General features: G+C 33.6%; 1 long non-coding RNA gene across 1 annotated transcript; it reads left to right on the top strand.

The window, feature by feature from the left end:
• The first annotated feature begins 38,228 nt into the window (after nt 1-38,228).
• Nucleotides 38,229-43,823, top strand: LOC120351575. The gene is made up of 3 exons (XR_005571455.1): nt 38,229-38,384; nt 41,173-41,174; nt 43,595-43,823. It is a non-coding gene; the product is annotated as an uncharacterized LOC120351575 (long non-coding RNA).
• The last annotated feature ends 15,910 nt before the right edge of the window (nt 43,824-59,733 follow it).

Raw genomic sequence — 59,733 nt, 5'->3', positions numbered from 1 at the left:
TTCTCTCTTCTATTGAATAATGACCCCATGCTTTTGTTTCTATTCCATTTGATTCAATATATCTCTTTGTATCAAATGGTGATAATGCAATTTTTGCACATCTTATCTGATAAATATCATGGGAATAACTACGTAATTGTGAAAAGCATTCGCGTTGTATTGATCTATCTGTCAGACATTTCATATACATATCAAACCTCAGTTTATTATCTATAACCGTTCTTGCTATACTCTTAGCTGTATGTTTACTCATTATTTTAGAAGAACTACTTGCTAAATCCTTACTACAACTACTACTTGCTAAATCCTTACTACTACTACTATTTATGCTGCTGCTGCTGCTGCTGCTTAAAATATATTCAAAACTGTAAAATTTCGCCCATAAACCCGAAAAAGCAGTTATTTGAAAATTAGAAAGTCTATCTTTAAATATACCAGGTACACCACGATTTAATTGGCTATAACAACAATGAGTGGTGGGGTAAGCACTTGTATCAAAATGTTGGAGATTTTGTTTGATAACTGCATAGATATCGTCTGATTTGATATGATATAGCAACGAGTCTGTATTGCTCATGCATAATTTAACACAGCTTGGATCAAACATTTTCAAGAAAATGTTGTAGTGGAAATTGAATATTGTAAATTTACTCAAATCAAGAATAGAAAAACCAGCATAAATTGGACGATCTAATCTTATTTCTGTTTCACACATTTGTACACCAACAATGTCTTTGTCATACACAATCCATTGTTTACAACTTGGTTTTGCAATCAATCTTTCCAATGATTTCTGACAAGTAATTAGCTTAAAATCTATTCGTTCCCTAGAACTTTCAAGCATCTTGCCGTACAGTGAATTACTCAAAAATTTAAAGAGCTGACGTTCAAATGAATTTTTAGCCTCCTTCCTAAGTTGTGCATTCAAATCAATAAACGGTTTAAGCCAGTATGACTGTTGAAAAGCGATTACTCTATGTACATCAGTCAATTTCATGCCTAAGCTTAAATAAAGTTTTTGCTGATGCTGGCCCAAGCAGGTTGTGCACCTGCTGCTTAGGCCATGCCCCTCATCTCCTATTGGTCTTGTGCAGAACTCTCAAATCTACACTACTGAAATGAATGTATCACACAAATAATACATGAATAAATTAATGTGTTTGTCAATAATTAGATGTATTAGGCAACATGTATAAATGAGGTACCTCAATTAAATGAGATATTTGTATGAAATACATATAATAGATGAAATAGTGTGACATATTACGTATTATTCAATACATAAATTAGATTTAGTTTTCAATACAAGAAATAGACATATCACTCAATACATCAAATTTATGTATTGGACAATATGTATATTTGACGTATTATTCAATACATAAAATATACATATCAAGAAATATATATATATGTATCAAGAAATACGTATCAAGCATACGTATCAAGAAATACATATAGTATACGTATCAAGAAATATGTATATATATGTATCAAGAAATATATATATTATACATATCAAGAATATGTATAGTATACATGAAAAGTTGGGACATTTATATTTAAATGGGATGTATTCAATATCAATGTTATACATATTATTTACTTTGATTGACATTGGCTAATTATTATTTGTCACAAAACTTTCTTGTTCCAAGTTTTTAGTTGTGATTTGACAGACTTTTCTGATTATCAATTCAAGCTCTAAACACGCATGCAAACCCAACATAGGTTTAGCATCAATATCTACCACTACAAAATTTAAAATCCTACTCATATTTTTCACAGTACATTGCAATTTTATGCAGCCAATAGGTTTAACTTTAAACCCCCCATAAGATTCTAAAGTTATACTGGTCGGCACAACCTTAGCAAGATTATCTGAACTAATACTATTTGTTGGCAACACATTTACCTCACTCCCAGTGTCTAGCTTAAACATTATATTTTCATTTCCAACAGATATTTGTAAACAATATGAAGGTAAATGAAATTTAAAATACCTTTGAAAATAAGTTTTATTGAGTATAATAAATTAAATTTGTAAAGTGTTTTCTTTATTAGTGAGGTTGGCATTGATGATGTTTTAAGGTGTGTCTTTAAGAAAGCAAGTCATTTTTGCTCTCAGGAAAAATGGCTGCTGGCTGAAATAGAATCGTTTTTGTCCTGTTGAAAATTTTCTGTTTATGTGAATTTAAAATGTTTATTTGAGGTCTGAATAGTTTTATCATTTTCTAAATGTGTGTTGTATGTATCGTGTGATTTTGAAGTTTGTAGCCGAACAAATGAATTCAATATGAAGAGATGAGTATTTTAGCTTGTAAGATTCTATGTTTAAGTGTCAAATGGTTTTGTTCAGTAAATTTTTGTTGTAAATGCCCAAGTATTATGAAAATTATAATTTAATTTTGCTCTGAACTGGATTTCTTATTCATAAGCATTAGATTCATTTATATATATCAAGATATAAGCTTATTAGGAGCCGATGACTTTCCTTAAGTGATAGGTGAATGCTATCCAACCTATTAGGATAAATTGGTAGCATGTCAAATGGTACGCCCTGGTGTGGGCCCCAAACTACAAAAATATACCTGTTATAGAAAAAATTATTAGTAGGATAGAATATCTTGATAGATTGTGAATGGGAGATGCTGCTGAGTGGGGAATCAGTTCGAGAGAGTTCAGGTTCTAATGAGTAAATATTTTTTACATAGTAGCGATGGAGAACAATAAAAATAATGAAATTTATCCAGGGGGAACATTCAGAATGTAGATGAAGAATCTCAAGATTTAGACCTAACCTTAAACAATGACTCAAACAATAGTGTAGCTGTAAGTTAAAATGTTTCAAATTTAACAATTCAAGAGGAAGTAGTAGAAATATCAAATGAAACCAGTATGGAAGGAGCTAAAAATGATCTAAGTCTGTTGTATTATGTAGATGGCAGTGGCCACTGGAAAGAATTGGAAAGGTTAAGGTTATGTTTAAAAGATTTAATGTTGATTATGTTGTAATGTAAATGTATGGAGTTTCAATAAATGAAATAGAAGAAGGCAATGACTTTATTTAAAACATGGCGATTAGGAAATAATTTGACAAAGTGAAAAACAGTTAATTTTGGCATTGGTAAACGTCATAAGGTTTTGGGTCAAATTATTTTCCTAATCGCCATGTTTTAAAATAAAGTCATTGCCTTCTTCTATTTCATTTATTGAAACTCCATACATTTACATTACAACATAATCAACATTAAATCTTTTTAAAAATAACCTTACACCTTCCAATTCTTTCCAGTGGCCACTGCCATCTACATAATACAACAGACTTAGATCATTTTTAGCTCCTTCCATTGGTTTCATTTGATATTTCTACTACTTCCTCTTGAATTGTTAAATTGAAACATTTTAACTTACAGCTACACTATTGTTTGAGTCATTGTTAGGTTAGGTCTAAATCTTGAGATTCTTCATCTACATTCTGAATGTTCCCTGGATAAAATTTCATTATTTTTATTGTTCTCCATCTTGCTACTATGTAAAATATTTACTCATTAGAACCTGAACTCTCTCGAACTGATTCCCCACTCAGCAGCATCTCCCATTCACAATCTATCAAGATATTCTATCCTACTAATAATTTTTTCTATAACAGGTATATTTTTGTAGTTTGGGGCCCACACCAGGGCGTACCATTTGACATGCTACCAATTTATCCTAATAGGTTGGATAGCATTCACCTATCACTTAAGGAAAGTCATCGGCTCCTAATAAGCTTATATCTTGATATATATAAATGAATCTAATGCTTATGAATAAGAAATCCAGTTCAGAGCAAAATTAAATTATAATTTTCATAATACTTGGGCATTTACAACAAAAATTTACTGAACAAAACCATTTGACACTTAAACATAGAATCTTACAAGCTAAAATACTCATCTCTTCATATTGAATTCATTTGTTCGGCTACAAACTTCAAAATCACACGATACATACAACACACATTTAGAAAATGATAAAACTATTCAGACCTCAAATAAACATTTTAAATTCACATAAACAGAAAATTTTCAACAGGACAAAAACGATTCTATTTCAGCCAGCAGCCATTTTTCCTGAGAGCAAAAATGACTTGCTTTCTTAAAAGACACACCTTAAAAACATCATCAATGCCAACCTCACTAATAAAGAAAACACTTTACAAATTTAATTTATTATACTCAATAAAACTTATTTTCAAAGGTATTTTAAATTTCATTTACCTTCATATTGTTTAGAATTATCTGTTTATTCAGAAATATAGCTTTGTTACAGTGATTCAGTGGAATGTTCAACACTAGTATATATGATAAATTCCCTGTAAAAAGTTTAGTCTGTATATCGATTACACCGATATTTGCTATCAAGTTTTATTAATATTTTGAATATTGAATTGAAGATTCAATTTTAATTGAGAAAAAATGTAATATTACAGTAGTCAGCAATAGGTGTAGTCATTGGCGTTGACATTGGCATAGGCATTGGCGTTGACATTGGTGTAGGCATTGGCATAGCATTGGCGTTGGCAATCCATTAATGAGTCACACCAGTTCGAAAATCACCCAAATGTTCTTAACACTCTCCATGGCATTCACTTGTGTTGTAGATTTCGAGATTCATGTGATAATCATTTTGAAGTTAACTTCCATGTTGTACCTGTTATTTTAATATGCTTATAAACTAAGAAGAAAAAATTGATTAGGCTACCAATTCAATCTAATGCACATAAAAGTTATTTACAAGTATGTAATCAGTATAAAAATGGAATTTATTGTTAACATCTTATTATACAGTCAGCAATACATAAGTTGTGAAATTTCTTTAAATTCAATAGAGACATCAATTACAAAAATTTTAATAAAGTATTTGATAATTTCATTTCCATTTATTCACTGTTCAAATAATAAAATTCAATCCATTCTTAAAAATTTTGAACATAATCAAATACATGTTACATAAATGTCACAATACTCTGTATCATTATCAAAATTGCAAAAAACATCAGATCATCACAACAAAATAATTTTATTTCATACAATATATTCATACAATTGGTCTTCCACTAAAAATCATTCCATAATACAATATAATATCTGCATTTCATTATCATTCAATATAACATTTCAAATATAGTATTTCACATTTATGATTTATCATTCAGGATTTCAAAGTTATTTATGTAGACAAATTTATATAATTTTCATTTAGATTTTGTCCAAATAATTTATAAAAAGCAATATATTTAATATTATCAACCATCGTTTATTGGATACTATAGTTTATTTCGACTTTCCAATGTTCTAAACACAAACTACATTTCATAACAAAACTTTACTACTAATCATTAAACAAGAAATCATTCAAAACATCAATAATATTTCGCTTCAATGGCAATCAATATTCATAAGTAATTATTTGCATCTATGGCAATCAACATAAGTAAACAACACATAAAATATTATCTCATTACTGCCTCTCTAAGTCATAACCTTTTGGTCATTTCTTCTTTAGGCAATAATGGTTTTCCATCTCAAAAACAATCATATACCAGCAAAAATACTAATCATTAAACCTCACTAAAATTTCTACATACACTCCAGCATCCATTTCAAACAATAATATAATCATATCAAAGTTTATAAAGAAAAAAGTTTTAAAATTTGGGAAAAAGACATTAATTTAATATTAAAATTCAGAAGAGATTCAAACTTCAACTCATTTCAATTAATAATATGACAAAAGTTTTACATTCAATAAAATCATTATTATTCAAATAATTTTTTTTATCTTGAACATTTCATATTTATGGCGGCACAATTCATTAATACTTTCAAAATTTGAAGTTTTTATTATTATAACAAAAGAAGTTATACATCAGATTAAATTTCAACATTTTCTAAATTGAACCATTTATTTTTTAAATAGTTTATGAATTTGAAGACTGTATGATAACTACAAACCATTTCAACAATATAAAGAAAATCAAGATGGATAATGGGTAAATAAGTTCCCTTAAAAATACAAATAAGAGAAAAAGGAAAAATGGGTAAATAAATTCCATAAAACAACACACTCAAAATTGATACACCTCACATAAGTGATACAGGATGAAAAATATACCGCAAGCACACAATTATTTACACTACAATAGATAGATTTTTAGAAAAGTTAAGTTTAATCAACAATTAAAGATTGAGAAATAAGCTACAATTTCAACTTCTAATATTATCTCAGAAGAATACAAATTTAAATGACTATGGACAAGATTGGTTAAGATATGCAGAATAGAAGAAATTTACTGAATACTACACAAAGACAGGAAAGAATCGAAATTTGAAAAGATTAAGGGTCAAGAAAATAGACTACAGGAAAGAAAAAAGACACAATTATGGACTCTTACCATACACTGCATAGTGATTATGCTATTCTGAATCCTGGCATAACACAGGATTCCTAATCATTATGTGCTTTCTGATGGTATTTCTTCATCATATATTGATTGACTCTCATAATTTTACCTGTACTTATCTCTTCAAGTTTGAAACACCCTTTATTGAGATCATCTCTTACTATGTAAGGTCCATGATATTTAGGACACAGCTTGGCAGAAAACTTCTTCAGCTTGCTTGACAAAATGTAATTTTGAATTAAAACTAAATCATCAACCTTGAACTTATACTTGGGTTTATTATACATGTTCTGTTTGAATCTTCTGATGACACCTCTATTCTTTATTCTGTACAGTATTCGTTTGTTTCTGATACCTTCTTCTTCAAGTTCAAACTTATTTTCTACAGGATATTCGATATACTTAAAAACAAGATGTGACAATTAATGATTCATCATAAGCTCCATGACCAGTTGATTCATGAAAATTGTTTTACTCAGTCAAGTTTGCTAAAAAAAGCATTGGATTATTTTTGTCAATTTGCATTTGAAACTCAAACCTATCAAAATTACTATTGCTACCAGTATGATTACAAATCGGTTTTGTGGACATGTTTATTTTATTTATGTTTTTCCTAACCTCAGTTATAGCAGTTGTATTTTCCTGACAGTCTATTTTCAAAGAGGACAATACCTTGATTTCCCTGTCCACTTTTTCGTTTAAATCCACAACCTCTTTTTCAACATGCTTAATACTTTCATCATTTTTACATTAATAGCATTTTGTATCATATTTTGTTGCTCAATTATGATCTCATTTTTATTTACACTTTGAACAACTTCATCGACCCTATCAGAAACTTGAATGATTTTGTTTTGCATTGATTTTTCTACATCTAACATTGATATTCCAACATCATTAGTTTTCTGCTTTATATGACCCATTTCTTTGTGATTTTTACTTAATGTATCATGAATCTCTTTTATTTATTGCTTTGTACTAACCTGCTCTAGTCTAATGCTAGCATATTCTTGCTTCATCTCTTCGACCTTTAATATAATGGTCTAACATTCTATTAATGGTCGGAGCTTCATCTCATCAAACCTAGCATCTTGTCTATCAAACTTTTGTGTTAAAAACGCTATAAGATTCAGATCATTTTTAGCTCCTACAATACTTGTTTCATTTGATATTCCCACTACTTCCTCTTGAATTGTTACATTTGAAACGTTTCCACTTACAGCACACTATTGTTTGAGTCATTGGTTAAGGTTAGGTCTAAATCTTGAGATTCTTTATCTACGTTTTGAATATTTTCACTGGATAAAATTTCATTATTTTTATTTTTCTCCATCTTGCTACTGCATGAAAAATATTTACTCATTAGAAACTGAACTCTCTCGAACCGATTCCCCACTCAGCAGCATCTCCCATTCACAATCTATCAAGATATTCTATCCTACTAATAATTTTTTTTTGACGTGACAACGTCTTATAAATTGGTTTGCCGGGTGACACTTCAAGAAACTGCGTTACATTCCCACGTTATGCGCTCACAATGAGAGCGAGTGAGAGCGTTCGTTTTGGTTCACGGTCGTCTGGAAAGAGCACGAATAGGAGCAGTGGCGAGCAACGCTTGCAGCAGCAAAGCAACCCGAAGGCATTCACCTGGAGAGAGAGTGAAACGGAGCAATCTCCTGCAACTGCGCCACTACTTAGTGATTGGGTTATGTGAATAAGTATAAGTGAATAGGTATAAGTGTAAGTATAATAGGTATAAGTGAATAGGTTATGTTGTAGTAATCACAATTTTGTGGTAGTTTTCAATCACAAAAGTAGTATAAATCGTTTCTCAGCCAATAATAATTTGTTTAACTTGAAAAAATGAGCACGACTTGCCATGTAAAAAATCGAATCGAGCACAGTTAGCCCGCCTAAGAGCGAGAGAGACAGAGTGATTTTCTTGAGGATGTGTGAAGGTAAAAATAAAATTTTGTTAATATGAAATTCAGTGCGAGATTCTTTATATAAATTAATGTTTTAAATATAATTCTTTGTATAAATAAATGTTTTAAATTGTTACTATTATTTTATCCTTCTTCCTACTATAGGAATGAATATTCACATTAAAATTATTTTACCACTCAAAGTCGTCACGTAAAACTTTCGCCCGTATACCAACTTTACAGGCAACTAAGCAATTTTTTTTATAACCAGGGATATATTTTGTAGTTTGGGTCCCACACCAGGGCATACCATTTGGGACATATTTATTTTGTAATTCGGTCCCACCACAGGGGTAACATTTGAATACCAATTTATCCTAATAGGTTGGATAGCATTCACCTATCACCTAAGAAAAGTCATTGGTTCCAATTTTTTCTAATATCTTGATAAATCATGAACGGATTTAATGACTATGAATGAAAAGTCCAGGTCAGAGCAAATCAAATTATAATTTTCATAATACTTGGACAATTTACAACAAATATTTACTGAACAAAACCATTTGATACTTAAATGGAAGATTCTCACAAGCTAAAATACTTATCTACTCATATTGAGCTTATATATTTGGCTACAGGCTTTCAAAATTACACAACACATTCAACACAAAACTCAGAAAACAATAAAATTATTCAGATCTCAATTAAAACATTCCAAATTTCAATTTTATAGAAAAAAATTAAGATACCGTAACTAAAAGCACTTCTACAAGCCAGCAGCCATTTTTTCATGAGAGAGAAATGAAGCCTTTCGGGTGAAGCCTAGACACTCCATCAATTTTGCCAACCTCACTAATAAAGAGTACAACTCTACAAATTTCATCTATTATACTCAATAAAACTTTATTTTGAAAGTTATTTTAAATTTATTTACCCTTAATGTTGATTAGAATTATCTGTTAATTCAGAAATAGAACTGTGTTACAGTAGGATGTTCAACACAAGTGTATCTGATAAATTCCCGGTAAAATGTTAAGTTCACATATCAATTACACCGATATTTGCTATCAAGTTTTATTGATATCGAATTGAAGATTCGATTTTAATTGAGAAAGAATGTAATATTACACTTTATATTATAAAACTACTATGTTCTGAATTTTGTGAGAATTGTTAGAGCCATTTTCGAGATCTAGTGAAATATAAACATCTAAACATATAGACAGAAATTGCTCATTTTCGTAGAAAATGTTTCAGTCACGATCTTATCTTGTTTTATCTTTGAAGGAAGCATGATATTCGATTATTACTCTCACAATTCCACTATTTTCCTTACTACCCACTTTACCAATAAAAATAGATCTCTCTATAAATATAGTTATAATAGAAACACATAATTTTTATCGCCAATAATATGAATCACTACAGCTAGTCGAACTCACAAAACTGTTTGGACAAATTACTATGAACTTAAATGAATATATTATAATCATGAGCAATATTGGAAATTGAATACAGTAGTTTCGAATTTTCTTTAATAAACATTTGTCAACATTCTTATCACATAGGTAACTTGTTCTCTCATTTTATTTCCTTAATTTTTAATCTTATATTATTATAATATTTATAATAATCTTATAGCCCACTCGATTCTGATAGCCTAAATAAATATGAATTATTTTTAAATAAATCACTGTTTAAAAAATAAAGGTCTGAATTATAATTGATGAACAGTAATAGTTTAATGGTTATAATAATAATAAATCAATGATATTAATGATGAGGTTGTGATATTGTCAATATAATTGATGAAGATTAGTCATTAATCACTATTGAGCGTCTTAGTTCTTGTTATTCTATACTTTTACATTATCTTTCACATTCATAAAATAAATTTAATTTTTTCTTCACATAACTTCCATACACATTCTCACGTATTCTTTTATGTTGTTTATCACTGAACTAAATTTTCAACTGCTACTTGAAACCATTATGAGTATTGTAAGCTTTTTGGTTGGCCGGTTTCGGCTAGATGCCTTGGTTTTTGGCTCACTACAATTATTATAAACAATAGATTTGATGATGAGGGATGGCATGGGATTCTCGACTGTGGTTAACGAATGTGTGAGCCTTGATGATTTTACTGAATATTCCCAATTTATCAACTGTTCCGGTCTAGAAAGCCTGAAAATCTTACATTGTAATATAAGGAGCTATAAGAAAATTTTGATGACTACTTAATTTATTTAGATTCTGTTTTTCCCAAATTGAATATAATAGTTTTTTCAGAATGTTGGTTGCCCAAGTGTGACGGTGTTGTTGATCTTGCTGGTTTCAATTCTTTAATACAAGCACCTATCGCAACCAGAACGATGGTGTATTGATTTATGTAAATGAGCGAATATCAGCGGCTGCAAGGGAGGTTACTCTTGGAGATGTTTATGAGTTAAGTCTTGATTTTAATTATTGCGGGGTAAATCATAACTTGCTGGCGGGGTTGTATAGAACGTTCGATAGCAGTATTGGTTATTTTATTACTGAACTGGATACATATTACAGGAATATTCCACGAATAGAGGATGCATCTTGATAGGCAACATAAATATAGATTTACTCAAAAATGATGTTGTCACTGATCAATATCTTAACAGTTTGTCAGGAGCCGGTCTTATCCAATGTATCGATAAGCCAACGAGAGTGTCAGGAATTGGTGGAGCATGTCTGGACCAAGCGTTCCTGAGGCATTGTGATATGTCGGCTGTAAATTCAGCTGTTCTCCATACCAGTGTAACCGATCATTATAGTATCACCGTAACTATCACTTCCCCTATGCAGCCAAATATTCAGTCAGGACATGAAGCTAATACCACTAGTAATACCTACATTTCAAAATCTCTTCTCAGTAATAATTTAGCAAGTGTCGACTGGCAACCCTTCTTTGCCTGTCAGGATACTAACACCTGCGCTCAATTATTTTGTTCCAATTTAGAATATGTACAGAGAAGTCAAAAAAATTTAATTACCGGTATACATCCAAATCTAAAAACTCAAGCCGTGGATCACGTCTGGTCTTGTTGCAGCTATTCGAACTAGGGATAATTGAGCAAACTAATCAAAAGACAGCCTTTCAATGATGTTCTAAGAAATCAATACCGCACTCACAGAAACCTATTGAGTAACCTATTAAACAGACAAAAAGAGATTATTACTGATCACAATTGATGCAAACTATGGCAATCCAAAACTTTTTTGGAATACCATCAACGAGATAGCAGGCTGTACAAAGAATAAAGAACAGTTCCCCCTACAAAAATTTCTAAATACGAGTACACAGAACCTCTCCTTGAACTCCTATAAGGATGTATCCAATGAATTCAACAATTTCTTCCCCAGTGTTAGGCAGGAGGTTGGCTAATACTATTGTTTCAGGTGATGAACCTTTAATAGATGACTATTTATACAGAAGTCATACTAACTTTGTCTTGAAGCCTGTCACGGAGCAAGTTATCTTGCGACATGTGTCCGGCTTAAGAGGAGGTTCTGCCCCTGGCTATGATAATTTCTCTGCATCCTCTCTTAAATATAATATTCATCTATTATCAAAACCCCTTCTTCATATCATTAATCTTAGTCTGTCATGTGGTGTATTCCCTGATCCTTTCAAATTAGCTAAAGTGATACCTCTATTCAAATCTGGAGCATGTAATGATATGAATAACTACCGTTCTATATCCCTTTTGAGTGTTTTCTCTAAAATATTAGAAAAAATTGTGAAAGAACAACTGATGAGCTATCTTCTAGCAAACAATATTCTTAGTAAATCTCAGTATGGGTTTAGGCAAGATAAATCAATAACTGATGCCCTATTTGATATCAATGTAGAGATTAACAATTCTATATCTTCTAGCCAAACATCCATGATGATCTTCTTAGACTTGAAAAAAGCTTTTGATTCTATAGATAGGAGAAAGCTCTTAAAAAAGTTAGAATACATAGGCATCCAAGGTACATCCTTGTCTTGGTTCAATAGTTTTCTTTCAAACAGGAGGCAATCTGTTTCCATAGCGGGTATAGTTGGTGATGAAGCTGACATGGATTACGGGGTGATCCAGGGCAGTACTCTGGGTCCCCTGCTCTTCCTCGTCTACATTAAAAATATTTCGAGACTTGCCCTGAATGGAAAGATTTTGCTATTTGCCGACGATACCCTGATTTTTCTGAGAGGTGCTTCTTGGGAGGAAGTAAAGATAAAGCAACACATGATCTTGCACAGGTGAAAAAGTGGCTTGACCAGAACACCCTTTCTCTGAATGTAACAAAAACAAAGTTTATGCCAATATCTCTGCGCCCCATTACTGACTACAACCTTGAAGACATCAAAATACATAACTGTGATGATCGGCCAAACAATGTATGTAACTGTGAGCGTATAGAAAGAGTAAACTCATACAAATATCTAGGTATTGTTTTTGACAGACGTATGAGATGGTCAGAACACATCACCTACTTGAAATGCAGAATTCGTCGGCTAATTTATGCTTTTCGGAAGTTGAGTGATATTCTCAATCCAAATGAGATTAAGATGGCCTATTATGCTTATATACAATCAATACTGGCTTTCGGCATCATTGCTTGGGGGGGAGCTTATAAAACTGTTCTCGAACCCATTGCTGTGGTACAGAGAGAAGTCATAAAGGTAGCCTTCAAGAAATCAAGATTTCATCCGTCAGATTTATTATTTAATGAAACATCTATTCTTACAGTAAGACAAATTTTCATGAAAGTTCTTCTTATTCACATGTACAAACATCAAAACTCAATCTTTTCAGTAGTCTCACACTCTTATAACACCCGTTACTCACAGAATACAACTGTCTCATCCACTTATTTGCACAGAACTTACTCAACTACCAACCCTTCATATATTTCACAAAATTTTTATAGGAACATTTCCAGTAGATTTGCCAACTTGAACTTATTTGAATCTTTGTCTATTGACATATTCAAAAAGAACACACACTGGTTATTATCAGTCCTCGGTCTGGATGAATCAGAGGAACTTATAGACTCATCCTACAGATAGTTTTTTTTCATAATCTTTTTATGAGTTTAGTGTCTTGCATCAGACTTAAGGTGAATTTTGCTCCTCATTCAATTCATAATTATTTATTAGAATTTCAATTAAGGTATCATTCCTATAATAGCTCTACAGTTTTTTTTCTAATTGAAATCCAACATCGTTGGGGTTTGTGCTTTGTTTCTCATTTCGAGTTTCCCTGTCCTCCTCTCAATATCTTAGGATACGTCAACATCCTTTTCCAATATAAATTAATGAATTTATATGTAAATTAATAATCAAATTCCATTCTCGTCAGGCTGACTGATGGGAGCTCATCCTTGCTCACAGACCTTAGGTCCATGCAAGGATTAATTCCTTTAAGTACGGCCTGTCAGCTTGCACTATTAGAAGAATAATAAACATTAATAGTAGAATAGAAAGTTGTCATGTTATTATGCTTTATTATTATTATTATTTTTATGCTTTGTAAGTAACCTTATTGTATTGTAAACATTTTTCTGATAGTGTGGGTGACAGAATTTATTTATATTTGTTGTATTGTTTTTTGGATGAGGAATAAAAGAATTTGAATTTGAAAATTTGAATTCGAATTGTCATACAATTATGTTATGTAAAATCAATTGTAATGGAATAAATTAAAATAATGAAATAAATAGTTTTTAATATTGAAATATTTATAATAAATCTGATGTGAAAATTACAATAGACTCCCAATGTATCAAACATTGAAAGAACTATAAGAAATCTCAGTCAACCCACTGCTGGAATATTATAGCTATGAAACATTGTTAAATGAGTTTATATAGTACTATATCCCTGTATTGGTGATTTTTCGTAATATTCAATTCCATTCTATTTGAGTAGATGAATACGGTAGACTCATATACATGAAGCCCCTATGGGTTGGGGAGCTTTGAGTCGAACATCCTACTCGAGAATGTATTGATAACCAGAATTCACCAACAGTATCCCTGCTAGTCGTAGGAGGCGACTAAAAGGGACCCCTGTCCAAAGCCCTTCTTCCAAAACCCTTCTTCTCCTTCTTAGTATGCTTTGGAACTTTTCATTTCTAGAATGGCACTTTTTCCATTAACTTAGCTTTGTGCCATTCTTTATTTTTTTTCTATATGTTGGCCTTCCTTGGCCATATTCTTACTCCCTCTTAGGCGAATCCATGGTGTTATGTAGACCGTGCTGATAGGTGATACTTTTATATGGTGTCTCTAACGGTGCCTGCAGGATACCAGGCGCCCTCCTGCAGTATTTGGCCTTGCCTGGACATACGGGCTCTGTCTGGATTGACAGACCCTTAGCTTTTCGTGGGAACCACATGAACAAACCAAACCCCAAGGCAACTCCAGAAGTTGCATTGCCTTCAAACCCACAGGATCTGCACCATCAGGGCAGTTTCGGAGGGGCAAAGAGAAAAACCCAAGATACCAGAGATGGGTGGAACTCTAGGCACAAATGTAGGTCAAGAGGCTGAGTCGAGGACCAGGTGCCCTAGAGGCAATTTAGTGATCCCTCCTTCAGCGGAAGGTCCTACAAAGAGGCCAGGAGTGGAACTCACGTAGGTCACGAGTTTGTGGGTGGAGAGACCAAAACTCACCACTGTTCAAAGAAGGGCGGCCATCCAGGCAAAACTTCTTGGGAGAGGTGAGGCTTTTGACCCTGCAGAGTTTCGAAAGGGGCAAAAAGAAAAAAAAACAAGAGACCAGAGATGGGTGAAACTCCAGGCACAAATGTGGGTCAAGAGGCTGAGTCAAGGGTAGCCAGGCATCCTAGAGACAACTTGATGACCCCTTCCTTAGTGGAAGGACCTTCATCAAAGAAGGCCAGGAGTGGAACTCACGAGGATTGGTCACGAGGACCAATCAGTCTGAAGAGACTGCCTAGCATATCACACTGGATTGGGACAAGCAACCAGGTGATGAATGTGTAGTTAGCATAGGGAAAAACTCCTGGTTCTTGTAAAGGACACAGGTATTGGTTTGCCTAACTAACATACTACTTGGGAGCACAATATGCTTTGGTTGATGTGTGGGCTTCTTTGAACCTTTGGATCCTTAGATCCATCCCTTCAAAAATAATAATAATTATATATACATGAAGAGTTTATCTACAAATTTTATGTACTGTACTGGTAATATTTATTAGGTACTTGTACTATTTATCTCACAAGTTTAGGTTACATTAAAAAAGCCTAAAAAGTGTTGTCTCTCACTGGCACGAAAGTTGAGTCATATTATTGTAGTTGATTGTGCCCACACAATTTATGCCCAACAGTGATCAACTTATATAATAGATCATTTTTCATATTGACAGTCAATAAATAACAGCTTTAGTATTTTATGGAATTATTTGCAAATAAAATACCAATTCATTTTATTGCCAGTCCTTTCACAAAAAACTGAAAAATGAAATTATAAATGGGTGAGAGCAAACATCTAGTTCAGTATCACTTGATTACTCTGTTAGTTGTCAATGTTCTTTGTATTCTTATATTTTTATTCTGTTTCTGTTAATTCTACACTATTTTCATTGTCTTACAAGTAAGAACTCAAATAGCCTACTGGTTATAAAGTCAGTACGGTACTGTATTTTCCTGTATTAATGAAATGAAGATGCCATTATCATTTAGTCAACTATTGTATATATGCAGAAGAAAAAATAATGAGATATACTGCAGTTGTATTCATATTTTCTAAATATAATATTCCTATTTAATTTTAGCCCATACTCAGTATTCCTCACATTTTATATATTATTCTTGACATGATTAGTTTATTTATTTATGACAGTTTATTATTCAGTTTCAGTTAATGATAAGTATAATTTTACCCTACTAATAGTGGACGTATATTTTCCATAAGTGAGTGTTGCAGCATAAGCAGAACAGTATAGACCTACTTTAGTTTGCAATTATAGGTAACTAACTAGTACTCATTCACGATTTTTCCAGGCTTATATCTATGAATCTTAAAGGAAATAAAGTAAAATCATAAATATAAAGTTCAACCATTAAACACATTAACCAGTAGTTCATGTAGGTTACAGAACGATATGAATTAAAAAAAAATAATAATAAAGTCGTCTTGAAATTAAAATCACTTGAACGGTCTCCGTTTTTATTTCAAGAATAAATGACTTAGTATTTCTTACTCATATATATATATATATTGGAGGGACATACTAATAATAGGCTGGCAGAGACACATGCACACTTCATGACTGACTGGTGGACGATGGCGGTGGTGGGTTGGGGTTTGGAGGGTTGGCGACCGCAGCCCGCTTGCCCTCGCGCCCTCGAGGTCGCGCACTCGAAACGGTCGCTGCTCCTTCGAAATCCTCACAATGACTTTACAATCAGACGTCCATACTGATGACAATTTCCCGTCTTTTTTCATTGCCATGGCTGCATTGAAAATAGCTTTAGTCTCAGGTGTTAAATGTTCATTGAGGTAGATTACGGAATCAGGGAACGTATTACGAGTTCATTAGCGGTGAGACTTCCTTTCTGCCTCCTAGCTTCCAACCACGACGACTTTACAAAGCGAGAAGTGAAGTTAACTAAGATAGACGGTGGTCTAGGACTATTTTTACTACTTCCCAACCTATGGGCAGCTGAGATATCTGCATGGAAAAAGTTCAGTTGCAAAGTTACTGGAAACTGTGAACGATCGTGTTTCGGCTTCAGGTTTTCAGGTATGTAATTGTCCCACGTATCTTGCAGGAGATTAGTTTTATTGTATTTATTTCATCTTTTTGAAAGATTAACTGTCATGATGGCCTTAAGACGTCACAATAATTAATTGGATATCACTTTATCATATAATAATAAGTAGTATTCTTAAGTTTTGTTTTTTCCAAGCTTTTGCGATTTTTGTAAATTATTGTAATACTTTCTTTAACATTATAAAATTTGAATTGTATAATTATAAAGTACTTGAAGCAGAATAAGTGAACTGCAACTCACTGCCAACACACAAGGTTTCTTATGTTGGCAGTGCCAAATATTACATTGATAATATTGTTGTACTCAAGTTAAAATCAATGTCTATTTGTATTGTATACTCTTGTAATTAATATTGTACAAATATGTATTTGTAATTTTGGCAATAAATTCAATTCAATTCAATTCAATGCACGGGCTACAGCCTGCAGAATATTCAACATATTTTCATTTTTAGTGAAGGGTACACCAGTTAAAATGATATTGTTTTTTCGAGTATGTTGATGGAGATCTCTCACTTCGATTTTAGTCTTGTCAGATTCATCTTTCACTGCAGCAAACTTTATCTCGAGATCATCAACTCTTGCACTCGCACTATTGCACTTTACTGTAATATCCGAAAGTTGGGATTTCATTGTCTCCCACATTGACTTGTTTTCATTCCACCTGTTGTTGTTTTCCTTCCACTTCTCATTATTCTATGCTCGTAGATCGTATATGGCCTTCAATATTGTGGCGTTACTCGTATCTTGAACTTCTGACTTGCCGGTAGATGAGGCGTTTGTTGTACACTTTGCACACTTCCATTTTGTGCTCCGTGTACCAAGACCTACACAAGTATAATGAAATGCAGATTGACAAACCGTACATACGAAACTGTCCTTTTCCTCATCAATGTTCATTTTGCACTTATAACACTCCATTATAACACGACTCGAATCACTTTTAGGTTAAACGAAATTTACTGGCCGGCCGGCTTCAGCGTGCCTATCTTATCGCAAACAGACCTCCGCTCTCATCGGCTGCCTGAGCAGAACTGAATATTACATTAGATTGGTAATTTGTCAAATAATTCGAGTCTCATGATATAATAATAATATCATATAATTAAATCTACTCATCTTAATCATAATCATACTATTCATCAAAATTAAATAAATTTCATGCTAAAATCAATAAAAAATAAACTCTGCCACCGAAGTGGGCCTAATAGACTCTTCCAGTTAACATTGATTGGTAAAGGAACCAGGGTATAGCTGACACCTTAGTGAACAGAATCAAGCTTGATATCAAATTAACTTTTGAATGAAATTGAAATAATTAAAAAACTAATATTTTCAGCGTTTTTCAATGATATGTCAAAATAGAAATAATTTCATAATATATTATTTCATATCAATATTATTTATAATTACACAATAATTTCACCAATAACTGACACCCCCATTTTTGACAGCCTCTAGTAGCTGACATACCTCCATATTAGTAGCTGACATAACTTTAGTTCCAGTATCTCACGTACATGTTAGCTGATAAAGAAGCTGACTTCATTGTAAATTTCATATATAAATAAATAATGCAACTCATATAATCCATAATTATATATCATTTAATACATTGTTTGAAAATTCAATTTAATGGAATCAGTTTTCAATGAAGAGTCAGAGTGTAAGCTGAAAGAATAGAAAAAATGATGCTTTAATTTTTTATCTCATATACATGATTTTAGGCTACATACTGAAATAGTTGAGTACGGTAATTATAATAATATTATCTGATTGCCAATGAATTGCAACCAGAGGAGTTTATTGCCAAACATATTAGCCCAGTCCAGTCAATGAAGGTCCAAAAAAGCAATTTCGATCCGAAAATTAAATAAAAGCTGAATTTCTCACCATCGATAGAACCCTCCCAGACGGTCATTCTCCCAAAAGTCCCAAGAAATCCCCCTGGAGCTCTGCCCCCCAGCCACCTAAAACATTAAAAATGCAGGTAATCACGGAAAATCAATTATCTCTGTAACCATTGATCGGAAAGGGTTCTATCATATGTCATTCGATTCGTTACGTCATGGACAACAATATTAGTTCTTTTAATTTTTTCAATAGAACTAACAGTTTTTTTGATAAAATAATATATATGAAAAGATTTAGGGGGTTTGCGATTTGTTTTTTTTTGTTTCCTTTGATTAACTCCGAAGTAAGTGATTTTAAAGAAAAATGAGCCAAATAGTTAATTTAGCCATTTCATTGCAAATCCATTGATCTATATTGTCATGTATTTGCGATCCTATTTGACGCCGTGGAAGGGGAAACAGCCGACGCGGTGCGGCGCGGCTGACTCTCTTCGCGATAGTAGACAGTAAACCGGAAATCAATTATCTCTGTAACCATTGATCGGTAATAGTTCTATCATATGTCATTCAATTGGTTAATAATGGACTACAATAATAGTTCTATTCATTTTCTCAATAAAACAAACAGTTCCTTGATAAAATAATATATATGTAAAAATCTGGTGTGGTGCACTCACACAACTTTCCTTGCTGTTATGAAAATTTATCACCTAACGCTAGTGTACACGCGCATCTCAAGTCTACTATTCAAAGATCAAAGCCAGCTGGTGACAGGGCAATAACGCTGGAGACACACGAAGTCTGCTATCTCTTCATAGTGAATGATTTGCAATTGAAATAATAATATTTTCTCGTATTTCGAGCTTATTTTAAATTTCAGGTGAAAATGTTATTGAACTTAAATTGTAGAGATTTTCATGCTCAATTTTTTCCACTTGGATTTTTTTGTTTAAATTGTATATGAAGCCTGATAATTGGAAATCTAAAATCAAACTTTGCATAGATGGGGCGGAGCTCCTGGAATTTTTGCAGATATGTGACTTGTGGCAGTTGATAGAGATTATCAATGACTACTTTAGGTATAAATTTGATCAAAGTCGTTGGAGCCGTTTTCGAAAAAATCGTAAAAAACCCTGTTTTTGACAACATTTTCGCCATTTTAGCCGCCATCTGCATTAGATCGAATTTGTTCGTGTCGGATCCTTATATTGTAAGGACCTTAAGTTCCAAATTTCAAATCATTCTATTAATTGGGAAATGAGATATCGTGTACACAGACGCACATACACTCATACACACACACACACACACACACACACACACACACACACACACACACACACACACACACACACACACACACACACACACACACACACACACACACACACACACACACACACACACACACACACACACACACACACACACACACACACCACACACACACACACACACACACACACACACACACACACCAGTGCTTGTAAGAGGGTTCAAACGAGGAGGCATACACTTTCTGCACTAAACGGGCTCAACCTGAACCAGTGCTCCAATCAAGCTGAAATTTGATATGTATATTCGATAAATATAAATGAATACCCCTATAACAAAAAAAATTAAATTTCAAATTTTTTCTCATAGGAATTTATCTGTCGAAATGGGCTCACTCAAATTCCGGCTATACGGGGTACATTCATACACACCATGACGTAGGAAATTCGAGGGTGACCAATACAATAGATGCATTGTCTTCGGATCACTCCGATGTTGCCAATTCTACTGGTTCCTTCCTCTTTCTAGAAACGCAGTTTTGGATTGGAACTGACCAAAGTAAATGTTCCTATTCACTCTCAGAACTTCTTCTCTCACATAGTTATGATCTCCAGTCTTCAGTAAGATATCGTTCTCTTGATAGCTAGTTTTCGGGAACGCGCCACCTTAGTCCTCTGACACACCCAGAACCTCACAGGAGTGGACAGCGACTATCTCATCCATCGACACCGTACGCCAGCGACAGGGAAAGACTGTTTTGAAAGAGTCTCGAATTGGCGTGTGCGTTAGGCGCCAAAACCGGACACTTTTACATTCGTACAGACATGACAGTCAGACACATCGAATCTCTGACACTTCCAAAAGGTATACTTCTTGGACGGACTGTACTAAGCAGAGCTGTCTGGGTTTTCAAACAATGGTTGGTTATTGTTCTGATGGATCCCCACAAATGGGCTATTCTTAACAAGACCATTGACAATTTATTTCTGAAACCTATCACTCTTTTCTATCCCTCTTCGTAGTAATATCAGGCGATGACTTATCTTGTAACTGTATAATTCGTTATATATTATTCCTATTTTGTGCAGTTGTCTCTCTTTTCTGCAGTTATTTGGAGCTTGAATAATATAACTATTAGTGAATTTCTTGACACAAAACAAAAATGACTTCACTTAATAGTTCAATTGTCAAGATTAGTGAGTACACTGAAACTTCTCGATAACTCTATAATTCGTAGTTTTGCCATCAATACGCTGTAACTAGTATTCCCATAACGATAAATACACTAGTATGCCATAGTAACTGATAACTCCGCTGAATACAGCTGATTAATATACGAAACTTACATCAACTCGCTTTCTTTAATGTCTGTCTGCCTGTCTAGGTATTGTTTGTTTCCAACATAGCCCACCCACATGTATTAGTTAATACAACTTGTAACAGTATTGTATATTTCCTTTAACGTTATAGTAATTGGTATTATTAGTTTAGGGATTTTGAAATCTGATTGTGAATTATTCACCCATAGGGAGTGAACTTTAAAGTTCTATGGATTCAAATTATATATATATATATATATATACTATAGCGTCTGAAAACCTCCTGACAATGGTGGTTGTTTTGGTGGTTGATGCTCTATGAGATTCGATTGACAAGTGTTTGAAACCATAGGAATAATTATGATATCTGGAAATTTTCTATTTTGGGGCATCCAGGACCCCCCAATATTTTCAACTTTTGAACGGCACATTTCTCAGCAAAGTTCAAGATAACTTTTTTGTTCAGCGCCCTTACATTACTAGATTGCTAGAATAAAATGGGAACGCGCCAACTAGTCTCCCCGACAGTAAAGCTCCTCTTGAAACCGCATTCGAGGGGATTTACTGACGGCGTCAACTAAGCTCCTGAAAGAGGAGCTTTACTGACGGGGAGACTAGTTGTCGTCAGCGACCGAGGAGCTTAGTTGTCGTCTACGATCCCGACAACTAGTCTCCTCTGAACCAGTAGGGGATTTACTGTCGGGGAGACTAGTTGACGCTAGCGTGCAAGGAGCTTGGTTGTTATCACCGAACCCGACAACCAAGCTCCTCGCTCGCTCTGAGCGCCGGAGTTTTCGCGAGTAAAGTGACATATATATTTCATGCACTTACTCTATGGATTTCCTTAAATCACGCCTGGTTTTCTCATTCATTCATAGCTTTTTCAAGATTTATATCACATTTTTCAAGAACCAATAGCTCAAACTTCATAATGAGGTTCAGCTTAGGTATTGGTTCATATTTTGATGTTCTTATCCAAGCGCCACATTTCAAAACAACAAGCGAGTGAAGCAAGTTCAAAATACCCTTTGGACTGATATAATGTACAAGAGAGATCCGGTTCAATGGGATTTGCAGGCGAGCGAAGTGAGTCCCATTGACACTGCCGGGATCCAGGGGTCATGGAATTACAGGCAGTGGCGGATGGATGGATCAAGGAGGATCCAGCAGCAATAATATATAAAACTTGAGTGAATTGAAAAATTTCCAAGTAGAATATTATAGGTTTTATCGATGGAACTATTTGAGACTAGTCGGCAGGCTCGCTTCGCTCGTCTGCATTTTTCATATGGGCATGCTCCTTTCCATCAAAAAGTCAAAAGAGACTTTCAGGAACTGTTTGATTCGAATTATGTAGTGCAGGATGGAAAATATCGTGTTTCTATTGGTATGAATAAATATTTCTCTGTAGAGACTTTGTTGAGATATTATGAAAATTATTGTATTCAGATCAGGCCTTTAAAATTTGAGATAGGAATTTATTTATTTAATCAAAGAGAATTACACAACTTACAGAAAAGTACCACAGGCTTATACGTGATTATAGGAATGACGTGGTCAACTTACAAAACATCCATATCAAACTCTCTCAAGTATGAATTTTCCGATAAATGGAGAAATATGCATAGAAAACTAAATGAGAAACTGGAGAAAAGAATCCCTCCGATTTATCACCGCCATTACCTCAAGTTTACACTTTCAAATTCAGTTGTTCCTGAAAACCCTGGAAAAACAACTTACTCTGAACTTAAAAAATATTACACGGACCTGTGGAGCAGATTTAAACAATTTCTGTCCATAAAGTAGTCTACTGAAAACCCGAAAAATATAGAAAAATGTTGGAAAACGCCAGCTTTGAGCGTATCTTCGATGAAATATTGGGTACCTCTCAACATAATATTTTTAGACCCTAGCTGAATATTTGTACCTAATTTAAACGTTTTTTGTTCTCGAAAAAGCTGAGAAAAAGAAGTAAAACACTTATTTTGGGCTTGTGTTTGACGTTATACCACAGCTCTTCCAATAGAACATTTTGTACACCTGAAGCAATACCTACTATTACTTTAGTAATAGTAATAGTAGGTATTGCCTAAAGCCCATGTTGTACGAGCGCTAATGCCGCGGCGTTAACGCGGCGCTGGCAGCGCTGAACCAAGTTATACACAGCGTTGTTAGCGCGCACTATAAAAGTAACATTGCTAAGTCAATTTATCAGCGCTCGTATAACATGGACCTTGAGGTGCGTACAGATTTACGCGCCGCAAACACGTGCAATTCATTTTTTAACAGCTGATGCCAAGCTTTTTATATCTGTATCTTTTTATATCCGTTTCTTTACGAATACAGATATAATCAGCTGATGGAAAGTGAATTGGTCGTGCTCGCGGAGCGTGAATCTGTACGCACCTGTTTACCAAATTTGAACATTTTCTGTCTATTACTTCTTTTTAAAGAGAAGTCAAGGAAGTAATCAAAAGTTTGAATGATAATAAGGCACCTGGATGGGATAACATATCCAACAGCGTGCTAAAACTATTAACTGACACAATCTCTAAACCTCTTTCAGAAATTTTCAATTGTTGTTTTTCATCTGGATACTTTCCCTTGCATTTCAAGCATGCAAAAGTTATTCCTTTACACAAGGGGGGGAGTAAAGAAATACCTCAAAATTATAGACCAATTAGCTTGCTAAGTTCTATTTCTAAAATTTTCGAAAAATTGGTAAAGAAAAGATTAGTTGAATATCTAGATGTTAATAAAATCCTTGATAAGAGGCAGTTTGGTTTCCAACAGGGTAGAAGCACAGAGGATGCATTGGAGTCCTTAACTGAGACAATATACAATGGTTTCAAAACAAATAAAAAAACCTTGGTAATGTTTCTGGACCTGGCCAAGGCTTTTGACACAGTACCACATGATAAAATGATCCAGAAACTATCTAATATTGGTATTCAAGGAATAGAGTTAGATTTCTTTGAAAGTTATCTAAGGGGTAGAAGCCAAATCGTTAGCTGTGGTGGTAGTAATAGTGAGATTAGAGATGTGACATGGGGTCTACCTCAAGGGACTGTATTGGGACCAGTTTTATTTTTGATCTATGTTAATAACCTGCCTAGTGTACTGGACTCAGTTGGGTCTAAGACAATTTGTTTTGCTGATGACACAGCACTTATCTTCCAAGAAGGTTCCTGGAAGATGTTATCAAGCAAACAAAAGTGGGTTACTATAAGGTTTCTCAGTGGCTAAAATGTAATTATTTGAGACTAAATCTTGGTAAAACAAAATGTATGACCTTCAGTCCAACAACAAGAGGAGATCTAGATATGAACAGGCTTTGTTTGAATAATGCTTGTAACAGGTATCCATGTGATTCTTGCAATGAGGTTATTGAGAGTGTAAACAATTACAAGTATCTTGGTATTTTTGTTGATAAGCATCTACGCTGGTCACCTCAGATTAGCTACCTTTGTAGAAAATTAAGGGTGGTCAATTTAAAAATGTACATGCTTAGAAGTATTTTGAGTCTAAAATTACTAAAATCTGTTTATTTTGCTCTATTCCAATCCTTAGTTCAGTATGGTAATTCTATATGGGGAGGAACTTTTGATTCAACTTTAAAACCTCTATTTGTTTTACAAAAGTTAGTTATCAAAACAATAATGAGGTATCCGAGAGATTTCCCAAGTGTCACATTGTTTCAAAATTCCAATCTGTTCACTATAAGACAATTGTTCATTTTAAAGACTATTAAGAAACATGTGCTCAAATTAAAAAATATTCAAAATTTTCAAAGAGTAACTAGACAAGTCGCTCAAAACTTAATCACAATTGAAAGAGTTGATAGCACCCTATCCCGTAGAAGTATTTCATATTTGAGAAATAAACTCTATAATAAAGTTCCAAGAGGATGGTTGTTAAAGAAGCCTAAAATAAAAGATTTCCATACCTGGGTGAAAGAAAATTATTTTTATTCAATTAATGATTTGGTTTAATATTGATTGATGTTGTATGAATCTTAAATTCAGCTTTATGTATATCTTTAATTTATTGTTATTTCTTAGAATGGAATATTTAGTTGGTTGAATGTTAATTACTGTTAGCCTATATTATAATATTGTAGGATCATTTTATATATTAATATTAATGTATAAGTGAATAAGTTATATTAAGACTCCACGTCGGCGTACAAGTTTTCTTTTGCCGACGTGTAGCACAAAGTTGTCAATTTCCTTTCAGTTGTATTCTGTATATATTTTTGTGCAATAAACGATTTGATTTGATTTGAAAACCGAGAAATTCAATTCAATTCAATTCGTTTATTTCCACTTGGCATGCAATACATGTACATATTTATATTTTGAATTCAACAAAATAAAATCACATTTTTACAAAACAGTACAAAGAACATATTGATTTAGTGGAACTCCCCCAGTAAGACTATGCGTCTGAGATTGGGGGACAGTTCCTGCAAGCAGTATTATTCAGAAGTTATATGGTATTATATTTACTATAAATTACAATATGTGTGATTGAAATTACAAAACTAAGATTCAGATAACAGTAGGTGAATTATAAGTGATAAGATAATATAGTGTTGGGTAGCTTGATATCTAGAGTGGGAGAGCAAGAGGACCCAAAAACCGGAGGTAATTTATTGTTTTATAAGCCTCTATTATGTCAGAATTATGTTACTCTATTATGTTACGTTAGGAAACGCAGAAATTTTCTTTAACGCTGGAAAACCCGCTTATTTTAGGTGTATCTTTTGCATTATTCCAAAGTCCTCCTATTACTACATTCTTACTCCCTAGCTGAGCTTCTGCACTAAATTTGGATATTTTCTGTTCATTTGTTCTCGATAAAGCTGAGAAAACGCAAAAAACGCTAAAAATAATAATATACATCATTAGTTTTGGTTATTTTGAAAAATGTGACGTTTGTTCAGATTTCTAGGTTTTAGATTTGAGAGTTAGAATATTATTACTACCAGCCAACTTCACACCAGCCCCAAGATTGACTTGAATGTTTGAAAATTGTATAGATCGTATTTACAAGGCTCTCTTGTTCATTGAAACAATAAGAAGTTTTAGGAATTTATCAATATATTAATAATAGAATCGGCATCCTTGAAGAAATATTTCCAAGAAAAAGGGACTGATCCAAGAAAGGGAGGGTCGTCATTTGGAAATGTTGAAGGGTTTTACAGAAATCAGGTTTTCCCTAACAATAAACTCTTGTTTTGTGACGCCTGCACAGGTCAACTGTATTGTCTGGCGATTACTCATCACAGGCCATAACACTGTGCCAAAATCCCCACTAAAGTGATTATTCAAAAGTTGTAGAGAGGATCCATGACTTTGACTAATGTGATTGACATAACAAACGTACCTGCGTCATTTTCGCCCTTAGAACTCTGAAAAATCAGAACAATATCGAGGAAATGTATTATTTTCAACCCTGTTCATTGAGGGACAAAGACAGAAGATTCAGTGGAGGGTGTCAATAGAATAGAATAGAATAGAATAGAATAGAATAGAAAAAACGTTTATTGAATAAATAAGCTACCTTAAGCGAACCTCAAAGAGGCTGCTTGACAAGGTACTATTATACAAAACATGTAAATTCAAATATAATCATACATATATCAGTGAACTTTATTTTTACTTAACAGTTAAATTCACTTATCAGTTTATTACACTGTCAAATTTACTTACATAATTTACTTAACAGTTAAAATTATCATGATATTAATTAATTAATTAATTGTTGGCTCAGCTCTCAAAAATCTAAAGAGTATTATAATATATAGTCAACCTGAACTTACATACAAAAAATAGAACAGAATGAATTACAACAATACAATACATTAATAATGAGTTATGATGTAACATTATGTTACATCTAAAGTGTAATTATTCAACCAAATCTTTAAATTTTTTTCAACAGGCGCATATTAACAAACTCAGCACAATTATCGGGTAAATCATGGAAAGTTACTGGTACAATGTAGATTAAGGTGTTTCTGGCTAAATTATTCGAAGTAAATGTTACAACATACCTCTTATTCCTTAAATCATATCGATTAACTTTCATAACTAAATATTTTTTGCAGAAGTAATTTTCTAAAATCAAAGTAAACAGAAATATACCTTTTATATTCAAAACCTTGCATCTATTCAAAAGGTTCTCATATGAAATATCTCCCTGAGAATTACTGACCAAACGTAAAATCTTCCTCTGTACCGAAGATATTCTCCTAAGATAAACATTGCTAGCAAATCCCCACCCTTGCAATCCATATCTCATAACAGACTCTCCCAAGGCTATATACATCATCCTCTTCACTTTATTAGGTATTAAATCTTTAATATAATACATTTTGGCCAATACCTGTTTGAGTCTATTACAAACATTTTTTATATGAATATCTCAACGAAAATGACTGTCAACTGTTACTCCTAAGTACTTTTAATTTATACAATTCGATATAAACTGACAATCTCTTGTACATATGAAAATATCTTGCTCCTGCAGTTGGAAACATTCACAGCAATGGTGCTTAGTTTTGGGTTCCCTAATTCTTTTCATGTAGGATGAGGTTATATGTAGCACCTTGGTTTTGGTGACATTTATATTTAGACAATTATTACCTATGAGACCATTTAGCTAGAGTATTGGCATCATGTTGTAACCGGTTTTCGGCCACATCTAACGATTTATGAGAGGAAATCAACAAAATATCATCTGCAAACATAAAAATCTTACAGTGAATCAAATATCTAGGTAAGTCATTTGTGTAAAGTAGAAACAGGTCAAGAACCTGTTGATGGTAGGAGAAAGCATTCAGCTTTGAATGGAATCCTGGAAATTCTTCGAAGGCCCGCTCCCACAATCGCTCATAGCACATACATTGCATGGAGTGTGACGGTGACAGTTCTTCCCCGGCAGTGTCCAAATCGGTAGTGTCCAGTGACAGTTGTTAAAAAGTGTTCAAGTGATTTTGGTCATGTCAGCAGTACGATTTAAAGCAAGATATAGAGGGTTTCGGTGGGAAGATGAAAGTGGGTTTATTTATAAGCAAAAAAAAATATTTTAATGGTTCCATTTACATGGTTTGCGTTAAAAAAGAGTATTCTGGGACTTGCTCTGTTGAATGCAATACTGGGGAATCTAGTGTGGGTGAATGCTCAATTACTTGTAGTCATTTGCCAGAGAATGCCTGCAAGAGTGAGCCCAACGAATCAAGAATTGAGGCTCTTAGGTCTTCAATTCTTCAAAGGGCAGCAACAGAAAACACGCCGTATTTAATCATCTTCCAGGAAGAAATCAACAAGTAAGTGATACGTTTATGGATAATCATCCTATAGTGATCCCACTATTTTAAAGAACCTATAATGGAGTTCAGTAGTTGAATAGAATTATTTCTAATGTACTTGTTGGATAAGTACAATAAAACAGAGAATGTTCACATTTATTCGATATGAGCAACCAAAATGGAAAATCTTAGAAATGAGTAATTTCAGAATTTCAATTTAGAATATTTAAGACATATTACAAATTCTTTATAATTTGACATATCATTAAATATATAAATAAATAAACATAATCATTCAAACATATACTTGAAAAAATGAATTATAAAATCTAGGCATCACTAGCAAAAGGAAACTCTTTGTCGCTAGTAAGAGTTGCAAAACAGTAAAAGAAAAACATAATATTTCGAAATAATGCAGAAAATTTGGGTTAAAATTTAACTAATTCGGTATAATTACAGTACAAACTTTAGAACAGTTGAATCATCAAAAATCAACAAATATTGTGCAGAGAAAACACGATAAAATAAAAAAAAGAAATGAAATTGAATATTAAATTGCTATATCTCAGGTATGGAAAAATTCTCTCTAAAGTTAGGCGCACACAGATCGTCATCGGACGGACGGCACGCATCGGACGGATTGGATGATTAGATTTGATGCATTGTTTTCAATTGGAATGCGCATACCTATCCGCACTCCAATTGAAAACAATGCATCAAATCTAATCGTCCGATGCGTGCCGTCCGTCCGATGACGATCTGTGTGCGCCTACCTTTAGAGAGAATTTTTCTATACCTGAGATATAGCAATTTAATATTCAATTTCAATTCTTTTTTTTATTTTCCACTCTTTCATGCTCTTCTTACTAATTTTGAAATACAAATTGATCAGTTTACTGCTTGAGTAAATTAGCTACTTTCTAATCAATGAAAGTCTTGTAGAATGAACTTGATATTTCTCTGTTACACCCCGTCTGAAATGATAAGTGTGTTCTTGATCAGCTTTGGCAAGATATTTGTATTTTTCACCATGTTTTTTATTTATGAACCATAATTTTATTTTGTAAACGCAGCTTTGACATTATAGTTGTCAACATCAAAATCCATGAAAAAAAGATTAGATGGGTATAACTTTGGTTTATTTAAGATGGTTTCTATTATTTTTCTGAATGATGAATAGATTATCCATGTGTACATCATATGCAGCACCCCATATGACTAATCCATATTGTAAAACTGATTGAAATATGGCATGATAAACTGTCTTTAATTGATAGCAAATAAATTCATGAAATTTCGAGGATTCATTCTTCAAGTTATATTGTACTAGCCGTCAGGCTCGCTTCGCTCGCCATATCCGTCTAGCCAGGGGGCTCCGCCCGACTGGATCCGACTGGATCATCCGAGATTTAGATCAGCAGGCTCGCTTCGCTCGCCTGCATTTTTATCATATGTTAGGACAATCCAGTCGGGGGTCTAGACTAAACATCTGACTAAACGGATATGGCGAGCGAAGCGAGCCTAACGGCTAGTAATATAATATTCCCAGTAATAGCTCTGATTGAAGTTAGTAGTGCCCAATCAATTTTTCCGCGATAAATGCATTTCAATCTTCAACTTGGTGCCAACCTAACAAAGTCAACTCAACTTAATGCCAACCTGACAAAATTATTAATTTAGTTGTCAGTTAACAACTGTTTCGAAGAGGTACTCTATCTAGATTATAGTTCTATAGTAACGTATGATATGGACATTTCAATTATAATTAAGAGATTGGGAGAAGAAGAATATACATGCTAAAAGACGAACTTTAAACCCTTAAAAACAACCCTAAGAGTTAAAATATTACCAAAAGTTTTCTTAGTGCGCCTCTAAAGGGCCAACTGAACATACCTACCAAATTTGAACGTTTTTGGTCCGGTAGATTTTTAGTTCTGCGAGTGAGTGAGTGAGTGAGTCAGTCAGTCAGTGAGTGCCATTTCGCTTTTATATATATATAGATTGAACAACATACTGTACTTGATTTATTAGAATATCAATTCTACGAAATACTAAATAACTCGAGTTATTATTTGAAACTGAAAAGGATATTTACAAAATGTGATTATAATCGCTTTCCGATGATTCAGAAATCACATTCTTCCCATTATTCACGCACAAGTCTTGAGCTCATGTGGACATCACCTTCAGAGAATGTAGTTAGTAGTTAATTTCCGAAATAACGATTATAACATTTATATTGTTTTCGTGGTGGGAATAAAATGTATTATCAACTTATCATTCATTATTAATATTCCACTAACAATTCATTAATGATAATTTTCACAAACAAGCTATTGAGATTGAATGAAATCCTCAAGTAACCTTTATCATGTTTAATTGATCATAAAAAAGGATACTATTGTCTTTTTGAAAATGCGATTCTTTGATATTGATAAATAACGTTACATATTGAAAAAAGAAGAGAGGATAGAGTTTTTCTTGTGTGTTTTTTCTGGATTAGTAAGGACTGTTCAAAGCCTTTTTGGTCTGTAACTGTTCAAAATTTATAATATTTCATCTTCTGTACAATGCTATAAAAATAATATGGTTGCATCTCAGTGAATGCAATTCAGCATGGAGCCGAACCAACTAGTTCTGATCAGAATTCACATTCACAAGCTTTGTTTTGTTTCCTCCGTCACCTTATTGAACGTTTTATAGATAGCCCATTTTCGAAAAATTGAAACTTCATCTCTGCTTGTATAATTTTCAGAGCACCAGTCGAAATCAGGAATGCATTGAATTTCAAGCGAATGGAGTGGTCGATGCAAAGATTCCATACTAGATCAAATCCCGGGAGCGTTGAGGATTTCAAGCAATTTGAAATTGAAATAAAGAAATGGTATGCAAAATTTGGTGAAGTAAAATTTTCTGAAAATATCAATTTTTGAAAAAGTTATTCAATTTACCAAAAATAACTCAACAAAAAGTTATTTTTGGTTATTTTTAGTGAATTGAATAACTATTTTAGAAATTGATATTTTCAGAAAATTTCTATCTTACTATATCAACAATACTATGAAGAATCTATCCTCTAAATCTCATGGTTTTATCTCTTACTGAATTTGAAATGTTCTGTAACAAAAATTTAAACTTTAGGCGCTCATATCTCAAAAAGAGTAATGATCGGAAAAAATGTTTCCTGAGAAAACTTTTTCATTTTGATAGCTTAATGATATACAAATTAAAAAACTTTAAAAATATCACGAGTAGAAAGTTTATTTTCAGCCTTTGCACAGCTTTCTGAAGATAGTGTGGATCACTGAAACTAGTTGTTATAATTTGTATTTTTAATCTATAATTTTATTAGTTTCAAAAAAGGGTTTAAAGTTTATTATTTAAGTTCATTTTATAAATGAAAATAAGTAGGCTATCCCTGAATTCATACATTAGAAAAAAGGTTCTTATATTTATTTTTATTACCCTAGCTGATTTCATAGCTCAGGAACCGGCTATTACACAATTTATTGATTACTTACAAACAAGATGAACCTGTCGTCAGTATGCATAAAATATCAAGGCGCACACGTTCGTATTTTATGAATAATTCTTGAAAGTTTAAAGATATTCCAATTTCATCATTTGAATTTCTTTGTTCCAGTTGGAGCTACTGTCGCTATAGTAGCTACTGCTGCTGTTGTAGCTACTGCTACTGAGGCGGACCCATATTCTAATTATAGATGGGAGCCAACCCAATTGATAACAGAACGTTTATGCCATTGGAACTGATTGGAACTGGTTCGACAGAAAGTTGAACTAGAAAGGTCGGTTGGTGCGGCCCATGTGGAAGAGAGTGAGCTGCCTGGAGAGGGCTGCACAGCGGGTCCGTATCACAGAGACAAGTTCTCACAGAGACAAGTAGTGTTTTTGAACGATATTAGTGTCACAGAGACAAGTTTCATAGGAACAAGTAGTTTTATAAATGGCAGTCTCACAGGAACAAGTTCCCACAGAGGCAAGTTGAGTCTCACAGAGACAAGGTGAGTCTCACAGAGACAAGGTGAGTCTCACAGAGACAAGGTCTGTTTCACTGGAACAAGTAGTGTCAGTGGAACAAGAAGAGGGGTAGAGTCCCATTCGAACAAGTGTAGTGTCACAGAGACAAGGTCAGTCTCACAGGAACAAGGTTGGTGTGGTGTGTTGCCTACACATGAAGATGAAGGCATTCCATTTGCTCTAATAAATTGGATGTCATCTGTTTTTTAATATATATACATATATATTATGGTGAATGACTGCCTTTATTTTTCTTAGAAAGCGAAGTTAGGGCGCAGTCGACCCTCTCTTACACTCAACTCTCTATCAAGTATTATAACAATACGAAAAAAATAAATACAAATAATATGATTAAAAACAAACAATAGTTAAGTTATCTACTTATTTAAAATAATAACAAATTTTAAATTATTGAAAAGAAAGAGAAAAAATGACATTGAAAATGACATTCTGATACTCCATCACTTTAGTAAAAAATAAGACACTACAGAATACAATACAGTAGGCCTACATAGCAACTGAAGTGTTTGCTATACATTTCATTTCCTACTTATTATCACTATGTAAATCTCGAAGTGGATAAGTAAATTACATTATGATTTATTTAAATAGTAAAATAGAATCTTCCTTCAATCAACAAACAACGTCACAAACAACGCTCCTTCAATCCACGTGACATACATATATAAATATATAATTTACATATGTTAATAATGTGGTGACATCATTTGAAGCCAGCTTTAAACGTTTCTCCTGTGGAGAAAAAATGATGAATTTAGTAGACTTTTTAGTGGATCCTAGACATTCAGATTCAAATCTATACATAACAATTGATTCCCCTTTTCATCCAGAATATTTGTGGTTTCTTAAAATTTCGATTTATTGACCGAGCGAAATGAGTTCTAAGATTCAAGTCGACGGCTTTGCATTTCTCTTTATGTTCATATGTTCCGCAATTACGGCGAAACGCAGCAATAGATTACCATGAAATTTGACAGGTATATTTATTTTTAAATTGTGCCTCGACGTATATACAAGGTTTTTTGAAAATTTTGCATTTTAAGGTTAATAAATAGGTAAAGTCTCCTTCGAACGCCAATATTACAGTAAAAATCAGAATAGAATCATCCATAATAATTCAGCTGTTGAGTGGATTTTTAATTACATGCAATAACGCATGCAATTAATATATCAATGTAACTTAGTAAAAAATCAGCTGTCGTGTTGACTATTCATTGCATGTAATGACGCATGCAATTAATAACGGAAAGAAAACATAGTATTTTCTCTCGACCTTTATCTGCTTTCAACTCGGTCTGACCTGTTGAAGGAGATTAGATTTTGATGTTAGCATATTTTTAATACACTAACCCCAACAGCCATTAGCCGTTTTCACACCGACATCTTGCCGACACAACATACAAACAGGATTTACTCTTATGGACAGTATGAGACGAGGCTGTGTTTTATAACTGCGCGAGGTCTACTGTTCATAGAACTACTAGTCCAGGATTAAAATGTTGTTTTACCAAAATCATCAAATATTTAATAATTCGATACAATGATACATGTACAAATGTGAAGCTGACTTGCACCGAGGTAGAATCAATTTAATTTTAAATAATTTGAAATATATTTAAAGTTGTTAGGCTTCATTAATTCATTGAACACCTATTTTATCATTATGTGTTACCAGAACCTATTAGAATTATGTAGATTGCCTTTAATGAATAAATTGAGTTCCATGTAAATGTATTATTTCCACCAAACTCCAAAATAACTATTTCAATGTGACTTTTAATTGTTCAGTCAATATAAAATAATTTTGATTCTGCAGTAACTTATACATAAGTGATATCAATGTAAGAAAGAACAGATTATATACTTCTAGATGAATGTAACAATATTGGAAAGATGTTATCCAACGGTGGGAGTACCACCAGTAATTTATAAGTTTTCAATTCGTCAAAAGAGTGGTTATAGATAAAATAGTGTACTCAACGGTTATAATCTTCTCCTATCTATATTTTTTCTCCTTATTATTGTTCATCTTCTTCCTCCCACCAAAGTGCAGTACTTTATACCTGGCAATAGAATTTTTAGAAATAGAAGCATTTGGTTAACTTTGGTTTTACGCTTCAGTGAACATAGTCTATGAGCAGGGTAGTTCTACCTGGACACCACCGATGACAAATTGACCGGGCTTTCCAGAAGTACCTAACGGGAAACATTTGCTTTGTTCCATGGAAGCAAGGCATTGTAATACTGAATGAGTATTTATAGTTCTATAAAGCAAGGCCTTTTGGTTCTAATACCCGAGACGTCAGTCTGCAGATTGTTGTTATGGAATGCAGAAAACTTCTTTCACCAACCTTAGACAATAAATGCTGTTTCAAAAGATTGAAAAGATAGCATGCCGCTTCCAAAATCTATGGATATGGTTTATGTACTATATATATATATATATATATTATATATATATATAGATATATATATATATATATATATATCTGTGAGTGTAGCGTAAGGGACACACTATTATTCCTCACCCACCATATAGCATATAATATATCGAACTCTGTCACTCCCACTCAACCACATCACTCTCTTACACATACCCTTTCCTACGGGCTCACTGTCTCTCACTCTCTCTCTCTCACATGATAATGAATTAAAACGCAGATTTCTGTCTTTGACACTAATATCATGCTTTAGTTAGATCAATAATGTTTCAATTGCCATCTAAATCTAGGTGAACTATTTGTAACACATAAACTAATAATTAAAACCACCCTAAATAAACCTTGATTAGTCCCAACCGATATGGTTTACAGTAACTTTAAGGACATGACAATAAGACAATAATTGTGGGTTGGAAACGTAATTTTGAATATTTATTATAATAAAATATAATCCCATTTTCTGGTGCTCCAAACTCGTTATTTAATAATAAACCTACAGTTTAAGAGCCATCACTGATAAATATGTCACCTAGTATAAATACAGAAGAACAAAAATCATAAACCTTATTCCGGGACACTTTCTCATTAATTCTTAATTCTCGTATAGCCTATGTGTGTGATAAACGAAATTTGAATTTGAAATCACAACAATTTTTGAAAAACATACAGTTTTGAATTACGTGCTTATTCTATGAAAATTGAAACCCCTTTCTTAGCTGGCGTCTAGGAATAAGAAATATATTGACCGATAAATACAAACAATTTGGATGTAGATTAGGCGAATTGGCCTTGTCTAAAGGATTCATCTTATAGTCTGTTATACAATAAATGAGCAATTCAATTCATAACATCTTAGTAGTTATCTTATGAATAGTGTTATCATTCATCAAATCAGTCTTATCAAGTCATAATTATCATCACCCAGTACAATTGAATAAATTAAGTCATACATTGAAAAAAGACATAAACTATTTATAAACTCACAGCACTGAATATCATATTTTCAACAATTTGAAAATTAATTTACGGAACAATAAGCATTTTCATTCAGAATTACATTTAGTGCGTTTTTTAATTTATTCAGAGGCAAGTTTCTTCTAATATAAGATAAAGGCAGATTATTGAACATGGAGTACACTAGATAGGAATAAATTTCAAGCTCTTACTCAATCTGACATTAGGAGTTACAATACTCTAGTAGTCCAGATAACAGTAGACCTCACTGAACATCCTTCGCAATGTGGTAACGAGAATATTCAGCCATCTACTAGAAATGCTATCTACTAGGAATAAAGTCATTGTAATAATATCAGGGCTTTTATAAAATGTTTGCCAATGGCCCCACTAAGAAATCTGATCGGGCTGGTTGGAGACTTCCAATCAACCATACATTACATTACATTACATTACATTACATTACATTACATTACATTACCAGGGCTACCAGACATTGTTTTGCAGTAGTCGTACTATATCATAATGGAAAAAGTAGAACTTTGATATGAAAGTAATGAACTCACTCCGCTACAAATAAAATCTATTGGTGTGCTAATCTAAATGTTGCACTAATTCAATCCTGTAAAAATGAATACCGGTATAATACTTATTCTGAATTGATGGAATCCCAAGTCCCATTGCGCTTATGATAATTTTAAATGTTACTTTATTAACTCAGTAAGTTCAGAAAGTTATTGCTCAGTTGAATCAGAGCTACGATTAAAAAGATGATTTGGGAATTATCAAGTGGCACTTTTTGTTTTTCACTGGGATTTTCATTTTGTAACATGTAGAGACGCTTGTAGAACAACAATCTGTTAAATTTTTTTATGGGAAAGATTTTATGAGGAAAATGAAGTTTTTCATTGACATTATCATCCGTAACTCGGAACGTCATGATAAATCTTGGCATCTAAAGCTGCGTCTACACCAAAGTTATTAACGAAATGTTAATAACTTAATCCTCACAGATTATTATAGATTGAACGGCACATGAAAAACACATATGTTCATCATGTGTATGATAAGTTATGTTCAATCTAATAGAATCTATAGAATCTATTGGTGTTGACGCAGCTTTACTCTGTGACTGTCTGGAGTTAATATTATATCAATTTGAATTTACAATTCGAGACCGCAGCTCGGAAAAAGAAGAGATGATTAGCTCATAATATTGGGGACCGAGCTTCGCTCAGGAGTAAAAAAGCATAAACAATTTATTACGAATGAAGGAATTATTATGAAAAACCATTTTGGCCATGTGGTTTTTAAGAAGCGGTGATGAATAGGTCAGTGGTAGGCTATTTGGCTTTTATATATTCCATTTCATATTCATATTGATTATTCTGTCGGGTTAAAGGTCTAATATATACGTATTAGCTATATTGGAATAGTTATCTTGGAGTTTGGTAGAAATATATTACATTTACATAGAACTCAATTTATTTATTTAAGGTATGTTCATAATTCTATCTATCTTCTATCTCATTCTAATAGGTTACCAACCCATCCCTATCTTATATGATAAACCTTCAATCATAATCATATACCTGCAGCATGTAATAAAGCACGGCAATACAATTCCAAGAGAAAAAAAAAATCATAAATTTCATTATGAACTTCCTTCATGATACCTGCTTCGAAGGCTGTTCTCTCCGACTGAAACCGACGACGGTCATAGTATAATCTATTGTCCGTATAATGTATTGTCTATACTACAATAGCATTTGACTTCTATGATGACTTCTGCCGAACGTCCTGTTCCATTCTGAGGGCTGTCCGAGAAATCTTTTGTATCAATACCGCAAGAGGTGGGGCAGCCCATGCATGCATCATCGCCTCAACACATGCATGCATGATTAACATACAACAGTAGTTCCAAATTGTTATACCTAAACAAACTCTATCTAATTCTTAACTCCGTCCCAGGTGGTGTTGGTGAGAGAAGTTAAATGTGCTTGTTGTAAGCATTAACATTTTATATGAGTTGCACTATTGTTAAATCATTGTTGATCAAGTCATAAGTGCTCAGAAAAAGTGAAAGCGACAAATACTTGATAATAGGTCAGAGAATGAACACAATATTTTTGGATTTTTCCAATGAATTGTCAATGGAATTTGGAAGGAATAATCCTTTTTGAATTGCGCGTCAATCTACAAATAGAGTGTTTTTCTATTGTATCCTTTAAAAGACGATTTAAAGGATATTAAATAGGGAGTATATCCAATAAGACATTTTGGATAATGGACAATTCTTTTTTATTATTTCTCATCAAAACTTGAAAGTGTATTCTCTCACAAAAACGTCATCGAAAGATGAATCCTAATGTAAATAAGTTTTATTTCTATCAGAATAAATTTTTAGGAAATTGACTGGCCAGGCTCTCCACTGCATTTGACCAGTCAAAATAAATCTTGAACCTTTCAGTCACAACTACCTCCATTGGCTGGTTGATCTAGGGGTGGATACGTTTCAATAGCTAGTCAGTACTTCTTAAAGTTTTTAGAGAAAAACGTCAGCTATCTACAGAGTATGAGAAAAACGTAATTTGAACCACCCATTGAGTCCACCCATCATGATTCGATGTACCAATCGATTGAAAATGACAGCTTGAAGTTAAAAGCCAATAAAAAATTGAATCATTAAGTTTGATAATTTTTCAACAATAGAATAGAAACTCATATCAACTGAAATAGGTACTATCGCTATTCTTGTAAAAACTCTTCCTTCATTCTAAAACTCTAGGAAAGAAAGAATTTGAATCCGTACTCTTATTATGATAATCTTTGAAGAATAAATCTATATTCGATACATAGGAATTCAATTGAGATTGCTAAATGCTGAGTAGGACGATGAAAAATACTATAAGATTTTCTGTCTTCAGGATGCTTCGTAGTATTTAGCTTTGTCTTCAAGAAAGTTTAAAGAATTTGCAGTGTCGAAAAATGTAAATCATTGTTTCATTTCAAGTTGATATATTTATTCCTCTCATTCTCATTCCCTTACTTCTTTGAATATTTTCCATGCAACATGATTCATATTTAATGCTGATCTGCGTTATTTGTAGTTATATGCAATGAATTGAAATAATGAATTTGGTTTCACCTATTACATGATTGGCATATATTAATTAATAGTTGGAGCATTGTCATCATACCAATCTTACCCTATTTTCTTGTATTTATTTCATATTATTATTATTATTATTATTATTCAAAATTATAGGAATTGCAAGTTTTTAGTTTATATTGTTTTTTGTTCCTAAATGATTTGTTTCAAAAATGGGTAGGTACTGATTCAATCATCATCAATTTAATATCGTATTGCAAGTACCTATACACATACGCTTGTGGCCTGCCTCTGTCACTGTCCCTGATGATTAATGACACCCTAGTCCACCCATTCTTAGCGTCTGCCTATCCTTATTGTTATTCTGAAAAATGGATCGCTCAACGGACTGCTAACCCCCAAAGTCGCTCATCGGACGTAACCGATCTTATGGATCTTGTAATATCATATCACGGCGGTAAATAATGAATATGCTACATAAAACATCATCGCGAATATATGTAGGATACCTCTATATTAATAAAGAAATTTGAAAATTCATGCTGTTTCAAATAAAAAACATGTTTTTTTGAATATTTGTAGGATGTAATAAGGGGTAAAACCTATCTGGATGGGGGCATGGAACGATCGAGAGAGAACAATACCCACTCTTCAACGCCAGTGGAATGGAAAACAATAACTGTCAACCCATGCCAATGCTCAATCAATATTGAACAATAGATCTCTTAATGCCCCCATCCATATAGGTTTAGAATAGGTAATTAAGTATATTTTCAAAACCTAATCCAAAATCCAACACTCTAGTCCGCAACTCACAACTCGATATAATATTATGTATTGTTTGAAAAATATCAATTAGCACTAAGAAATTAGTTCTTTGATAATATTAAAATGGGTTATAAAATCGTTATAATACTAAACTCATTTATTGCGTAAAACACACCATATGATAGCAGGATTTGGTTTTCACCAAATGATGGGCATAATATTATTTGATTCGCAATTGGATTGTATATCAATAAAAACTGGTATATGCCTTCACGGTTTAGATGTATGTCGCATCTTGATAAGCTTTGCAGGAACTCATGTTACACCAAGAGCTACAGAGAATAGACTGTCTAATCTCTAATAGTTGGAATTATAACTTCAATGGACCTGTAAAGACTACGGAAATGGGAATCTCCGAGTAAAAGTATAAGTGTGGGATAATATCACTAAACTTAACAGAATGGGGGCATACGATTCATTGCACAAGGGTCGAGTATGTGCTAAATCTACCTCGCAATTGTATAGCTCTCGCTTGACCGACCCATGCCCCCATTATCTAGTCAATAATGCATGTAATAAACCCAAAATAATGTGGAAGATAATTAAAGACAACCTATCATTGAATAGTAAATCTGCTTCACGCCAAGAAAATGTAGACCTGAGTTCTGAGAACTTCAACGTGTATTATGACAGCATAAATGAGGTTCTGGCTGCAATACCAAATAGCTTAAATACTGTCTCCCACTATTTAAATAAAGTGAAAAAAAGAGTTCAATCTTTCTCATTCCATCATGTAGCCGTAGAAGAAGTGTTTCTCGCATTGATCTCTCTAAGTAATAGTAGCTGTTTGGATATTTTTCATTTGAGTTCCTTCATATGTGAAGCTAGCAGTCAGCATATTTGTGAAGTTCTTTGTCATATCGTTAATCATTGTATTGTCTCCAGTACCTTTCCTGATATGCTCAAGCTGTCTAGAGTAGTGTCGATTTTTAAAAAAGGTGACATCAACCTATGTAGCAACTATAGGCCAATATCTATAGTACCAGTTTTTTTCCAAAGTTTTTGAATTTCTAATAGCTCAGCAGATGGTTGATTTCATTGGGAACAATAATTTGCTATCTTGCAGGCAATTTGGCTTCAGGAGAAACCACACTACAATGTCAGGCAGTTATGTCTTTCATTCAGGAAATATTTAATGGTATGGAAGGTAAAAAATCTGTGAACGCAAGACTATTTGATATGTCAAGAGCATTTGACACTGTCTCTCATGACATTCTACTTTCTAAACTTGGAAGTTTTGGTTTTAATTGTAGATCTGTAGCACTTATAAAGTGATATTTAATGAACAGATTTCAGGCAGTGCATTTTAATGAAGATATGTCTGGATACAAGCCTGTTATTAATGGAGTGCCCCAAGGTTCAATTCGAGGACCATTACTGTTTATTATCTATATGAATGATTTGCCAGGCAATATTGAGGATGAGAGCACAACTTGTTACATGTATGCAGATGATGTATGCCTGTAGAGAAACCTTATTAAATGAAAAATTAGAACTGATGTCTGATTGGTGTAATGCTAATAAACTTGTTCTGAATTTGAACAAAACGCAAAACTTATCTGTATCTTATAATAACTTGGATTCAGGGCATTCTGTCAAATTTCTAGGCATCAATATACAAAATAATATGAAATGGAAGTGTCATATTGACTGCACTATCCCCAAGTTAGCAAGAGGTGTTTTTATGTTAAGAAGATCAAAGGAAATAGTGCCTCGAAAAATGTTAGTAAATATAGTTATGTGCATTTACATCTTTTGTATGGAGCTATATTATGGGCCAATTGTAGTGATTCCCATTCACTTTTTGTGTTACAAAAAAGATCAATAAGAACCATGTGTAATGTTCCTCCTCTTACGCACTGCAAACCTCTGTTTGTTAGATTGAGAATTATGTGTTTGCCGTGTATTTTTATTTTTCAATGTTTATTATTTGTAAAAACTAGCTTGCTCTTATTCTCTAGTCATTTTGATGTTCATTCGCCTAACACAAGAAACCTTAGAAACGAATATTGTCGGTACAAATCTAGTCATATTAGTTATAGGGCTTGTGCAATTGGGTTTTATTATCAGTTACCGTTACATATGAGAGGCTTACTAGTGGGTGAATATAAACTTTAAATTAAGGATTTTCTTATAAGAAACTGTTTTTATACCAATGATGAATATTTTGCCTCCAATGTGGAGAATTTTTAAGACGTTGATGTGATGATTTATTGTTGTTTTTATGTAGTATGATTATATATGTAATGATTCATGTAATTTTCTCATGACGTGGCCTATACAAATTGTAATTTGTCTTTGGCAATAAATGGATTTTGATTTGATTTGAGATAGGTTTTACCCGTATAAGTAAGTAAACAGCTTACCAATTTATTTCCAGAAAGCTTGATTTGTTCTATTAGTAGTGTTTAATCAATTACATAATCAGTACAGTAGCAATATTTTTCAACTTCATTCATCAAATTTATTTTACTACTTTCCACACTACTATAGGATTGAACACAAAATACTGTGATTTTGTCAATAACTTCACTATAAATACTAAAATAACTCAACTCTCCTATTTTTTAATATTTAATTCAAGAAGTGAGTAATTTTTAGTTGAATTTTGCATTTGAATAAAACATCATGTTCAATAATTGACTCACATCTATTCAAATAACAGTCGAACAGGTTGTCTGGTAGGCCTATACTGATACCGAATACCACATCAATCATAATTTCCTTCTAGTGATTTTTCACAAAATAAGTCGAACCTCTCTATAACGAACATTCACTTAACGAAATCCTCTACACAACGAATTTTTACCTTGTCTTTTGCCATTTAAGAGTTTTGGCTGCTTATTTACCTCTAACGAATTTCAGACCTCTCAGCAACCAAGTTTTCTCTTCACTTCAACATACAAAATGTAGTGTGTATAGGAAGCAGACGGTCATTCTCAAGAAATCGTTTAGTTTCAGCAGAAAGGTCGATAGACTGAAAATAATGGCAATTCAGGTAGGAAGAAGATAGGGTGGTGGCAGTCAATAGAGGTTGAAACACATGTCGGAAATTGAATGCAAGTTATTGGAATAGAATTTCAAGGACTTGTCATTCGTAGACCAGGCAGGTGAACGACTGAACTTTCTCATTTTTGCTTTTGTCACACATTTCAATTCTTAGAACTGACTATGATGATGATTATCATCCAGGGGGGGCAGCGGGGGCATGTGCCCCGGGCGCCGAGTTGAAGGGGGCGTCAAATTATAGTCAGCATTTTCTTATAAAGATATATAGGTTAAAAAAATAATAACTGCTTTAGGCGTTTATATCTGACATTGTTAATTTGATGTTCCAATAGTGTGATATAGCTCTGTGCACATTCTAAATTTATTTCACTAAAATATTTTGGCAAAACCAACAGAACAAAATAAGAAGTATTTTTATAGCCGCAATATACTTCCGCTGTATAAACTAGCCTACTTTGTTCCATGCTCAGCCCACTCATTAAAAATTAAGTTGGGCTTAATTCAGCAGAGGCATGTGTTGAAGCACAAATATATTTTGGAATTGTAAATAGCCTTTACAACTACATTCATTGGTTAAAATCAATGTGGGAAGTTTTAATACAGCATGTTCCTCTTTTATTAAAATCAGAGATTAAAACAAGATGGTCGGCAAGAATTGAAACTATGGAAGTTATTATATAAACACATGGACAAAGTGCTCTCTGCTCTTAAAGAATCCACCCATGAAGAAGCCACCCATTTTCATCTCCAGAAACAAGAGCTAAATTCCTCATTAAAACATGAAGAGCTCAGAATTTGTTGTGATTACATGCTTCTGATATTCAGTCCTTAAAAAAATTGATCGAGTGAGTAAGTTTTTGCAATGAGAGAAAACAACAGTAGACAATGCTGCAAGAAACATACAAGATCTTTCAACTTTATTATCATCAACTAGGGAGGTAACTATTTAAGATGCAATTACTGAGGCAAATTTTTCATCTTGCAACATGGACATAGCAGCAGAGTACAAGGAAACAAGCAAACGAAAGAAAAAGAAAATGGCAGAAGACGCACATGAAGATGAAGGTACAAATTTGAAGAGATAAGGTACGGGAGAAGTGATTTTCAGAAGATCACTTTTTCAAATTTGTGACAGAGTTATTACTGTGCTGACGAACAGGTATGATGGATGCATTGAAAATGATTGCTGACAAGTTCAGTTTTTTTGTGTGAGGCTCAAATTAAAGCACTAGACGTTAAAACTTTGAAAAGTAAGACTACAGAATTGGCTACAACCTATGCAAACTATTTGAACGAAGAAGAACTTCTAAATGAAATCGAAAGTAACGAGTGTTCTAATATAAGTTTCATACCCTAACTGTAGAAGATGAACTGGAAGCCGCAACAGCAACATCTTTGCTCAGAATATTTTTTAAGAGCAAGTTGTTAGAGGGTTATCGAAACATATGTGTAGCTCTAAAAACATTTGTAGCACTTCCAGTTTCTGTGGCATCTGGAGAGAGAAGTTTCAGTAAATTGAAACTTACTATAAGACCTATTTAAGAAATACCATGACCCAGAAAAGACTAACAAATTTAAGCATCATAAATATTCAACATGAAAGGCCTTCTTTGCTTTCTTTTGATGAAATAATAAACACATTCTCAGCAAAAAAAACCCCGAAAAATTAGAATCATTTGAAAGATGTTGCTTTTGCGGCTTCCAGTACATCTTCTACAGTTAGGGCAAGAAACTTATAACTCTCGATTTTATTATTTAGAAGTTCTTCGTTGAAATAGTTTGTGTAGGTTGTAGGAACTTAATCAAATTATCTTGTGGATCTATTTTTTTCTTGTAACTATATATTTTCTCGATTAACTGACTTATCATTTCACTGCATAACGTTTTTGTTTTACTTAGTCTGTTATATCTTACGATTTACTTCATTCAATAATTAATCTTAAATCCTTGATTGATTTCATAGCTTCAATTGCAGATTCTGCCTCTGGAGAATATTTAATGCTAATGCATTACCTGGATCATGAAGGTGTTTGGTGTGAAGGTGTAAAACACATGAAGGTGTTTTAGTAAGCACAAGAGAAACTTACGACACAAAAAGTATATAGCCCAGTCAATAAAGGTTTTTTCGATCCGAAAATTAAATAAAAGCTGAATCTTCTACCATCGATAGAACCCTCCCAGAGGGTCATTCTCCCAAAAGTCCCAAGAAATCCCCTTGGAGTCCCCCCCTAGCCCCCCTCAAAGTTGAAAAATGCAGGTAATCACGGAAAATGAATTATCTCTGTACCCATTTATCGGAAACAGTTCTATTATATGTCATTAGATTCGTTAAATTATGGACTACAATATTAGATATATTCATTTTCTTAATAAAATCAACAGTTTTCTTGATAAAATAATATATATGTAAAAATTTAGGGGGTTTGCGATTTGATTTTTTTGTTTTCTTCGATTAACTTCAAAGCAAGTAGTTTCAAAGAAAAATGAGCCAAATAATTAATGTAGCCACTCTTATTGCAAATCCATTGATGTATATTGTTATGTATTTGCGATTCGATTTGACGCCGTGGAAGGGGAAACAGTCGACGCGGAACGGCGCGGCAGACTCTCTTAGCCACAGTAAAAAGCAAACTGGAAATCAATTATCTCTGTAACCATTAATCGGAAAAAAATCTATCATATGTCATTCGATTCGTTACATTAAGGACTACAATATTAGTTCTATTCATTGCCTCAATAAATCGAACAGTTTCCTTGATAAAATAATATAATGTAAAAATTTAGGGGTTTTTCGATTTGATTTTTTTGTTTTTCCGATTTACTTCGAAGCAAATAATGTTAAAGAACAATGTGACGAGAAATTATCGTAGCTACATTCATTGCGAATCTATTGATGTATATTGTTATGTATTTGCGATTCAAGTTGACGCTGTGGAAGGGGAAACAGCCGACGCGGCTGACACCATAGTAACATAGTAAACAGAATAATACTGCTGTCTACATTGCATCTCATTTACACTATGGCGCTCGAAACAATTAATTTTGTCTATTGTTTTGACATGCGCTGTATATAGATTTTCACTTTTCAATACTCCTACTAAGAGTAAAATATTACTCTTAAAAATCAGGATTTTGTTGTTTGCTCATAGAATTTATTATATTAATTTGAAGTGTGCCTTCTCCATACGAGTCAGAGGTAACACAATTTGATAACTCTAGTTTCAGATATTGATGTTTTTCAACGAAGTTTCATGATATATTAAGTGTCTGACTCCTTCATCTTATCCTTATTTTGTGAAAAATGAAGATTCAGAATTTCTTTTCATAGCTTTTCTTGTGTTTTATCTTGTTTAATCACTCTTTATAATTTAAGCACTACTTGATAATGGAATTAATATCATCAGATCACGTGAACAAAAAAATAAAAGGGTGGGCCTACCTGAGATACTATATGATAATACTGTACTCCTGATAAGTTGAAAATAATGTTCAAGCTGAAAGTAGATTAATTTGTTGCACATTCGGTTCAAATATTAACAAATGTTACCAAATACTACCAATATTATCACATATAGTGAGAACGAATTACTCTGAAGCTTTCTATTCTCACTGAACATGAAGAGGCAATACCAAGCCAGAATCGCAGTTCCGTTCAAATCATTATTATCAGAGCTTTCAAATTGATGCTATGAAACTATGGATGTTATCCCCATCTCACAATTTCCCTATTTATCCTTATTCTGATTCAGAATAAAGCAGTTGATCTCTATAATCACAAAAATCAATGTACAGTACCTATAATAAATAGTAAAAATAACAACATTTCTAGTAATAATGCAACTTTTTCTAGGTACGAATTTCAAGGCTCATAAAATGACTTTTTCTCATTCACAGGCAGAAATTCCAATGATCTTCATAATAGTAGACTAATCTAATGAAAATTGTTTGTATTGTACATTGTTCGACGTAAGATGAGCTACATTTTAAAGTAATTAACGTATTTAGGATTATCATGTTTATGAATGGAAGCGAGACTGTGATAGAAGATTAGTCAAACTGAAATATAAACATTATATACAATGCATATTTCTGATCAACTATAATTACAAATGATAGTATCAAGCCGAAATCAATTGAGCAACTGAATTTCAAAGTTACTATCCACTGTTCAAATCGCACTGTGATTTCCTTTTACTTCCAAATGGATTGAATTGCCTCACTCTTCAACGTAACAATTATTGTAAAAAAACCAGTGGAATGTGAACGTCATCCAAATAGCATTTGAATTTCAATAGATCTATTCTTTTGGTGCCCTAATCAAAATCAATTTCAATCAACATTAATCGACATAAAGGAAAGCTTCTGCCAACCTTGTGTAATGAATGACAAGATGCGAGTGGAGGTGAAAAATCGATATGTTAACAAAAATAATAGAAGATGATGAATCATCTTTCAATTAATCTTATACGGTAGGGTACTTTGTGGTTAAATGTGAAACACTTTCATGATTTTCCTACCTTTTATGCATGCTTACTCTTCCTTAATTTGTATGTTTGCATGGCTTTCATCTTTAGAATCTACTGAATTTTCATATTGGACTGTCTAAATAATATAGATTCAACTAGTAAGAACGGAAGATAAGCTACTTTACAAATAGAATCATAGAAAGTTTCAACTCAACAAGCCCAATGTATAAATTTTTTTATGCCTCAGCCGTCATATATATTTGGCTCAACTGAAGGTATATTATCAACCTGGCTTGTAGAATATTAACTGTAGAAAACAGCAAACACTGCACACTATGATTTTTCAGGAAATTGCCACTGTTAACACTATTGTAATCTATGATTTATCTCAGTTTTTGAATTCATAACTTATGATAAATTTTAGCATAGAATTATGATCATACACACATATTTTAAATTTATCTATTATATTACGGTATGTAATAGTATGAATATTTTATCGGTTGCAAACAATATCTTTGTCTGTCATAGAATGCATGATTTAGCACATATATAACAACAAAATGATTTTAGAGAATTTAGAGAATTAAAATGTGAAAAATTACTTTCATCGCATGTCAAAACAATAGACAAAATTGATTGTTTCGAGCGCCATAGTGTGAATAAGATGCAACTTAGAAAGCAGTAGGCCTACTACTGCTGTATTTTACTGTTTACTATGTTGAAGAGAGTGAGCCACACGCCATACCGCGTCGACTGTTTCCCCTTCCACAGCGTCAAATCGAATCGCAGATAAATAACAATATACATCAATGGATTCGCAATGAATGTGGCTACATTAATTATTTGTCCAATTTTCTTTAGATTATTCGCTTCGAAGTTAATCGGAAAAAACAAAAATCAAATCGAAAAACCCCTAAATTTTTACATATAAATTATTTTATCAAGCAAACTATTTGATTTATTGAGGAAATGAATAAGACTAATATTCTAGTCCATGATGTAACGAATCGAATGACATATGATAGACTTTTTTCCGATTAATGGTTACAGAGATAATTGATTACCAGTTTGCTGTTTACTATGGCTAAGTGAGTCAGCCGCGCCGTTACGCGTCGACCGTTTCCCCTTCCACAGCGTCAAATAGGATCGAAAATACATAACAATATACATCAATGGATTTGCAATGACAGTGGCTACATTAATTATTCGGCTCATTTTCCTGTAAAACTACTTGTTTCGAAGTTAATCGAAGAAAACAAAAATCAAATCACAAACCCCTAGATTTTTACATATATATCATTTTATCAAGAAAACTGTTAATTTTATTGGAAAAATAAATATACTAATATTGTAGTCCATAATGTAACGAATCGAATGACATATAATAAGACTGTTTCCGATCAATGGTTACAGAGATAATTGATTTCCCGTGTTTACCTGCATTTTTCATGTTTCAGGGGGCTGGGGCGGAAAGCTCCAAGGGGATTTCTTGGGACTTTTGGGAGAATGACCCTCTGGGAGGGTTCTATCGATGGTGGGAAAATCAGCTTTTATTTAATTTTCGGATCGAAACTGCTTTTTTGGACCTTCATTGACTGGGCTAATAATTATAAGTATGATTTACAATTGAGTTATTTATCAGACAATTTTCTAACAATTTTACTTCTGTACTTTTTTATTCAAGTAATTGGCTAGCACTGAAGATTTTTGTGATGAGTGATTTTTGCTACTGTACTGTAATGATCAAGAACTCCATATCTGTCATTCCTTGAATATTCTAATTATCTCAAATTATGCATTTTGTGAATATTCTTTGATTAGATTTTTTTTCATTAAGATTATCTACCCACTTATTATTCTATTGTTAAAAATGCGTTGGAAATTAATCCCTAGTATTAATAGCAATATTCATATTTTCTAAATATTCTCACATCAACAAGTTAATTTTAGAGTCGGGGCTTTGATTTTTCCACCATTGTTTTCAATTATGTATGTAAATGAAAATGAACAATGAGAATAAGACTTATATTATCATTAAAACTGTCTTCTAATTCAACCTAAGTTTTATTTCAATGTCGTATAGGCCTACGACTAATATAGTAATAATCCCTCTCATTATTGTAAATCGGTCGGTGATGGTCGAACATGAGGGGGACGCCAAAAGTAACCCTTGCCCCCCCACTCCTAGAAAAAATGGTAGATCCGGCCCTGCGTCAGATCAAGAAGTTATAGAAGCTTTCAGAAATAACAGGCAAGGATTAAAACTGTGAAATAGTGTACCAGACAACCTGTTCGACTGTTTGAATAGATGTGAGTCGTTTATTGAACATGATGTTTTATTCAAATGCAAAATTCAACTGAAAATTACTCACTTTTTCAATTAAAACATTTAAAAATAGGAAATCATTAATTTATCATCCTGTTGTTTGACACTTCATCAAATATCAATAGGTCTTTCATGCAACGTTTCTAAACTACTTTACACGGTTATGACTTGTTTTAAAAAATTAGCTGTGACCATATTGTACAGTTTGAAAATGTGATCTTCCATGAGTTTGTCTCAATTTTTTGGCTCTCGAAACTATTTATTTTTTCAAGGTAACAAATAATTACGAACAATAACTTTCATTAACAATTTATTTCTCAAGCCGAATTCATAAGATTTAAATATTTAATATGTACAAGTAATAAACTGATATATTATTATTATTATAATTTTATGGCCTTCATTGGACCACTGTAGTCAGTATCTTCCACCCTTACTCCGTCCTCTCTCAGCCCAATATTTCTTCATTTGTTCAGAAATTAATTTCCTTTCCTCGTCCGAAATCACTCTTCCCATTCTGTGTCTGACTTTGATCTGCAGTCTGGTCTGTTTGTCCTTCAGGATTCTGATGTTGTCCGACTTGTTCTTCAAATCTTCGAATGTTATATTCAACTCTCTCATATCCTCCTTGAGTTCGTCAATCCATTTTATATTTGTTTTACTTTTCCACAACTTTTCAATAATTCTTCTGCTTAGTCTGTCCTCCGAAGCTCTAATCAGGTGACCGAAGAAAGATATTCGCTTTTTTTTATTGTACTTGTGACAGGTTCAATTTCTTTGTAAACAGTTTCGTTGGAAGCTAATCTCCAGTGTCCATCTACTTGATAGTTCTTGTTAATACAGGTTCTGATGATTCTTCTTTCGATTTTTAGTAATTTGTTCATTGCGATGGTATTGGTAGTTTTAAAGATGGTTTCACTTGCGTAAGTTATAACCGGTTGAGTGACTGTCTTGTAATGCTTCAATTTTGTGGCTATTGATAGTGATTTCTTGTTGTAAGTGTTCTTTGTGGCATACTGTGCTCTTCTCAACTTATTCAGTCTACTGTCCCACGTTCGATTCTCATTGAGATTGTAGGTTATGATTTCACCTAGATATTTGAAACTGTCTACAATCTTTATTTCTTGATCTCCTATACGGATTTTCTTTGCAAGAGGTGGATCAGTTAGCATGAGTTCTGTTTTTTCAAAAGATATTTTAAGGCCAATCTTCTGAGAAATAGTCTGTAGTGTATTTATTTGTTTCTTTGTTTCTTGAATATTGTTAGCAAGCAGTGCAAGGTCATCAGCAAATCCCAAGCAGTTCAAATTTATATTATCTCTAGAAGTTCCAACTTTGATATTTTTTGGATTAATCTTATACCATTCTCTCATTATATATTCCAGGGCACAATTGAACAACAGTGGCGACAGGCCATCTCCTTGCCTCAAACCTGTTTCTACTACAAAAGATCTGGACAGTTCCCCTCTGAATTTGATCTTGGACGTTGTATTCGTCAGTGTTAGCTCTATCATTTTTATAAGTTTTGGATGGAGTCCTAAGTGTCTCAAAATTTTTAACATTGATCTTCTGTGGATGCAGTCGTATGCTTTTTTAAAATCTATGAATGCAATTGAAAGAGGCTTATTTCGTCTTCTGTAGTACGCCATGATTAGTTTGAGCGTGATTATTTGTTCTGAACAGCTTCTCCATGGTCTGAAGCCACCTTGATATTCACCAAGTTCCTCATCCAGTTGAACTTTAATCCTGTTATATATGATCTTTGAAAAAATTTTGTAGGTGCAGTCAAGGAGAGAAATTCCTCGATAGTTGTCTGGGTTGCTCTTGTCCCCTTTTTGTGTAGCGGATTGATTACTGCTCAGTCCATTGTTCTGGGAGTGTTTCAGTAATCCAGATCTTTGTGAGTGCCATATGTAGAGAGGTTCGCGTTGAAACACTAGCATGCTTCCATATTTCCGCACTTACTTGATTTTCTCCACACGCTTTGTAGTTTCTCATTTCATTTATTGCTCTCTCCACTTCTTGAAAGGTCGGTGGATTTATGTTCTCAGCTTTTGTTTTTATCGGGGTGTAAACTGATATATATTATACAACACATCCACAAATTTCAGCTATATGAAAAGGTGCAATTCATTTTTATATGGCTTGTATCAAATCATAAAACAATTTTCACTCAAAGAAAATTGAGTGAAATACATGTTGAGAATATATATGGAATTAAAACTCATATATGAGTTAAAAATATGTGATATAAAATGGTAATTGAAAAATTAGGTGAGGTAAGCGATGATTATATATCTATCTATATATATATATATATATATATATATATATAATATATATATATATATATATATAATATATATATATATTATAATCCATGCATAAATGCAGGAATCACTTGCGAGACTTACAAACTCATTCTGAAACTGCTTGCCAATTCAATAAGGAACATTTCCAAGTCAGTTGAATTCGGAAGTTTATTTTTGAATTATACAGTGGTTTTTTTTTTAATTTTATGTTTGCAGTGATAGAAGTGACAACTTCAACAAGCTTCTCTTCTAATAATCGAATTCATAGAAATTCGACTGAGTCATTGTCAATATTGTAGAACCGTTCCATAATATTGATTAAAAACTCAAATATGTTGTCAAATTCTACACTGTTCGAATTCATAGAATGTGTACAACAGTATCTGTGATTGTACTACTTCCCCGCCAGCTTCAAGCTGGTTCCAATGTTCAATAGGGTATTAGCTGTCGGGGAGACTAGCTGTCGGGGAGACTAGTTGTCAGATACGATCACGACAACCAGACCCCTCATAGACCTATCAAGCAGGGGATTTTCTGTCGGGGAGACTAGTTTTCGTGAGCGTGTGAGGAGACTAGTTGTCGCCAACAACTATTCTCCTTCGTTCTAGTAGGGGATTTACTGTCGGGGAGACTAGTTGACGGCAATGGTATATTTTGCCAGGGGATTTACTGACGCCTGTGATCAAAATAGCGAGGAGACTAGTTGTCGGGGAGACAGGTTGACGGTGACCCAATAAAATTTCGACCAGATTGGGTGTGGTGCGGGGGGGAGCTTAATTTTCGATGATTTTTGCATGATGAAAAATTTCCAGCCAAACTGGGGCATCTGACAAAACCAACTTCCATCAGGATGACTCTAGGTGTCTTGGCAGGCATTGGGAAAATTATTGATTTTTCAAAATTTTTATTTTGTGGGTCAATGATGCCCCCCTCAATTTTTGGAAAATTGAGGGGGGGAATAGCTACAGTTTTGAATCCCAGCTCAATCGATTCAGAAGATACCAAAACATCGCCTCGCACAGACAAAACATTGATTTTTTCAATAGGGGCCCGGCCCCCTCATTTTTTGAAAAAAAATTTCAGAAAAAAAAGTGTGAAATTCCCAGCAAAAACTGTGAATCCTATAATCTTTTGAATGATATCATTGGCAAGAGGACCAAAAATAACCCACAGGAAAACAGTCAAATAACAAATTTCAAAATTCTAGGGGGGCGTGGGGGGACCCCATATGCAGTGCTGGTTATGGATCACACTTACAGGTTTTTTATGCTCAAAATCGAATTCATCAGTCAAAAAAACATCAGTCCTGAGAAAATCAACAATGTTCATATAAAGAGGGGGATGCAAGGGCAATTTTTAGATTTTTGTCAATTTTGGCTCATATTCCAGGATTTTTGCAGTCATGAATTGATGGTCTATGTATTTTTCACATCAGTTTTCAATGTTGGAATCACATGACCTGCCGTGCATGCTGCTGTATCAACAAACCGAAAATTAAATCCAGGGGGCACTCGAGGGGGGCTGTGTGAATTTTAGCATTTCGAAAAATCTGCAGTCACACTGAATTGTGAGATGATGTTGACATATGTCAAAAAATGATCAAAAGTGATAAAAAAGTGAGTAAAAATAGCAAGAATAACAGATTTCATCTTTCAACCACACCCCCCAATATTTTCAACTTTTGAACCGCCTATTTCTCAGCAAAGTGCAAAGAAAATTTTTGTTCAGTGCCTCAACATTACTTGATCCTCACAATAAAATTTCGACCGTGTTCCAGGGGGTGTGGGGGGAACCCAGGCTGAACCCATAGGCTGAACCCAGCCTATACTCTACCTGGCCAAACCAATCCCACCAACCCTACCCTATCTATCCTACTTTACCCAACCTACCTATTCAACCCTCTATCAGTCAATCTACTTAACCTACCCCACCTAAGCCACCCTACATAAATTATGATATTCAACCCACTCTATTGCAGCCTACTTTAACTACTCTAACTACTCTAACTACTCTACCCACCCCACCCTACACAACTCACTCAACCTAAGCCACCCTACCTGAAATAATCTACCTAAACTATTCAACCTAATCTTGACAACCAAACCTACCCTACCCAATATAACCTACTCAATCTTCCCTACCTAACCCACCTTATCAAAAAATACTACCCAACCTAAGCCTCCACCCTACGATAACTAACCTTCCTAAACTATTTAACCCGATCTTGACACCCTAACCTACCCTACCCAAGATAACCTACTCAATCTACTCTACCTAATCCACATAACCTTAGACATCCTACCTAACCAACTCTCCCCAATCACCTATCCCACCCTACCTAACCTACTCTTCCTAACCCACCCAACATAAACTACTGTACCCTACCCTACCCTGGCCCACTCAATCCACTCTACCTAATCCACATAACCTTAGCCATCTTACCTAACCAACTCTCCCTAATCACCTATCCCACCCTACCTAACCTACTCTACCTAACCCACCCAACATAAACTACTGTACCCTACCTACTTGGGCGGGCGAAGCCTGTCTCCCAGCGGGAGTGCGAAGCGCGGAGGCTGCTACTCACCCCTGTACAGTCATACCACTCATGGGGTTGCAGTTTTCCTGAGAAAACCAACCATTTTAATATGAAGGGGGGGATGCAAGGGCGATTTTTGATTTTTGTCGATTTTGGCTCATATTCGAGGATTTTTGCAGTCATGAATTGATTGTCTATGTATTTTTTACATCAGTTTTCAATGTTGGAATCACGTAACCTGCTGTCCATGCTGCTGATAGTGTATCATCAAACCGAAAATTAAATCCAAGGGGCACTCGAGGGGGGCTGTGTGATTTTTGGCAATTTTGTAAAATCTGCAGTCATACTGAACTATGAGATGATGTTGACATATGTAAAAGACATATGTAAAAAAATGATCAAAAGTAATGAAAGAGTGGATAAAAAATATCAAAAATAACATATTTCACCTTAGGGGATATCTAGGACCCCCTCAATTTTCTCAACTTTTCAATTGGTTATTTTATAGAAAAGTCAAGAGGAACAATCTTACTCAGCACATTGAAATAAGGCTATTCATCTTATAAAGATTTGATGGAATGATATATGAGGGATGTAAGGGCAGTTTTCTATTTTTTCCAATTTTGGCCCTCACAATTTAGCAGTCAAGATTTGATGGGATTTGTAATATTCAAATCAGATATTGTTTTTGAGATTGCATCCAGCCACCAAAAGAAACATGAGTCCAGCGCAAACCAACCAAAAAAATCCACCCAGTCACCCAGGACCACCATCAACCTAGGGCGATTCCTCCATGTAGGAAGTGAGGAAGTTCCTACACTTTGATACAAAATAATAATAATGTCTTCATAGTGTATCTATAGGTTATAGGAGCATGCGAATACCTATCAAAATATTATAGAAAATACGGAATTGAAAGATACGGAGCAGTAAGGTTTTGCAACATAAGAAGGCTTGTAGCGTTGTAGGAAGTCTAATCTATTCCTACAATTCGACACTAGCGCTGCGCTACATGCTAAGTGGACGCGGAAGGAACTACTCGTATATGAATGATTGAATAAGGTCCTTCGTAAGTAGCTCCTCAACCACATGGATTATCGAAACGAAATAATCGATATTTGATCCAATCGATTGACTTGCCGACAATGTTTCTGCTTTCTGCAAGACCTAATGAAGTCTTCAAACGGACACGGACAATATTTCAATGTAAATAGTTTGGAGGCTAAATTGTCGTAATTTACTCCTCTTCTTCCTTCATTAACTGCATTTCTAAATTGTATGACTATTTAGTGGACAATTATTTAACAGGGACATTCATTGAAAAAGCAGGAGTGATCCATGGTCCAGTGGATAGAGTGCTTGCGTAGCAGCACAGAGATCCCGTGTTCAATCATAACCAAAAGTTTTTTAACCAGATCACTCCCGTGTTATCGGATGGGCACGTTAAACTGTCGGTCCTGGCTGAAGTATGACAGTCGTAAAGGCCCATTGACGGCTTAAATTACTTGCTTCAAAGTCAATCGAAGAAAACAAAAAATCAAAGCGCAAACCCCCTAAATTTTTACATATGTAATCAGCTGGGGTCGATGACTCCCAGAATTCTATTCTCTTCTGGTGGGGTTGGACTGTGCAGGACGCTGGTTGAATACAGTGAGGACGACAAGAAGATTCTAACACCGATTTATTCCACAGAATCAAATAAGAACAAGTGACAACCCGACAAAATGAAAATAAAAGTATTCCTAAATCTCAACACAATAAAATATGGCAACAACAGTATTAACAGATTCATTCCACAAAATTCAAAGAGGATCAAGTGGCAACACGACAAACTCAAAATAAGAAAATATTCTTAAATCTAAACACATATTATGGCAAAAATAGTATCAAAGATTTTATTCCACATAATTTAAAGAGGAACAAGTAGCAACACAATAAACTCAAAATAAAAATATTCTCAAATCTAAACAGAAAATACTAAGATCAATCTCGGGTCATTGGCCGTGCAGTATAGGACATATCAACGGTCTCGAAAATTGTAAAATGGTTGGCGAGTGGCTTTCCAACAATAATAGGTAACAATTTCAGCTCAATAATTCAATCTGACACAAATAGATCAATCAATATTGGTCAATAAGAACTATAAATTTTGGCACGTTTAGAAAGAAAAATAAATCTAATTATGATATGATATTAGTTTAAACCACAGTAGGTTAAACTAGAAGTTTATGTAATAAATACTAGATAAATTTTATGTAGTAGAACTAGTAGCTCGAATTAATAAGGATTGGTCAATCATAACTATGAATTTCGTGGGATCAGAAAGCAGAATAAATCTAATACACGCATCAAATAAGATGATATTAGTATGAACAACAGAAGGTTAAACTAGTAGCCCTTCCTGAGTGCTCTCTCCCCAAAGGGCGAATTGGATCAATAATATATAATATCATATCAATAATAATACTTGATTAAGTTCAAAGTAGTAAATATACTGTGACAACGATCTTCTCAGGGAGAATCGGAATTATCAAAATTGAAGTTTGTTTTGATTATTAATAATTCAATTTAATGATAATGAAGATAATGTCTATTCATTTATCAATCCGCGCTCTTTGCTTGACAAGGAACTACACACCAAGTCCCTAATTGAATCAATATCAAAGGTGAGACTTTACAAAATCCAACTAATGAATTAGCTTATGATTTAGAATGTCATCAACTACACAAAAGGAAAAAAGTTACTTATAAATTAGAGCGTCATTAACATCACAAAATGGAAAAATAAATATACTATTAATTTAGAACATCATTAACTACGCAAAATGGGAAAATAAATAAACCTATAATTTAGGACGTCATTAACCACACAAAATGGAAAAAAAATCAACCATTAATTCAAAACGTCATTAACTACACAAAATGAAAAATAAATAAATTAACCTATGATTTAGGATGTCATGAACCACACAAAAAATGAAAAAAATAAATTAGCTTGTTAACTGTCAGGAGATGGATTTCCAATAAATTTCTCATTTCTTAAGACATTGAAATTATATCTAGCTCAAAAGCATTGAAAACAATACCGACTTTCACCGAAAAACTTTATCTAGAGATGAGGTATTTCTTGACCTCACTAGTTACTTTAACAGCTCTCTGGAAGACAGCCTAGGCCTTCGCTGGAGGCAAATAAGAACAAATTTAGTGTCGAAAATATAGAAAATACAAATAAAACGTTACTCCTCTCACAACAATGCAAAAGAGAAGGTGATTATGATTTTAAACAGGACAACCTTGAGGAGGATGGATGGAAAGACTATTAAGCATCAGTTACAAATATTCAAATACTCAAATCCAAAAGAATAATAAATTATAAATGAACTTAGTTATCTATGGTTATATTAACGATGTGCTACCATTGAATACGCTTGACTATTAATCAGTTACTTAATCTCTGTGTCTCAGGGTTTCGAGTAGGCAGAAGGCCTCCTCCAATAGGGCTTTTAAAACTTGAAAAAATTTGAAAGAGGAAATTGCTATGATTAAACTGGACTGGTCAAAATGAAAAAATGGGTGGCTCAAGCTTAATAATGAATTAGGGACTCACCAGCCACAATGTACACCCTCACAGTTGTCCACTCCATCCTCCCGTGGTCGCTGCTTCTTGGTCTTCTCCAGGTGACGGTTTTGGAATTAGAATCATCGGTTAGGGTTTCCGAATCAATCAAGAAACCTCGTATTTGTCGTCATCGCCGACCAACGGCTAACCCCCCACTCAACAGAAATTGCCAAAATGGTACGATATCGTACGATATTGGAAAAATCTGGAACAAGAGTCAGTGACCACAGAATGTGACATGGGACTGCACAAAAGTGCATTGTGACAAGCTTTTAGGAATACAATTTGTAATTATGGACTGCTGGCTAAGCAGAGCATTGCCAAAATCTTGAATTCCAACAATAAAATTTTCTAATTAAATAGTCAAGCTACAATGTCTGATTCAATGAAGGAGTTTCATTGAGGTAGAATTAGTTCATAGTTATCCAATACTGCTCATTCAGCGACTATGCAAAATCATGCGATAAATTCAGATTAGTTAGTTATTCCATTGATTGCAAAATAATTTTCCTAAAGCAGTCTACGAATTTTCTTTTGGCCGGTAGCACCATATAAGGCACAATGAGTCAGCAGTAGCTACAGTTGGAATTAATACAATACACTCTTACATGCTAAGGAGCTTGTTTCATATTCAATCTAAAATAATTCAATTGTAACCAAATATATTATTTTTTTAAGAAAACTGTAAGTTTGATTGAAAAAATGAATACAACTGATATTGTAGTCCATAATGTAACGAATCGAATGACATATAATAGAACTCTTTTCGATCGATGGTCACAGAGATAATTGATTTTCCGTGATTAACTGCATTTTTCAACTTTAAGGGTGGCTAGGGGGAAAGCTCCAGGGGGATTTCTTGGGACTTTCGACTTCGAGAGAATGACCCTCTGGGAGGGTTCTATCGATGGTAAGAGATTCAGCTGTTATTAAATTTTCGGATCGAAAAAAACTTTATTGACTGGGCTATATACATAATCTATATATATAAATGCGAAATGGCACTCACTCACTGACTGAATGACTGACTGACTGACTGACTGACTCACTCACTCACTCACTCGCATAACTAAAAATCTACCAAGCCAAAAACGTTCAAATTTGGTAGGTATGTT

The sequence above is a fragment of the Nilaparvata lugens genome, chromosome 5, assembly GCF_014356525.2.
Source record: "Nilaparvata lugens isolate BPH chromosome 5, ASM1435652v1, whole genome shotgun sequence".
Lineage (NCBI taxonomy): Eukaryota > Metazoa > Arthropoda > Insecta > Hemiptera > Delphacidae > Nilaparvata > Nilaparvata lugens.
Note: the sequence above shows the minus strand (reverse complement) of the source record. Positions and strands in the feature narration are given on the sequence as shown.